Source organism: Conger conger, chromosome 7 (genome assembly GCF_963514075.1).
Source record: "Conger conger chromosome 7, fConCon1.1, whole genome shotgun sequence".
NCBI lineage: Eukaryota > Metazoa > Chordata > Actinopteri > Anguilliformes > Congridae > Conger > Conger conger.
In genome coordinates, this window is record NC_083766.1 from 190192 (window position 1) to 261020 (window position 70829).

Below are 70829 nucleotides of genomic sequence, written 5' to 3' on the forward strand. Positions count from 1 at the left end.
AATGCAGCAGGCTCAGGAGGCTGAGGAATGGCGTTCCGCAGGGGTCTATCCTCGCACCATGTTGTTCAACATATACATCTACGATCCACCTGAGACAACATCCCGGAAATATGGCTACGCTGATGACCTGGCCATCATGATGCGACGACCAAGATGGGAGGCGATGGAAGACTGCCTAAACCAGGACATGGGGATCCTGGCAGCCTACCTGTGCAAATGGCGCCTACAGCTTAGCATTGGCAAGAAAGTGTCAGCAGCTTACCACCTCAACAACAGTAAAGCAAAAAGGGAACTGGAGTTCCAGCAAGCCCCACAGTACCTTGGTGTACGTCTGGATAGGAAACTCTCCTTCAAACAACACCTTGAAGAAGTGACGGCCAAAGTGTCATCAAGGAGTGCATCTGCCAAGGTGCTTTGAATCTCCACGCAAGCCCTGGTCTTCTCCGCAGCTGAATACTGTGCCCCAGCCTGGTGCAGAAGCCCACATGCCAGGAAGGTCGACATAGCCATAAACAACGCTCTTTGGACCATAACTGGCTGCCTGAAGCCCACCCCGGTGTTCCACCTGCCAGTACTAGCGGGAATTGCCCCGGCCGGCCTCCGACGAGAGGCTGCTACCCTCTCCCTAGCAAGGAAAGCCTGGAGACATGACTGGCATATCCTGCACCACCACAACAGTGCTGCCTCTAAATAGACTCAAGTCCCGCCATTCGTACAACAAGGCGGCACAAGAGCTGCTCAGGTCCATCCCTGAGGCCCTGTCTATACACATGGCTGGCGGGAGCCTGGAAGCAGGAGTGGACCGGCCCACATGCCTCCACTGTCACATCCAGGACCCGGGAGGCCGCATTAAAGGAGAGGAACTGCCACGCCGGCTGCTGAACCGCCTGCGAACTGGGGTCGGCTGCTTCAAAACATCTATGAGGAAGTGGGGCCTGGGGACGGAGCAGCATGTGAGTGTGGGGAGCCAAAGCAGACCGCTGACCACATAGTCACCACCTGTCCCCGTATAAACCACCCACACCACTGACCACATAGTCACCACCTGTCCCCGTATAAACCACCCAGACTGCTGACCACATAGTCACCACCTGTCCCTGTATAAACCACCCAGACCGCTGACCACATAGTCACCACCTGTCCCCTGTATAAACCACCCAGACCGCTGACCACATAGTCACCACCTGTCCCCTGTATAAACCACCCAGACCGCTGACCACATAGTCACCACCTGTCACCTGTATAAACCACCCAGACCGCTGACCACATAGTCACCGCCTGTCACCTGTATAAACCACCCAGACCGCTGACCACATAGTCACCGCCTGTCCCCTGTATAAACCACCCAGACCGCTGACCACATAGTCACCGCCTGTCCCCTGTATAAACCACCCAGACCGCTGACCACATAGTCACCGCCTGTGCCCTGTATAAACCACCCAGACCGCTGACCACATAGTCACCGCCTGTCCCCTGTATAAACCACCCAGACCGCTGACCACATAGTCACCGCCTGTGCCCTGTATAAACTACCCAGACCGCTGACCACATAGTCACCGCCTGTCCCCTGTATAAACTACCCAGACCGCTGACCACATAGTCACCACCTGTCCCCTGTATAAACCACCCAGACCGCTGACCACATAGTCACCGCCTGTGCCCTGTATAAACTACCCAGACCGCTGACCACATAGTCACCGCCTGTCCCCTGTATAAACCACCCAGACCGCTGACCACATAGTCACCGCCTGTCCCCTGTATAAACCACCCAGACCGCTGACCACATAGTCACCGCCTGTGCCCTGTATAAACCACCCAGACCGCTGACCACATAGTCACCACCTGTGCCCTGTATAAACTACCCAGACCGCTGACCACATAGTCACCGCCTGTCCCCTGTATAAACTACCCAGACCGCTGACCACATAGTCACCACCTGTCCCCTGTATAAACCACCCAGACCGCTGACCACATAGTCACCGCCTGTGCCCTGTATAAACCACCCAGACCGCTGACCACATAGTCACCACCTGTCCCCTGTATAAATCACCCAGACCGCTGACCACATAGTCACCACCTGTCCCCTGTATAAACTACCCAGACCGCTGACCACATAGTCACCGCCTGTCCCCTGTATAAACCACCCTTGAAGGCCGGCCTCTTCGATGTGGGACCTGAGACGAGGGCGTGGCTGTACGCTACTGAGCTGGACATCTGATAATGACACATTAGGTCACCTGGCCTAGGCAAGTGAAACACCCATAAGACATGTGCAACAATCAGAACCAAGTGGCCATTTTTGTAGTATAAAGTAATTTAATTTAAGTGTAATTTAATTAGCCTGCAGCTCAGTGTCAATACCACACAGTTTTACTGCTCACTCAGGTTAAATACAGAGAGACGGCTAAAGACCTGACCACCCTGTCACCCTTATTCACTCTAGTCCACCCTGTTGGCCCTTATTCACTCTAGTCCACCCTGTTGGCCCTTATTCACTCTAGTCCACCCTGTTGGCCCTTATTCAGGTGCACCCAGGAATAAGAGTTTTAGACTCTCCTGCCCTATCCTTCCTCATCTTGACCTTTTCTCTGCTTTTCTCAGCTTTCTGTCAGACTCCACAGACCTGCCCCCTGCAGGGCACGCAAGTCATTGCTCTTCATCTAAAGATATTCTACGATGCTGAAATGCACACAACAAGAAACATTCAATAAAATAAAATAAGCCATATTTTTGAAAATGTTTTCACTGCAACATGATTCTATTTTCAAGACACTTGTATTATGTAAAACAAATTCAATACAAAAACTTTTTTATGCTGAGTTTCAGGAAGATGGTGTGCTCCATGGTGTGTTATTAATCTTCTGAGACAAGCTTCAGAAAATCTGAATCAAACCAACCAAAAAATACATTGCAGCAAAATGATGTCTATCCCCTTGGTTTTCAGAACAAAGTGGTAATATTATATGAATGGTAAATGGTCTGCATTTATATAGTGCCTTTATCCAAAGTGCTGTACAATTGATGCTTCTCATTCACCCATTCACACACACTCACACACGAATGGCGACTGGCTGCCATGCAACGCACCAACCAGCTTGTCGAAAGCAATTGTGAGCAAAAGGTGTCTTGCTCAGGGACACTTTGACACACCCAGGGTGGGATTGCATATATTATGAACGTATATGACTGTAATGTTCCCCATGTGGTTAGAGTTTCCCAGCCTGCTGCCTGTTGCTTTTCCCTTTAAAAGACAAATCTCTGCATGGATGAAATGTTTTCAGAACTGCTTTTTTTCAGCACTGTCAGTAGAACAGTAAAGCTGCTCTAACAAATGCATGAGCTGTGGTGCTGACGCGCATCAAAGGATAACTTTTCACCTGGATGAGCAATGAGAAAGGTACATTACATTACATTACATTATTGGCCTTTGGCAGATGCTCTCATCCAGAGCGACGTACATTTGATTAGACTAAGCAGGAGACAATCCTCTCCTGGAGCAATGCAGGGTTAAGGGCCTTGCTGAAGGGCCCAATGGCTGTGCGGATCTTATTGTGGCTACACCGAGATTAGAACCACCGACCTTGCATGTCCCAGTCAATGTCCCAGTAATTTTATCTTAACCACTACGCTACAGGCCTCCCCATGTGTGTCCAAAGCACACTGGCTCCCAGAAAAGATATTTCATGACAGATTTTGTGTGCTAACACCAATGCCTCTTCCCTTCTGCTGAGATGCACATTCCATTTCCAGTCTGATTTCTCCTTATGCGCTTTTAAAGGTGGCAAAGCCAGAGATAATTTGGCCCTTCAGTAAGACTGAATACAGCACTTAGTGTTCTGAGATGGGCTATTTCACACCTTCACTGCTTGTGGGGAGAATGCATTCAGATACAAACTACTTCAAATGTCAGCTAGGCAATCACTGCACACTGCTGAATAATACATCACAAAAAGGCCTGTGTTGGTGCTTCTGTATGTATTTTCCCTCCAAAAGAGCTCAGGCTGAGAGCGAGTCATTCGTTTCATTAAAGATTCCAGACCTTTAACAGTTTAACAGACATGTGATGTTTTCACAGATAAAACATCTGAGATTTATTTTACAGGTACATACAGTCTGTTTGAAAATATCTGTTGGGAAACTTGGTGTTAATTTTGTTTCCGATAAAAGAAATACAAGACCAAATTGACTAAAATCACTCCAAATTGTATATTTTGGATAATGTTCTTTGCAAGTTAAAATAAGTTTTCTTTGCTCAAAATGGCTTATTTTTAACTGATAACAGAAGAAAATGAATTCTAATGTGTTTAGTCAGTCTGTCTCAAGTGCAGCACAACCTTGGCTGAGAGCCATTCTGCTGGATGTTGAAAACATTATGGTAACACAGGGATAATATATATTTTTTAAACATTAAGTACCAAGTATTAAAAAAGTTGATGTTAATAGACTGTACATACTGTAGTTGTGTTTTCAGTTATTCCAGAGGAGCTATCAGTTACTCTAGAGGAGCCATTTCATGAGAGACATTTCATTTGGCACGGCCTGAGTAACAGAACAGCCTGAAAGTATGTTATGCAATGTTAATTAAAGAAAATGATTCTTCTCCACCCTTTTCTGAGGTCCACCATCTTCAGAAGGACCATCTTCGGAAGGACCAACTCCTTAAATGTTCCTTCTTGAAGTAGTTAGGAACTCCCAATCTTTCCTTTGAGCAAGAAAACATCAGAGCTCCTTTACAGAAGTATTTTTTCGGAAAGCCTGATGTATAAATTATTGGCCTATGGATCCATCTCTCCCCATCTGCCATGTCTGTAACTGATCTGTGGATCCACCTCTCCCCATCTGCCACGTCTTTAACTGACCTGTGAATCCATCTCTCCCCATCTTCCACATCCTGCCACTTTCTGCCTGATGGGAGTAGGGGTCAGGCTGAATGGAATGAGCCCTACATGTTTTTGAAGAAGGACTGTGCTGGGTAGTTAATTAATAACTCATTTTCTATGTCAGAGCTGCATTTGGAATAAGCTGAATGGGGCTAGAGCTCTTGTTCTGGTCAGATGTGACAGGTGTACGCAGTTGCTTCAGAGGCTTAGACACATTTCCTCAGCTGGGACCCAGGCTCACCTCGGCCTCACCTCGGGCACATGCTTATCCAGCCTCACCTCGGGCACATGCTTATCTTCAGTCTGGGGAGGCGCTGGCAGAAGCACCATCATAGGAGAGCCTCACTGGACCAGGAACCTGAAAGTGCATTTCACAATGAACCCGGAAGTACAATGTCCAATGATTACTCCCATTACTGCAATAAACCAGCTCATCAGGAGCATTTGGGGGTCAGGTATCTGGGGTATATGGGGCGACATGGCTCAGGCAGTAAGAGCAGTCGTCTGGCAGTCGGAGGGTTGCCGGTTCGATCCCCTGCCAAGTGTTCTAAACAAAGCCAGCCATTAATGGATCATGAAATGAAAGGATAATTCCTGGGACATGACCTTGAAAATGAGATAATCCACACTGACTTTGTTTGGCAAATTAGGGAAGTGTTTGGAATGTGCTTTGCACAATGCCACTGGAACAGAGTGCTTTATGTTTCTGACTGAGGACTGCAGATGCTGGCCTATAACCTCACTTTCTTGGTTGTCCTGGTTACACTAAAACCTTCCGTTGAGCTATTTTTAATTAAGTTAATGGGTTTATGGACTAGGCTCCTATCAGCTCAGATTCTTCTGAGTATTCATCAAAGGTCATAAAATTAATTTGGTTATTACATTGGACAGGCAATACTGACATTTCTTCTGTAAACAAAGCATCAAGACTACAGCCTAATGGTAAGAAATGGAGACAGTAAGACTGGTAACTGTGATCCAGACTGTTTCATTAGATGGTACTGCACTGTCTCCTCTGATAGAGTGTGTTCTGAAATCTGAACATCCGGCCCCAGGATTGAAGTTCTAATTCCCGTACCAAAAGGCACTCGAACGCGAGTGTACAAAACATATTTGTGTCTCTATGCTGGATTAATATTGTTAATGTTAATCTTAACCTAACCCTAACCATAACCTCTGTTGCTACAATCTTTCACTTTCATTGTACATTGGTAAATGTGTTACAATCTTAGTAATACCTTACTTCTTAGTATTACTAAGTTGTGTTGCCTTTGATGATGATGATGATGATGATGATGATGATAATGGCAAGATAATCATTGTATGCTTTTCCCCCCCAGTGTTTGTGAAAAATGTATAGCTGGAAACATAAAACATAATACATAATAGAATGCAATACTGTGGTCTATATTTTAAGCCATACCACCCGGTACCCTTCTCATGGCTAACTGAAGCTACACAGCCACACCACCCTGTACCCTTCTCATGGCTAACTGAAGCTACACAGCCATACCACCCTGTACCCTTCTCATGGCTAACTGAAGCTACACAGCCATACCACCCTGTACTCTTCTCATGGCTAACTGAAGCTACACAGCCATACCACCCTGTACCCTTCTCATGGTTAACTGAAGCTACACAGCCATACCACCCTGTACCCTTCTCATGGTTAACTGAAGCTACACAGCCATACCACCCTGTACCCTTCTCATGGCTAACTGAAGCTACACAGCCATACCACCCTGTACCCTTCTCATGGTTAACTGCTGAAGCTACACAGCCATACCACCCTGTACCCTTCTCATGGTTAACTGAAGCTACACAGCCACACCACCCTGTACCCTTCTCATGGTTAACTGAAGCTACACAGCCATACCACCCTGTACTCTTCTCATGGCTAACTGAAGCTACACAGCCACACCACCCTGTACTCTTCTCATGGCTAACTGAAGCTACACAGCCACACCACACTGTACCCTTCTCATGGCTAACTGAAGCTACACAGCCACACCACCCTGTACTCTTCTCATGGCTAACTGAAGCTACACAGCCACACCACCCTGTACCCTTCTCATGGCTAACTGAAGCTACACAGCCACACCACCCTGTACCCTTCTCATGGTTAACTGAAGCTACACAGCCATACCATCCTGTACTCTTCTCATGGCTAACTGAAGCTACACAGCCACACCACCCTGTACCCTTCTCATGGCTAACTGAAGCTACACAGCCACACCACCCTGTACTCTTCTCATGGCTAACTGAAGCTACACAGCCATACCACCCTGTACCCTTCTCATGGCTAACTGAAGCTACACAGCCACACCACCCTGCACCCTTCTCATGGCTAACTGAAGCTACACAGCCATACCACCCTGTACTCTTCTCATGGCTAACTGCTGAAGCTACACAGCCACACCACCCTGTACCCTTCTCATGGCTAACTGAAGCTACACAGCCATACCACCCTGTACTCTTCTCATGGCTAACTGCTGAAGCTACACAGCCACACCACCCTGTACCCTTCTCATGGCTAACTGCTGAAGCTACACAGCCATACCACCCTGTACCCTTCTCATGGCTAACTGAAGCTACACAGCCATACCACCCTGTACCCTTCTCATGGCTAACTGAAGCTACACAGCCATACCACCCTGTACCCTTCTCATGGCTAACTGAAGCTACACAGCCACACCACCCTGCACCCTTCTCATGGCTAACTGAAGCTACACAGCCACACCACCCTGTACCCTTCTCATGGTTAACTGAAGCTACACAGCCATACCACCCTGTACTCTTCTCATGGCTAACTGAAGCTACACAGCCACACCACCCTGTACCCTTCTCATGGTTAACTGAAGCTACACAGCCATACCACCCTGTACTCTTCTCATGGCTAACTGCTGAAGCTACACAGCCACACCACCCTGTACCCTTCTCATGGCTAACTGAAGCTACACAGCCATACCACCCTGTACCCTTCTCATGGTTAACTGCTGAAGCTACACAGCCACGCCACACCACCCTGTACTCTTCTCATGGCTAACTGAAGCTACACAGCCACACCACCCTGTACTCTTCTCATGGCTAACTGAAGCTACACAGCCACACCACCCTGTACCCTTCTCATGGCTAACTGAAGCTACACAGCCACACCACCCTGTACCCTTCTCATGGCTAACTGAAGCTACACAGCCATACCACCCTGTACCCTTCTCATGGCTAACTGAAGCTACACAGCCACACCACCCTGTACTCTTCTCATGGCTAACTGAAGCTACACAGCCACACCACCCTGTACCCTTCTCATGGCTAACTGAAGCTACACAGCCACACCACCCTGTACCCTTCTCATGGTTAACTGCTGAAGCTACACAGCCATACCACCCTGTACCCTTCTCATGGCTAACTGAAGCTACACAGCCACACCACCCTGTACCCTTCTCATGGCTAACTGAAGCTACACAGCCATACCACCCTGTACTCTTCTCATGGCTAACTGAAGCTACACAGCCACACCACCCTGTACTCTTCTCATGGCTAACTGAAGCTACACAGCCATACCACCCTGTACCCTTCTCATGGTTAACTGAAGCTACACAGCCACACCACCCTGTACCCTTCTCATGGCTAACTGAAGCTACACAGCCATACCACCCTGTACCCTTCTCATGGCTAACTGAAGCTACACAGCCACACCACCCTGTACCCTTCTCATGGTTAACTGAAGCTACACAGCCACACCACCCTGTACCCTTCTCATGGCTAACTGAAGCTACACAGCCACACCACCCTGTACTCTTCTCATGGCTAACTGAAGCTACACAGCCACACCACCCTGTACCCTTCTCATGGCTAACTGAAGCTACACAGCCACACCATCCTGTACTCTTCTCATGGTTAACTGAAGCTACACAGCCATACCACCCTGTACCCTTCTCATGGCTAACTGAAGCTACACAGCCACACCATCCTGTACTCTTCTCATGGTTAACTGAAGCTACACAGCCATACCACCCTGTACTCTTCTCATGGTTAACTGAAGCTACACAGCCACACCACCCTGTACCCTTCTCATGGCTAACTGAAGCTACACAGCCACACCACCCTGTACCCTTCTCATGGCTAACTGAAGCTACACAGCCATACCACCCTGTACTCTTCTCATGGCTAACTGAAGCTACACAGCCACACCACCCTGTACCCTTCTCATGGCTAACTGAAGCTACACAGCCACACCATCCTGTACTCTTCTCATGGCTAACTGCTGAAGCTAAGCAGGTAGTTAGTACTTGGACGGGAGACCCGAGAAAATGAGGCTGTTGCTAATTGTTGCGAACAGGAGTTGGTAGGCCACTAGGGGGCACTCTTTGTTCCGGTTAACATCACTCCAATGCTTCAGCACAGGGAAGGGGGCTGTGCTGTAGAAAGTGCCACCCTTCGGATGAGACATTCAGCCTTCCTCACAGTGGTAATTTAAGATCCCACAAGATTTTTAAAATTTAGTTCAGGGCTTAAGCCCAATGACCTGGCCAAATTCCCACAAAGATTGGCTCAGAACATCCTGCCACCTAATCGCCCCCAAATCTGACACAATCCCTTCCATTCCTACAGTACCCACAATCCCTTCCAGCCGTACAGTACCCACAATCCCTTCCATTCCTACAGTACCCACAATCCCTTCCATAACCAAACACTATGAATCCCAGGGTCTTCACTCAAACAGAGCTGGCTTCTCAGTCAGCCTACCTGGTTAAACAGAAATAATAAATGAAATTACATTGGCATTGCTGCTAAAATAATGCAGACTGATATTTTGCCTTAAGTGAGACATGCTGTGAATGAAAATATATGATTACAGCCATCCAGGAAATGGAAAATCAAATTTTATTAAACATTTTCAATTCTTCCCTTGCAAGTTACATTGCTTAAAGATAAAAATAAATCAGTACCCATGACATTCACAGTGAGACAACACCCAAACACAAGCACCTCCATCACCACTGAAGCTACAGGAATAAACTCAACACACTCACAGATTCACAGCGTAAACATTGTGGCATTGGAATCTTCATCTGTGCATGAAACACAGCTTTCCATTGGTAGAGATGGTGAGGATGATTACACACATTATGTAAATATGAACGCATTTCTGCAAAAACAGGAATATGACACCATATTCTGCTTTTTATCAAACAAGCAATAGCTCCAAAATCATGGCACTGAGTGAATTAATCAATGTGCGCTTTTATAAAACACCATTCACATACATCTCAGAGAAGTTTCCATAAGGGTTTACAATGGACAAACAAATAGGCCATGTTATGTAAAAGCATCAAAGAAACATTGCCTTAAATTGTCTTAACAAGTATACATTTAGCCAATGATGTTATATTTAGCACAGCTCATTTCATACTCATGTTAATGGCTCATCCATTTAGAGTCTTCACACTTTTATTACACGTAAACTTTTATTTCTCAGATCTATAGATGCAACCCTTGTACGCACAGCTGTTTTAGTAGTCGAACTACACCAGCTTGCCTGGCCCTCTCACAAAGCGCTGTAACGTGGACATGCCCATCTCCCCAGGCTTGGCTCTGAGCTGAAGCAGTCTACGGTCACACGCCCAACCAGTCCGCTATCTCTTTCAACTTCTGCCATGAAACTTTCAGCACATTTCTGTCAGCGTGTCTCTCTTCACACTTTCACTTCTGAAATGTGAGTTTGTGATGCTGCACTTCCAGCCTGGATTTTCTGTTTCATTTTGTGGAAAAACATACGCCGTCACACACAGACCCACGAGAGCTGGATCAATGCACTGAGTGTTCTTTGGATATTTCTCACTGGCTGGTGAAATGTGGAAAGTGAACTTCGTCTGAGGAGACTCTCTCCCTCAGTGCACACACGGATTAGCCTCACATCCATGGGAATCAAAGCCCGGCTACTGAAGCCATCCATCTTAGGGTTTGGTATTTTAGTGCTGGTACATCTTGGCAGCATTTCAGTTTGTAATGAATTGGAGGTATGGTGGTGGTCGCATCTGCAAAGACCAGTCCAGGAAAGAACCTTCAAACCCCTTAAATCTCCTAAACTTTTAAGATTAAGCTTTTTGGAATGTTATATTTTCAAGCCAGTGTTCAAAAACTCCATTGCATTCAATTACAGTAGTGTTTGTTACATCAGTATTATTGTGATCTCTTAATAAAATTCTAATCTCATGTCTAAAATACCACTGGGCCATGAGCTTGCACCAATCTGACTGACTCGCTAAACAACCCGCACACACACGCACATACAGACACACATACGCACACGCACACACCCAATCAGACAGAGTGTTAAATCAGCCACTCCTTCAGTGCGTTTCTTTAGTCCTTCAGTAGAGCCAGATGAACATTTCTCCTCAATAAACTCGCCATATGTTCACACATATTCTCATCATATTCCTACACAATAAAACAAGTGTTATTAAGCCATAAATATTCTCTGTTTTAATCCACAGTACAAATTTACAACAGTAAAATAACGAAAAGATACTGAAAGTGCACAAAAGGGTTCTGGATCAGGCCGGACTCAGCACATCGTTAGTGTTTTCTCTTAGCAGATGAGAGGATGAGCTCTACCTGGGCGGACAGACCCTAATGAATCATGAGCAGGCACTCACTGCAGAGGCTTCCCCCACATCACCTTTATTTTACCCACTTTCATCACCAAGAGGATGATACTGGGTTTACTGCGGTCCTCTCTTGGGCAGTCGATACATTAATGACCTTAATGACCTACGTGACCTTATTAACCTTAATGACCCAAATGAATCACACCATCATTGCAGGGTTATCTTATCTTCTCACTGAGGGGCTGATTGGGTGCAGAAGAGTTACATTACAACTGCCGACCCGCATCATATTCCTCATAAATACATAAACACTCACTGATCTAATAAACCCTGCTCATATCAAACAGTGCAGCAAGCTGCTCATCTGCTGGGGAGAAAAATCAGATATAATTTATGAAGTAAACACACACACACACACACACAGACAGACAGACAGACACACACAGAGACAGACAGACAGACACACACACACTGACAGACAGACAGACACACACACACACACACACACACACACACACAGACACAGACACAGACACAAACACACACACAGAGACAGACAGACACACACATACAAAAAGCTATCCCATCATACATCTATTCGCCGCAGTGCCTGTGTTGCTGGGGACGAAGTGCCCCCCCCCCCACACTCTGGCCGTCCCACACACACTCAGGACACAGACACACACCCCCCCACACTCTGGCCGTCCCACACACACTCAGGACACCACCGCTGTGGCTACGACAGACACACACACACAGACACAGACACAGACACACACCCCCCCACACTCTGGCCGTCCCACACACACTCAGGACACCACCGCTGATCTGGATCTGATCTGAGGATTAGCACCAGGGAGCCAACCAAAGTCCAGCATTAAAAAATAATAATCCAGCAGACCTTCATACCAGAGAACCCAAGCACAGCAAAATCACCTGCGGCAGTTACAGGATCCCTGAAGCACGATGAGCTCATGAGGCTCCTCTCCATGCCAAACTTTCACCCGCCGATTCAGCTCAACTCAACCGGTTTAACCAGAACGGTTTAACGCCGTGCCGGCACAACAAGCATGTTTTTCAATATCAGACTTCTTTCTAACACCGTACAATAATGGTATATGAACTGGCATTAACTGATACAGGCGTTATTACTGTATGAATTAATTGATAAAAATACATTAATTAAGCATTAACTTTTCATTAGTTAATGTATTTAACTACTGACTAATGTTTTTGTTACATTAAGTATACACATACACACACATTCAGTCAGCACTTTATTATTTATTCAACTTATTATTTATTAGTCTATTATATTAGACGTATTTATTTATACTTCTACTGCTGTAGCCTATCCAGGTTTGATGAGTTGTGTGTTCAGAGATGCTTTTCTGCACACCACTGTTGTAATGTGTGGTTATTTGTGTTACTGTCACCATCCTGTCAGCTTTGACCAGTCTGGCCATTCTCCTCTGACGTCTCTCTTTAAAAAGGCATTTCTGTCTGCAGGACTTCTGCTCACTGGATGTTTTTAGTTTTTTGCACCACCCTCTCTGCAACCAACAATCATTCCACAATCAAAGTCACTTAGATCACATTTTCTCCCCATTCTGATGGTTGATGTGAACATTAACTGAACTTACTTTCCCGTGTCTACCTGACTGTATGCATTGCACAGCTGCCACACAATTGTCTCATTAGATAATTGCATGAATAAGTAGGTGCAATAATAAAGTGCTCAGTGAGTGTATACATATATACAAATTAGCATACCATAGGAGAGATTTAATACATGGACTGTCTTTTTCATTCCAATATGAATTGACATTAACCAATGTAGTTGTTAACATGAGTTAATGATACACAAGTACAGTACATAAACAAAGCTGTACAGCTTAACTTTCAGTAGTTAGTGAGTTAACAACTACATTAGTTCATGCCAATTCATGTTAGACATCAAATACCCGAGTGAGTTATTCCAATTCTGAGGAGCAACAGAGTAATGGGTGGTATTCATTAAGTCAACGCTGTGGCCGGGGATGTTGTTTACGAGAATCTAGAGAGAAAACAGTTGAAGTATGTAGTACTGAATGCCCTTATATAATGCAATCTATTTTACACTCATTCTATGGTGCTCAGCAGATGGCATATGCTGGGTATCATTTTTTATGTCACAGCACCCCCACCTGGGAAGATGACCTCATTGCATTCAACTATGTGATTCACAACTCAATGACCCAAAGTCCACTGTTGTTCATTTTCTAAGTGCCACAAACATCAGAATGAAAAAATGAAATTATTACTCAGAAAAAAACAGCCCCCAAGTCTCTCACATCAGTAAGTGCGAGAGAATGTGAGAGAATGTGGGAGATGCTGAGTTATGGAATGCAGGTAGTAATTCTGGTTTATCAAGCTGCATTTAGAGTGCAGACTTTAACACTACGACTGTTGAAGGCAAACCATACTGCAGGCTCTTTCAACTGCAAGTCCCTCAGACGACTGTAGGCTATAAACTCATGCTAATGCACTCACATCAGAGTTAAACTCCATGCCACCGTCACCTTTAAATTCTGCACAGTGTGAGGAGACAGTGGAAAAGAACAGCCACACACAATGTAGAACACAAACACTAAACCCCTGCTCATTACTGCACCAATCACACCAATCATTTCATGGAGAAGGGGGAAAACCTAACAATTCACAGCTCAAGATTTAACAAGCCAAAGCACAATCCTCTTTACTGCCCACAGAAAAGAAACGATCACTCGGCCACACAACATCCTGGCTACTGAAAAATCCAACTTGCTGGGGCTTCACGGTATGTGATAAAAAATAAATAAAAAAATGATCATGGTCAGCCACATTTCTGGCTCCCAGAATGCATATGGCCACTATAAGGATCCTTTAGGGGGCGTCTGGAGACAGGATAGGGATGCACACATCTGTGTGCTCCAGGGACCCACTACCGGGTTCACCCCCCCCCTCCGGGTACTCAGACTGGGGGTGCATGGACACCTCTATTTCCTGGGTGCTCCTGTTCAGGACCTCTCCCTCTCCTCCTGCCTGCCCAGGGGGTGAGGCGTGGTCCCTCCCAGAGCCCTCTCCTCCTGCCTGCCCAGGGGGTGAGGCGTGGTCCCCCCCAGAGCCCTCTCCTCCTGCCTGGCCGTGGTCAGAGTCCCCCCTGGAGCCGTCTTCGATGGCCTGCCTCAGCGGGGGTGCGTGGGGCTGGGAGGGGTCCGCCAGGTGGACCGTCTCAAGGATCTCCTCCACGAAGGCGCGGCAGTTGAGGATGAGTGGGGGTAGCGGGATGCTGCGGGCCAGCTCCTCCACGTGCCGGGCGAACTCCATAGTCTTGAACTGCGTTACCTTGGCCAGCTCCAGGGTCTTGGCGGAGGTGATGATGGGGATGCGCTTGGCGACCTCGAAGGCCTTCTGCAGCTTCTCGGCGCCCTCGGAGCGGAAGAAGTCGTTGATGGCCTGCTCTGTCTTGCGCAGGTGACTGCTGACCAGGCACAGGCGCGTGATGTTGAGGATCAGCGTGATGGTGAAGGCAGTGAGGCACACGATGACGTAGTACAGCCCCAGCCCGCTGTGCGTGTAGGACACCCGCAGCGTGATGGTGTAGTTCCAGGTCCCAGAAGAGCCAGAGGCTATGCAGGTATACCTGCCTCGATCTTCAAATGTGACCGCTGTGATATTCAAAACGCCATCGTCCATCACCCACCATTTCCCTCCTGGATTAAAAGATCAAAAAAGCAAAATGTGTTTCACCATGCTCTGTGTGCAAACTAATCTGCTTCCTTTTTTATTTGTATACATTTGTACTGTTGATGTGTGTTACTTAGATTGATACTATTATTAAGAAATACTGTATATTTTAACTTAATAGGACTGAAGGTTGCCCTGCTGAAAGGTTCAAGCTAGATTTTGAAACAGCTGGTAGCTGGTTGACCAGTTCAGACCAGCTCTCAGCTCAAAATGGTTTAGCTAGATGACCAGTTCTGATCAGCTCAAGCTATGTTTTGACAAGCTACCAGTACTACCAGCTACCAGTATATACCATTTACTAGCTGGTTGACCACCTCATACCCAGCTAGACCAGCTTAACCAGACACATTTCCAAACTGGTCAAGCTGTCATGGCTGGATTTGGCTGTAATGGCACAACGGTATCACAACACGAGACGTGATATGCAAGCATGTAAACATACTGCTGAAAATTACTTTACCTCCGTCCTCTTTAGCCAGTATGTGCCCCTTGGAGTTGTACCACAATACATCTTCATGTCCTCCAGTCACATTGCATTCAATCAGCGCGCTGGAACCCTCCTTTACCACGATATCACGGAGAGCAGGTAAAGTTGCCAGCATGTGTAGATTAACCAGTGACCTGTTCTGGGGTTGGTCTGCGAGGTCCTCTGTCTGAGCGACGACGCTCATTACGATCATGTGGCAAACAAATACTTTAAAAAATGTATCCATCTTTGCTTGCTTTCGAATAAACTTCGTGAATTTAGGTCATTAGCTTGCTAATGTCAGCTACAGAAGCGGCTCAAATGGTTCCTAGGATCTTTTATCAAGTGCGATGTCCTCGTAACCCGTCACAAGACAATAATAAGAAATGGTAAAACTTTCCAATTTGTCAGTTGCCGTTCAGTGAAGCTGTCGAAAACCTAGCTATAACATGGCATGTAGTCTATTCTGGACTTTTAGCTAGCTAGCATTAACTAGCTTGCTAGTTATGTAAGTTATATTACCTAGCGACCTTCCTCATCAACACAGTTAAGGTACCTACCGAGCTACAAATGTTGCATATAATGTCATCAAAGAGCTCAAAACGCTACGAAAACAGATCGATGGAGAAAGCATCTTATACTGCCATTAGCAGTAGTGTTTACCGTCATGAACACCGTGTTTTAATTCAGCAGCATGTCAACAATCCACCGACTGGACTACACAATTAGGACTACACTGGGTTATTTCCTGGTTCAGCTCACGAGTTTTTTAGTTTTTTTCAGTTTCTCGAGAATTGATTCACAGATTCACTGTTAAAGTTTCAGCGACTCGGTGTTTAGCCATACAGATATCGAGCTATTAAATGCAAAGTTATTTCTATAAAAATATTGTCCCTTGTGGGTCCCACCCACATTTTGTAAAGAATCCGGTTAAGAATATGTCCGGAACCGGAAGAAGAAATTCCCATGACAATTTCCTGTTTCAGCAAAAACAAACGCGTTAATCCACGCTCCACAGTGACGTGGCTGACAGGGCAAAATCCATTTGCTAAAGAGGTGTGGAATATTTCTCCGCATTGAAACAGGTTTGTGAACGTGTTTTATTTCGTTTCATTATATTTATAATTTGTATCTAACCCAGGAAAGAACGAGGAAAGTAAACTAGTTCGCTGTTACCAGACTACTGTTGACTACATAGCTAACAGTAGCTAGCAAATAGCATGGAAAGTCAGTTTCGTGTCACTCAAATAAGCAAGCATTTTGAAGAAACAAATGCAATGTCAGCGACATTATACAAATGATACTTCATACCGCAGTAATTTTGACTTTGATTCCTGCAAACTTATCTTGATCGAAGCATGAACAAATGTTAAACGTTACATCAACAGTGGAATAACACGGCCAACTGGTTAGGAAACCAGATGTTTCTTGTTCTACCAACGTGATTCTGAAATGCAAGTGTAACTGCTTGCTAATGTATTATTGCTAAGCTTGCTTACCATCGGCCTTTTCAAAATGTGTGTGTGTGTGTAAATATTTACAGTCACGGTTTAATTCCCTAAACTTTTTATATCACCTGTGATATTTAGTCAATTTATATGTCACAACCAGTAAAATAATAGTTATTAAATGTTATTAAACTATTTTAATTTTATAAACTAGTTATTAAAAACAGATAAGGATATTTTAAGATGTCTGTATGAAGGTAGGAATTTAAGATGTCGGTATTCCGTATGAAGGTAGGTATGTTTTAAGATGTCGGACACTGAAGGACAGAAGGAATCTGAGGGCCAGTCGGAAGGCCAGGAGATGGAATCCAAGCGGGCCCCTTCTCCAGTGACTGACAGCCCAGCAGAGACTCCCCTGAACGCCGCAGACGTGACTCCTGTAAACGCCACCGACGTGACTCCTGTGAACACTACCGACGTGGCCCCTGTGAATACTACCGACGTGGCCCCTGTCCGGAAGACCCGAAAAAGACCAGAGAACAAGCCTCTGCCTGAACCCAAGGAGGAGGCTTCAGAGGTCTCGAAAAAAGAGGATGACTCTACAAAGGTGGGTTATTCTTTCAGTGCTCTGAGTAACCCATGAGTGGGGGGGGGGAAGGACACATTTTGAACAGCCTCGAACGTGCAGAACATACCTGCATGGCAGGTATTTTGTGCCAGAACTTTCACCCCATGTCAATTCAAGCAACAAGACTGATAAAATGGAACTGATTTGTTGATCATTCGGACACTTGGCCAGAACAGTGCAGAAAACCATCACAGTTTACATTCCTGTTGGTGAATGGGTTAGGGTTAGGGTGTATGCATGGGGTGAACCAACACCTTTTCCATCAGGAACACATGCTAATTAAGTCCCTGCTCCTCTTATGTTATTGCATACATGAAGGCACCAGTCTGCTTGCAGTGATGTTTGGATGTTTTTCTCTCTTTCAGAAGTCCAGCGAGGCAGCAGTGGCTCAGGGAGGGTGGGGCTATTGGGGCAGCTGGGGCAAGTCCATCATGTCAACTGCCTCTGCCACAGTGGCTTCTGTAGGTGAGGAACCAAAGCCCCGGAACCAGAGTCCAGGCTAATCACTTATGCAGACGCCATAAAGCTTTATCTTTACTTGGTGGTGGTGGTGATGGGGTCTTATATCAGGTGTGTGTTCAGGTTTTTATGTGAGAAACATGTTCTTTGTCCTGCAGGTCAGGGCATATCCCAGGCTATTGAGAAAGCTGAGACTTCGCTTGGCATCCCCAGTCCTGTGGACGTGTCGGCGCAGATCATGGAGGAGGAGAAGGAGGCTGAGGAGGACCGGGGGGAGGCGGACGGGGCTCCCGCCCTGGGAGGTGCGATGGGGATGCTGTCATCGCTGTCCAGCGTTGTCCAGAGCACCGTACGAAATGCATCTTTCTCTCATGGACCTTTCAGCCATTTTGTGTTTTGTCCTGGTTTTATCTTGTGCATTGATTACATATCCGCTTTCCCAGGGAAAAACGGTTATAACTGGTGGCCTGGATGCTCTGGAGTTCATCGGTAAAAAGACCATGGATGTAATTGCGGAAGGAGATCCGGGATTTAAAAAAACAAAAGGACTTATGATCACGACGTCCACTCTGTCACAGGTCAGTCCTTTCTGATGCAGGAGAGATGTGCTGTGAACCTTGATTATTGCCCGTTAATGCAGAGTGACAATACAGACCAAACTCAAACTGGTTTTGAAGGGTGTGTTAGATGCCGGAGGTTTGTTGTCTTATGGTCGAGGTCTGTGACTCTGGTTATGGGTCTCTGACTCTGGATTATGGGTCTGACTCTGGATTATGCATCTCTGACTCTGGATTATGGGTCTGACTCTGGATTATAGGTCTCTGACTCTGGATTATGTGTCTCTGACTCTGGCAGGTTTTAAGGGAAGCGAAAGAACGAGAGGAGAAGCAGACTGCGGAGGAGGTCTCCTCAGACACGGAGAAGAAGGCTCATTATGGAATGCTGTTTGATGAATACCAGGGTCTATCCCACCTGGAGGCCCTGGAGATCCTGTCCAGAGAGAGTGAGGCGAAGGTAAACTCCACAGACCAGACCTGCCTCACATACACCATTGTTTTGGAATCAAATAATTTTCTACACTTTATTGAGTTTCTCTGGTCTATTAGAACCCATGGAATACTAAAAGTGCAAAGTGAAACCTAACTTTCTGGTCGTCTTGGTTGAATGGCACCAGGCCAGACAGTGTTCACATGGTCTCCTGCGGTGCCAGCGTAGGTTTGCACTGTTAATATATTTTTGGGGATGAGTTTGTGTCATGTCGTCTTTTTATTTGGCGGCAGGTGAAGTCTGTTCTGACCAGCATGTCTGGGGAAGAACTGGCCCAGCTGAAAGGGGAGCTGGAACAGATTAAAGTGCCTTTCTCCCTGGTGGAGTTTGACGAGGAAGAGGTGGAGGAGAAGAAAGGTGAGATTTCAGTTTGTACATTTGGGCACGGAGTCCTGCGAGGATGTTATCTCTATTAGGAAGAAGGTCAAAAGCGAGTCCAGTGGTATAAGAACTGATTTTAGTAAAACATGGTTTAGGTAAAAACAGAATAATATATCTGTGATTTCATTGATTTGATCTCTTCAGATGATGGTGGAACAGAGTTTGTGAAGGAATTGTCTGATGTGTTGGCAGAGCTGCACTTATCAACAAGTGCGGACAAACTTGGCAGGGTATGTGGCACTTTATCCCCTCATGTTCCCTCATGAACAATGTTTTATTGAATTGATATAAAACGCTAAAGATGAAGCCAATGCTTAGACATATACCACCTCGTAGTTAATAGGATAACGATGGAGGAACATACAGTAGATTATATACAGTGTATTATAAACATAGTGTATTATAAATTATTTGGGCACACCTGGTCTGTTACAATGAATCTGTATGTGAGTGAAAGAGAACCTGAACTCTAAATGGTACAGAGTTAACCCCTATTGGCCCTTTTCTTGGCGCAAGCTCAAGAATGACGTACCCAAAATAAAATACTTACTATTCTTGAACCCTTTTGACTATAGTCTTGTGACTACAGGCTGATCTCTTCTGAACGGTAACCCTTTGGGGTTTGTTTTCCAAGAGTCAGAATTACTCAGAAGTATTACTAAAAAAAAAACTACAGAAGCTCAAACACAGTGAAAGTGGAAGTTTTTTTTCCCTCAGTGAAAATATTAGATTTTTTTGGCTGGATTCAGATGATTGTAGCTGAGGCTGGCGCAGTTAGAAACACAGTGGAGCCACAGCCACAACACTGGACAAATCCCATTTAAACTTTGAGGAGAATATCACCAAAAATGAGCATTCTGGATTGTTTTTAATCTATATCAATGCAGTTTTCCAAAAAGGACATTTGGAGACAAATGAGATTACGGGTCTTATGAGGCGTAACATGCTTTATTTTGCTTACTAAACTATATCCTGAAAAAAAGTGTTTGCACTTACCCCCGCCTTTCACCCTCCCCTACCTCTCTGTCCCAAACTCCCTCTCCTTGCAGCTCTCCTCAGCAACAGGCTGAGAAGATCATCAAAATAAATACAATGATCACAATAATACCATCTTCTATACTAATATATTCATTGAGGTCCATTGATTTAAGTTTTTGTCAAATACACAAGCCCCATCAACAGGTCAAACACATTCCATAATTTCACTACTGTTTATTATTGAGAAACAGGCTGGCTCCTTCTTCATAAGTATGCTGAATAATAATAAAATATTTTGAGTATGTATTTAGATGCTCACCAATGGGGACACGTCACTGAAAATGCCCTCTAATGTGTTGTCTGTTTATCTCTGTCTTCCTCAGAAAGGGGGTGGCCTGTAGCATAGTCGTTAAGGTAAATGACTGGGACCCGCAAGGTCGGTGGTTCTAATCCCGGTGTAGCCACAATAAGATCCCCACAACCGTTGGGCCCTTGAGCAAAGGCCCTTAACCCTGCATTGCTCCAGGGGAGGATTGTCTCCTGCTTAGTCTCATCAACTGTACGTAGCTCTGGATAAGAGCGTCTGCCAAATGCCATTACTGGAATGTAATGTAAATATACACTCAGACCTCCAAAGGAAATCTATATAGCCGTAAGCATCATACCTTTTTTGTTGTAAAACGTCAACCTTTTTTGGCATCAAATTTCAGGAGCTGTTTTTGAAGTGCAACAGACTCTGCAGTACCACCACAGTCCCCAGACTTGAATATTATAGAAAATCTGTGGAGAGATCTCAAACAGGCCATACATGTAAGGAGGCCAAAGAATATTTCTGAGCTAAAGGTCTTCCGCCAGGAAGAATGTGGAAAATTCCAAAAGCAAGAATTGAAAGACTTAGCTGGCTACAGGAAGCTTTTACAAGCTGTTATAGTTGAGGAAGAGTTACAAATTACTCACTGACAGGGTTCCCAAACTTTTACACAGGGCCTTTTTCCTTCTTTTATTATTTTGATAAATCCTATTTTGTAAAAAATTAAAAGAAAAAGTTATCTTGCTTTAAAATCTGACATGTTTAACATTGTACCAATTAGAGGTCAGGTTCACTTCTGTTCACTTGGATATTAATTGTAAAAAGCTTTTTGGTCAGGGGTGTCCAAAGTTTTGCACCCTACTGTACCTCTTGACTATTAGTATTCAGCTTTTACAAAGCTTTAATGTGAAACTTTGTGGTTTGTTGCCATCTTGTGGAGAATGCATAAAATTCCAAAATGGCTGCTAATAGTGTTCTGCTGAGGTCCCCTCTTTCCTCACCTGACAGACTCTGTTTTCTGTGGCTCCACAACCTGAATATCCCTGAATAGACGATATGCTATAAATACTGTATATATAAAATAGAATTAACTTTGTTTTACCTGGGTGCGTGAGTGACCTGCATTTTATACACCCTTCACTGCTGATTTGTACCACTCATAATGATCATTTTAATATAATGACAATGTTGGCATAACAATCATAATAGAATTAAAATCTCGGAGTGGACAAGAAATCATTGTAAAAAATCCATGATCCATAAAACTGTGTTGCTTTGCTGGAGTTCTGATGGCTGCTGTTTTGGGGCTCTTGTTCAGTCCATAAAGAAAGCTTACGACAGCATCAGCGACATGAGCAGACCAGCAGAGGGCAGAAAACAGGATGGGGAGGAGCCTGAAGAGGAAGTCCAGGCCAGAGCAGAAGAGGTGAAGCCGTACACTGTAGAGGTATGTGCTGTGGTTACGCATGGGCACAAGCACTGTGTTCCCTTTTGCTGCACGCACCTGGATCTGCATTATCTGCATTAGTAATTGTACTATTAAGTGTTAAAGTGTTTCTTACAGCGACAAAACATACGAAGTAGACTTTTTTTTTTGTTCTTTGCACCATGTGTGTTCTAATCTGCATGTGCTCTCCGACTGCAGGCCATCCACTCCTCTGCTATCAGGAGCCTAGCCCAGCTGACGGCCAGATCCATAGAGCAGTTCCACAAAGTGGCAGAACTTGTTCTTCATTGTGAGAGCAAAGAGACAACTGCTCTGGAACAGGCCAAAACCCTGTCACAGTAAGCCCCTATCCTTAACCACAACCACTCTGCCAAAACCCTGTCACAGTAGGCCCCTATCCTTAACCACAACCACTCTGCCAAAACCCTGTCACAGTAGGCCCCTATCCTTAACCACACCCACTCTGCCAAAACCCTGTCACAGTAGGCCCCTATCCTTAACCACACCCACTCTGCCAAAACCCTGTCACAGTAGGCCCCTCCCCTTAACCACACCCACTCTGCCAAAACCCTGTCACAATAGACCTCCTTCCCGGCTTTAACCACAATTGGCTGCATGGCTTTTTTCTGAATCATTAGGGCTGTCCTGTTGGAATCTACAGGGTTAGGATGTCTTGTTCTTGTGTTTTTTCTCCGGGCTCCAGTTACAGAGCACTTCTCTTTTGCAGGATCACAGTTGTTTTGTGCAGAGAGATATCACTCCTGTCCAAGAAGTTCACTTCCTGTTTAACCACTGTAGGGGTAAGACTGTATTCATCTTTTTTGATCAGAGTTGAAAAAAAATAAAAATAATATATATATATATATATATAAAGAAATAAGAGGGGAAAAAATAACATGAATATGTTTTATTTTTCAGTCAAATGAGAAGGGAGATGTGCTTAACCCATTAATAACAGGTGTCTTTTTGGAGGTTGGTATTATTGAACATATTGTGTTGATTCAGAATTAGATAATGAATCATCCCTTGTATAATTTGTCAGTATGTGACTTGTGTATGATCTGTCCCTGGTCTTTAGGCTTCCAACAGTGCATCGTACATCCAGGATGCATTCCAGCTGTTACTGCCAGTACTAGAGGTGTCCCACATCCAGAGGAGGGCTGACTCCACTGGGCAGTGACAGCGCTCATGTGTGCCAACAGGGAACTTCATCACAGAGGAACGCTCTGTGTGATGTCACTGGCTTCTTTCATCACAGAGGAACGCTGTGTGTGATGTCACCGTGATGTCACTGGCTTCTTTCATCACAGAGGAACGCTCTGTGTGATGTCACTGGCTTCTTTCATCACAGAGGAACGCTGTGTGTGATGTCACCGTGATGTCACTGGCTTCTTTCTGCAACGGACATATTTACTCCCATGTAGACAAGCGAGGTGTTGATAAATATCACGCTGGTTTTTTTGTACAGTTAGTAGATAAAGAGCTGTAAAACGGTGGAAAAAAATAATTTGGTAAAGATCTTTCAAATTAATTACTTCCACGCTAAATTAAGGTTTATTAGTCCCTTAAATACTTTTTAATACAAATCCTAATCTTTCTTTAGTAGGGTTTTCAAGGGCAGAAATAAAATAAAAAGTTTTCTAGAATAATTTTCTTCTTACTGTCATGATGGTAAATATAATGATTTTGACAGTGCTCAGAACTTTCTGGTAGCATTCACCTCATATAGTGCACTTCATAGGAATAGTATAAAGTATAGAGTATAAATAAATATTTTTCATAGTTCTTTCCTTGTCATGCCCCAAGCCCAGTTTCATATTTTAAAATAAATTTACATTAATGGCATTTGGCAGATGCTCTTATCCAACTTGTACAATATTGGTTCTCTGAGTTGACATTTAGCACTTATTCCTTATAGTGCCTAGATGTGTGTGAAATGTTTCAAATATGGTCTCTGGCCATATACATTTTGATGAATGCTGCTTATACTTTACTGTTGTCTTGTAGGTTTCAGTGGTGTTCACTCCTTTGGCAAATATTTTATTAATTTCTCACACGCAGTTAGTTGTGCTATTGACACATCAATGTTACAGTCCATTTGGCTTGAAAGCCTTCCAGCTCCCAATGTAGTTGTATTGTAATTTCTCTTATAATTATAACTGGCAGTTTAATACATATATAATTTTACTGTATATTAAATTATAACTGACAGTTTAATAGGCATATAATTATACTGGATATTCATAATTTTACTGGATATTCATAATTATATTGTATATTCAATTATAACTGGCAGTTTAATATGTGTATAATTATACTGTATATTTGTTTCTTATTGTTGAATCATATAAGACAAGTATTACTGGCACAATGGCCTTCAATAAAAGGGTTCTATTTTACATTTATACAGACCCAGGCAGAAAATATGATTGATTTCTCATGTAGTGACTACATTACCACAACCTGAAATTATACCCATATTATATCACCATAAATACAGTATTAGTTTACCCTTTCAATTGTGTAACTGACAAGTATTTGTCTATCTGAATTAAACTTGCTTTTGTAATAATGTTTTTAGTGCTTTGTTTCCCGTTTCCTTTCCGGCTGGATGCAGTCTGTCATAATACCATGTCACATGAGATGCAGTGTTGCACAAGGATACAATTGTCCAGATACTTCTAATAAAGAAGAGGAACCTTCACAACTCTTTGGAATTACATCTGCTTGTTGGGGCTAATGACACCCTTCCTCAAGAGGCAATCTGAAGACACCTCTTATCACTGGCAAACCCATAGCTATACCCTATAGTAAACCCTATACCCGACTTAAACCAGGACCACATTTACATGGCAAGCAGTGACTGAAGAGTTTATTGCACCATAAAGAGTTCCCCAATAGACATAATGCATGTATTGTATACACTGGAAGGGAAGCCTGCCAGTTACAATCGCTTGGAGCAGTGAACCACTACGATGGAAATATTATCTTCCTAAAATGGATGACATGATTGGCAGGTTCAAAGTTACTGGGTCTAAGATAATATTTTTTAATTAATGTCTTAAAGGACTTGTTGTTGATGTTTGTCTGTAATTATGTTTTGATGACTGCAGAGTACGTGCTTGCTCCATGAACTGAAAAGTAGGGATTTGGATTTGACTTTTTGAATTCCATGGCAAACATTTTTCACATAAAACCATGTTGAGGGTCGGAGGGGGGAACGCGCGCGCTGCGATGCGACGTCATTAACACGTGACTTCAGCAGAAACGTAGTAGGGTCAAAGTTGAAAATGCTCACAAGCTACCTAATGCGCATGCGCCACTGTTCCTGCGGTTTCGAATGGCTATCTGGCTACCGAACATTAGCTAGGTTAGAATAAAGCGGCTATTTCAACACAAAACGGAAGGAAATCGCAAAAAACACAGGCCAGGTATAGTAGACGATTTGGAATCTGTTTATCACTGAAATATATGTTACGTTTGACGGCTAGAGAAGGGCTACTTTTAAAATTGTTATGGACGTTAGCCTAATGTTCGGCAGGTAAATTGTAAGCAGTAGATTGATTGGTAGGCTAACGTTAGCTATGTAGCAATGTGTAAAACTGTTACTTGGCGAAGGTAGCTAGCTAACAGTAATTTGTCCGACAACTCAGGATTTCGTGCTCTTCCTGGTATTTATTATTTTCATTCAGCACTGTTAGTAAGCTATCGGTCTAGTTTACTGCAGGCCTTTGAGTATTTAACAATCGCTAATGTAGCTAGCTAGCTAGCTTGCTCACAGCTCACTGGCGTTGGGTAAGTTAAACGTAGTCATGTCCAGTTTTATTGTTCTTATTATTAACTGGTTACGTGCACAGTAACTAAGATATATTAACGTTAGTCATTTAACCAGGCGGTCGGTCTGGTGGCCTGTGTGGTTAACCAGCTGGTAACTAGCAAGCAGTAACGTTATAAAGTAATTGTAACGTTACTTTAGCTAATTGCTCTGCACAGATGTTTAGCCAGCCAATGTGGGTTGTAGTCTAGCCTAGACAAAGTTGGCTAATGAGGCTAGCTGACATTTTAACAGTTTTCAAAACTATGATAACGGCTAATGTTTTTAAATGGCTTATTTTCCTCAGCGTTTTCGCCCCAGTCCGTGCACTGCTCCCCCGAAGTGCTGCCTTTCCGAGGAGTTTTCAGTCGTTTCCAAAAACCGTGCAAAATGCCAGCCGCGCTCGCGGATACCAGTCAGATTATCTGCGAGGTCTGGGCCAGCAACGTGGAGGAGGAAATGAGGAAAATCCGGCAAATTATCCAGAGTTATAATTACATCGCAATGGTAACCACTCAATTTCTGTCAACACTCCTGATGACGGATAATTAATGTAACGTTTGCGATCTGTAGCTAGCACTAAACTGCATTTCATACACGACCAATGCTTGTATTCGAATTAAATGCATGTGTAAAATGCTTTTTATTGTGGCTCCTAGTAGGTTAAGCCGCTTAAGGATATGTCCCGTGTTGCTCTGGGCTTTCAGGACACAGAATTCCCCGGCGTGGTGGTCAGACCCATCGGGGAGTTCCGCAGCACGGTGGACTATCAGTACCAGCTCCTGCGCTGCAATGTGGACCTGCTGAAGATCATCCAGCTCGGACTGACGTTCATGAACGAGGATGGCGACTACCCCCCTGGAACAACCACCTGGCAGTTCAACTTCAAATTTAATCTCACGTATGTGCACGTGCACATCTCACTCAAGCTGGTGGCTTGGGAGTGACTTTTAAAATGTATCACATGTAATGTTCCTGAGACTTAATAATCGCTTGCATTTGAGTCCGATGTATCCTATCTGAAAGATTATTCGGTTCTTATGCTGAACAGCAGCAATCCATAAGGTACATCTCACATTCATTTTGGCAAGAGCTAGGAAATGAGCAACCTTGTGAATTCTGATGAGGACTGTTGAGATGTAATTATGGAGCGACTGCTGGAGAATATGTTAACGTGTATAACTCTCTGTAATGGATACTGCTCCTCTCTTTTCCCCTTTCTAGAGAGGATATGTACTCTCAGGACTCCATAGATCTTCTTCAGAATTCTGGACTGCAGTTCAAAAAGCATGAAGAAGAAGGAATCGATACGCTTTACTTCGCAGAGCTCCTGATGACCTCCGGTTTGGTGCTGTGTGAAAATGTCAAGTGGCTCTCCTTCCACAGGTAAGTGGAAGTGGAACTTCTGTGAGATCAGGGGTGCACAACTCTGGTCTCTTGGGCCGCTCTTGTTACAACCAATAACCTTCGATTGAGTTTTCTGATGGCTCTATATATAGGCTTGTTCACTCCTGTACTGTTGGAGAGACTCGCAGTCTGCAGCTGTAGCCAGTGCTTACAAATGTCTGATCAGATTATCATTGAGTCAATTAAATTATTAAGAGCAGAAGTTGGCACAAAATCCTGAAATGGATCGGTCCTTGTTGCACACCCCTGTACTAAACTGCCACCTGTGGTGATTGTGAAGCTCTGATGCTTTTTCTATGACTTTACCTGGTGAAGCACTGACACTTTTCTTTGCAGTGGGTATGATTTTGGATACCTGGTGAAGCTCCTCACAGACTCCCGACTTCCTGAAGAGGAGCACGAGTTCTTTCAGATCCTCAACCTCTTCTTTCCTGCCATTTACGATGTGAAGTACCTCATGAAGAGCTGCAAGAACCTGAAGGTAAGCGCAGTGACGGAGGACTGCTTCACCGATTGTTGGGTTTGGTGTGTACAGTTTACAGATCTGTACGGATTTGTGAAACCTCTGTAGATTTGTCAGCTGGGAAACTGATAGATGGATGCGGCTTGCACTGACTTATCGTGAGTACATGCCTGTTTGCGACAGTGCTGATTGAGTCACTTCAGTCGCACACTGGTATCTGCCATTTCAGGTACATATATAGTGCAAGTTATTGTCGTTTATGTTTCTCCATGCAAGTAAAGCATTTTGAGAGACTGCATGTTCCCTGGACCCTGTGTCTGTACCCTGTGTCAGGGGGGGCTCCAGGAGGTGGCTGACCAGCTGGAGCTGAAGCGGATTGGTCGGCAGCACCAGGCAGGCTCCGACTCTCTGCTCACAGGCATGGCCTTCTTCAGGATGAAGGAGGTAACTCGCTAACATCGACGTGCCGAAGGGCTAACGATAACGAGCCACCACCGCTTCTTCCCAGGTTATTGAGCTCTTATTTCCCAGTTATTTGAGGTGTCACTGTGTGACGTAATTTCTCTTTTCTGTACAGCTGTTTTTTGAAGACAACATCGACGACGCAAAGTACTGCGGGCGACTGTACGGCCTGGGGTCCGGCTCTTCCCAAAACCAGAACGGCATTTCCTCCTCGTCCCAGGAGGAGACCAACAACAAGCACTGACCAGCACAGCCCCGCGGCACCAAGCAGACCATTGGCTTGTTTTATCCCACCCCACCCCCTTCCTGAAGGCAGACACGCATTTCTGTGAGATGCCACAGTTGTGAAAGGACATTGGTCTTGAGGGACTAAAACGCTTCAGAACCCATTCAGTTCAGTTCCCACAATCCCCTGCTGAACCTTTCTAGCTTGCATTATGATGGTATTTGGATCATTTTATCTTTTTTTGTTTTACAGCATTATTACAGTTTGGAATCCAGTCTTTTAAAGTAAGGGACCAGCGCTTGTGTTGCTCACGGCTGCTGAGACTGAGCATTTCAGTGGGATCAACCGCAATCACTTCTCACAATTCCTACATTGCTTGAACCGGTCTTTTGACCAGTTTGTGTTTCAAGATCTCTTGCAGATGTTTTGAATCGGATCACTGTTTGATACGTGTTTGTAGGAATTGTGATTTTAAATTATGCTGGAAAGGTATGTATATTAAAATGTAAAATTTCAAAGAGCCTGATATGTTTTACCATTTTTCCTCTAGTGGAATGAAAAATTTTAGTCACAAACCTTGCTGGTCTTGTGGTAGGGATAGGGATACATCAAAGTTCTTTGTAAGTTGTACTTAAGTTATTCGCAGCTACGTTTAATAGATGTTTGCGATTTCTATTTTTTTTTAATCTCACATTGTTTTTAACAATTGTATATTAAAATGTTTTCTATCTGCTGAATGTGACATTTTAGTATTTATGTTCTCCAAAGTTTGAGATGTTCGTACGATTGAGAAACAAAATATTTTTGCCATATTAAAAGCATTCTTCCATGTTCAGTGAATGCATTGCTCACTGATTCAATAAATGATTTTACCAGCCATGTTTTCTAGAAGTAGCCCGATGTCAGATTTAAGATTCCAAAAACAAAAGAATTCCCTTCTGCTTACCATGCAGAGTTCTCGTCCTGTATTACTTGTATACAGAGTATGAAATACGCTGAGATCTGTTCACTAAAGGTAGTGCACTTTGTGCAGAAATGCTAAAGCAATGATTGAATCTCTTATCTAAGCATCAGGCACACTGGACCTCAGTGTTCAACGTTTTGAATTATGCGCTTGCGACATTGCTACTGTGCGGATTCAAATTCCCCATATAGTAGCAAGTAGTACCATGAATCCAGCAGTCTTGCTTTTCTTACTGGGAGAGGACATTCTGAACCTCATTGGCTCTAACCACATGGCTGCTAAAGGCTATAATTTTAGCAGCAAATGGAGTTTCTTAAAATTGCTGGAAACAATGTTGGTATTTTAATGGTAACTTATTAGTGTCTAATTTCCCCAAAGGATTAGATGTTTGCTCCTAGCCAGTGAAAATGCTGATTTTTAAACGCACTTAATCCTTTTCATATTTGAAGAAAATCTGGCTGCAACAGCTCTAGAGATTTTATTGGTGCCTGAGGGTAGTCTTGACCCTGACATCAGAGGCTGTATAATCATAATCTATTCATTCATTCAATTCAATTTGATTTGTGTAGTGCTTTTCACAGTAGACTATCAAAGATGCTTTACAGAGTTAACAGGAGGGAAATATCAGCCCTAAGCCCCCAAATAGCATATGTGGTAAACGACTCCCTCGTACAGGGCTGCAGTGTCTGCTGGTTTTTTGGTTTTTCTGCACGAGAGATGCATTTCAAAGTCTTTCATTGGCTAAAGAGTCCACACCTTATTCTCAAGGCCTGAATTGGCTGCTGATTGAAAGGAAACCACAAATACATGCAGACGCCACAGCCCTCCAGGACTGGAGTTTGACACCCCTGCCCTAGTAGGAGAAAAACCCTCAAACAGTGGCGAGAAAAAAAACTCCCCCATGGGAAGAAATGGAGAGGAACCCAGCTATAGGGGATTCCCGTGCTCCGCTGGTTAATATGGTATTCATAACATAACATCAGGTCATGGCCAGAACAGGCCATTCAGCCCAGCAATGCTCGCTTTTTCCTACCCCTAAGTGCAGCAATTGCCTAGTTTGCCTAAAAGCTAAATAGTATCTAACACCGTATCAAGCCTGGTGTTGAAAACCCCCCCCCCAGTGTTCCTGGCAAGGTGTTCCATTGACCACTCACTGTATGAAAAAATACTTCCTAATATCTGTACGGAATTTCTCCTTTGCCAATTTCCATTTATGTCCTCTCATTCTGCTAACCGAACTCAACCTGGAGAATCCCCTATAATTCACTTTGTTAATGCCTTTAATGAATTTAAAAGCCTCAATCACATCCCCCGAAGCCTCCATTTACTAAACTTAAAGAGATTAAGCATCCTAAGTCTATCCTCGTAACTCTTATCTTTTATACATGGAATCAATCTGGTTGCCCTTCTCTGAACCTTTTCCAGTGCCTCTATATCTTTCTTAGTGCGGTCCCCAGAACTGCACACAGTACTCAAAGTGTGGCCTAACAAGAGTATTGTATAAGGTGAGTACACCAGTTTCTAAAGAGTGTTTAAAAATACTTGCTGGTGGTTTATAAATGATCTCTTTGCGTACCCTTGGGAATATGCCATCGGGGCCTGCTGCCTTATTTGTCTTTATGTAATTTATCTGGTCCTTCTTTATCCCCCATCTCAATATCGGCTAAGAAATTCTGAGTATTGAATATGCCTTCCGGCCTACTGGTAACCTCCTCCCTGGTAAAACTCAAAGTCGCCATTTAAGGCCTCAGAAATATCTGTATTCTTATATAGCAGTTCTCTTGTTATTCTAAATGCACTTAATCTCCTTTTTTAACCTTAGCACGCATAAAAAGATAGGCCCTGGTCCTTATCTTTGTTGTACGGGTAGCAATTGAAATTGTACTTCCCTCTAGGGTCTTTCAGCGCATTTATCCCTGGTTATGGGTATGCACTTTGTTGTACGTCGCTCTGGATAAGAGTGTCTGCCAAATGCCAATAATGTAATGTAATGTAATGCATATTATAATATTCAGCATATGTCCTTTTTATACATCTAATAGTTTATTCTTTTTTTTTCAAACTCTTGCGTATAGTTTTCATCCACTGTGGAGATTGTTTTCTCAACTATTTAGTTGGGAATAAATTTACACTGTGCATCAAGTTTAACCCTTTTGAATCTTTGCACGCCTAAAATGTGACTGGAGAACCGTGGAGGTTCTGCTCCTAATCTTTTCTGCAATTCCACAAATTAGTTCTGCAGAACCTCAAACCTGCCCTTATCTATGTCATTGGTCCCGACATGGACCATGACCACTGGATCCCTCCCTGCTCTGGTCAGGAGCTGGTCTGTGTGCTGCAGGATATCTCCTCCCTGCTCTGGCCAGGAGCTGGTCTGTGTGCTGCAGGATATCTCCTCCCTGCTCTGGCCAGGAGCTGGTCTGTGTGCTGCAGGATGTCTCCTACCTGGGCACCAGGCAGGCAACACACTGTACGAGATTATGCTGTCTATACCTCATTCATTAAAAGAATGGCAAATAAACTTCAAATATAGGAATGAAAACATTTTATTAACATACACACAACTGTTGTCAGTTAATGAAAACAAAAGGTCCAGTCAGATTTTGTAGTTGGATATAAAAGTTTGTCGCTGTTAATTTAAGAATTTCTGACAGGCTTTGCTGTGGGAGGCTGTAGTCCCGTGTTTCTGCAGCAGGCCTAAGGCTTCTTCCTTCAGGAGTTTGGGAACAGAAGTAGAGTTCCTGTCCATGTGCAGGAAAACAAGGCAGCATTCCAAGACATCTGGGAAAGGGTACTTCTGGGAAAGGGGGAACAACAACAGTCAACACCCTTGGCTTTTAAAAACAATTATTACTTGAACAACGAACAGAATCCCCAAAGTAATTTTCAAAAGATGTGAAAAGTTGCCTTACTTTTATGTGTTCTGGAGTTCCTGCGAGTTCTTTGTGGCGTTCCGAAACCAGGGCAATCAGAGACGGCAGAGAGGAGTTGGCATCGCTGGGAAAGGAATTACACAGTTCACACAAAATTGACTTAATCCACAAAGATTTTAGGAACTCAGCAGAGCAGAGGACGATATTGCTCACATATCAGTCAGCGTTCCCAAACGCGGAGGGCACTCGTTTTGCCATTTTGGAGACGGACAGAACGATTTGAAACACAAAACAACTTTCGGAAATAGTATGTGTTTGGGCCAAAACTGTCTATTGCGGTAGCCAATTTGTCCTCCTTTGTTTAAAATAGAACCTAAACAAAATCAAACCCTGCCTCTGTTCCCACGCAACAAAACCAAACCCTGCCTCTGTTCCCACGCAACAAAATCAAACCCTGCCTCTGTTCCCACGCAACAAAATCAAACCCTGCCTCTGTTCCCACGCAACAAAATCAAACCCTGCCTCTGTTCCCACGCAACAAAATCAAACCCTGCCTCTGTTCCCACGCAACAAAATCAAACCCTGCCTCTGTTCCCACGCAACAAAATCAAACCCTGCCTCTGTTCCCACGCAACAAAATCAAACCCTGCCTCTGTTCCCACGCAACAAAATCAAACCCTGCCTCTGTTCCCACGCAACAAAATCAAACCCTGCCTCTGTTCCCACGCAACAAAATCAAACCCTGCCTCTGTTCCCACGCAACAAAATCAAACCCTGCCTCTGTTCCCACGCAACAAAATCAAACCCTGCCTCTGTTCCCACGCAACAAAATCAAACCCTGCCTCTGTTCCCACGCAACATAATCAAACCCTGCCTCTGTTCCCAGGCGATTGGACAGCAGAGAAGACAGAGACAGAGACAGAGACAGGGCGCCTTCCCTCAGAGCTGATCGTTTGCACATAAAAACATTGAGGCGCCTGGTGCGCAAAAACAGCGTGAAAAACTCTTCAAACCCAGAAAATGATGATTAAATAGGCGCCCCCAGCCAAAGAAATATGTTTGGTGTGAGACGCCCCTTAAGCTACACCACGTCAAGAAAACCTGCAGGAAGAATTAAGCTATGTTCACATTGCTATACTGCAAACTTACAGAAAGAAAACAATTTTTTTAACTGACCAAATTAAAGGCAGTTGTGAATCAACAGCCTTGTAATTAGCTTGTTGAACCTGTGTGTTTAAAGTTATTTTGCATTTTTCCCCCTTAAACAGATTAACACAGTGCAGGTTTAATGTGATTTAAGATGGTGAATGATCCTTCTAATCAGGAAAAACATCCAATTAAGAAATATTAACAACTTAAAATTCTGGGATTGCAATTGTGGTAGGAACGAAAAGCAGCATACACAGGGGGGCCCAGGACGGACTTGGAGAACCGCTGCCCTAGGTAACTGAGCAGGAGGACCTCACCTGTGCTAGGCAGCTCAGTTCATGGGGCTGCAGAGTGAGAGGTGTGTGTGGGGGGGTGAAGGAGGGGCCTACACTGAACCACAAGTCTTTCCTAACCTTGCAGTGGTCTGGCAGTGAGGCAGTGAGAGGACGACGTACCGCTGAGGGTCTGTGGAGCTGTGCGTGTCCGTGTGTCCGTCCCCCGCGGTCTGGGTCAGTCTGTGCTGCTGCACCAGGCTGGAGATCTGCTGCTGCACCTCCTCTACGGCCCTCTGGGTCGCCTGGAGGGAGGCGTGGGGCTCTGACAGCAGGGCGCGGCCAAAACCACTCAGAACCGCCGTCTCTGTGTCTGACCCGGCCATGACCACAGTCTCTGACCCGGCCATGACCACAGTCTCTGACCCGGCTATGACCACAGTCTCTGTGTCTGACCTGGCCATGACCACAGTCTCTGTGTCTGACCTGGCCATGACCACAGTCTCTGTGTCTGACCCGGCCATGACCACAGTCTCTGTGTCTGACCCGGCCATGACCACAGTCTCTGTGTCTGACCCAGCCATGACCACAGTCTCTGTGTCTGACCTGGCCATGACCACAGTCTCTGTGTCTGACCCGGCCATGACCACAGTCTCTGACCCAGCCATGACCACAGTCTCTGTGTCTGACCCGGCCATGACCACAGTCTCTGACCCGGCCATGACCACAGTCTCTGTGTCTGACCCGGCCATGACCACAGTCTCTGTGTCTGACCCGGCCATGACCACAGTCTCTGACCCGGCCATGACCACAGTCTCTGACCCGGCCATGACCACAGTCTCTGTGTCTGACCCGGCCATGACCACAGTCTCTGTGTCTGACCTGGCCATGACCACAGTCTCTGACCTGGCCATGACCACAGTCTCTGTCTCTGACCCAGCCATGACCACAGTCTCTGTGTCTGACCCGGCCATGACCACAGTCTCTGACCTGGCCATGACCACAGTCTCTGTGTCTGACCCGGCCATGACCACAGTCTCTGTGTCTGACCTGGCCATGACCACAGTCTCTGACCCGGCCATGACCACAGTCTCTGTGTCTGTCTGCATGTCCGGCTCAACGCTGGCTGAGGGATTGTGGGTATCGCTGGCAGAGGGATTGTGGGTATCGCTGGCTGAGGGATGGTGGGTATCGCTGGCAGAGGGATTGTGGGTATCGCTGGCAGAGGGATTGTGGGTATCGCTGGCAGAGGGATTGTGGGTATCGCTGGCTGAGGGATGGTGGGTATCGGGGATGTCGGCTGACTGGCTCCACCAGTGCTGGTACAGGTGTGTATAGCACACCCAGGCCACCAGGCTGTCTGCTGCAGCCACACCCCTCTCATCCTGGGGCTGCAGCCTCTCTCTGTACTGCGCTACGGAGTCTGGTCCTGGAAGAGAACGGCTCTCCATGAGCTTTAATCAGGCCCACAAGGTCTTTACCAAAACACATTTAATTCAGTTATATCCCAATTCACTTCAGCACAGAATGGGGTCGCTTGCTGTTAATGCTAATTTTTCAATATCATCTTGCAGTAAAGCAAAATTCCAGGAGACAGCAGCTGAAGAACACAGCAGAATGTCCAGGGCCATTTCAGCACTGCACCTCTGTGGTGAAGGAGTCTGAGCCACAGTGTGCCTGTACCTGCCCCCCTACCTCACCTTCAGGGAACAGCAGTCTGCAGGTGTCTGACAGCAGGGAGAAGTGCCCCGCCCCCCTGCAGCGAGCCACACCCCGCAGCACCTCCTCCAACCCTGCCCCCCAGTCTCCCAGCAGGCAGCTGAGCAGGCCCATGGTGACATCCTGGGACACGCACTGCAGCACCTACAGAGAGAGACACTCCATTAGCCCTGCAGCACCTACAGAGAGACACTCCATTAACCCTGCAGCACCTACAGAGAGACACTCCATTAGCCCTGCAGCACCTACAGAGAGACACTCCATTAGCCCTGCAGCACCTACAGAGAGACACTCCATTAGCCCTGCAGCACCTACAGAGAGACACTCCATTAGCCCTGCAGCACCTACAGAGAGAGACACTCCATTAGCCCTGCAGCACCTACAGAGAGACACTCCATTAACCCTGCAGCACCTACAGAGAGAGACACTCCATTAGCCCTGCAGCACATACAGAGAGACACTCCATTAACCCTGCAGCACCTACAGAGAGACACTCCATTAGCCCTGCAGCACCTACAGAGAGACACTCCATTAGCCCTGCAGCACCTACAGAGAGAGACACTCCATTAGCCCTGCAGCACATACAGAGAGACACTCCATTAGCCCTGCAGCACCTACAGAGAGAGACACTCCATTAGCCCTGCAGCACCTACAGAGAGACACTCCATTAGCCCTGCAGCACCTACAGAGAGAGACACTCAATTAGCCCTGCAGCACCTACAGAGAGACACTCCATTAGCCCTGCAGCACCTACAGAGAGACACTCCATTAGCCCTGCAGCACCTACAGAGAGACACTCCATCAGCCCTGCAGCACCTACAGAGAGAGACACTCCATTAGCCCTGCAGCACCTACAGAGAGACACTCCATTAGCCCTGCAGCACCTACAGAGAGAGACACTCCATTAGCCCTGCAGCACCTACAGAGAGACACTCAATTAGCCCTGCAGCACCTACAGAGAGACACTCCATTAGCCCTGCAGCACCTACAGAGAGACACTCCATTAGCCCTGCAGCACCTACAGAGACACTCCATTAACCCTGCAGCACCTACAGAGAGACACTCCATTAGCCCTGCAGCACCTACAGAGAGACACTCCATTAACCCTGCAGCACCTACAGAGAGACACTCCATTAGCCCTGCAGCACCTACAGAGAGACACTCCATTAGCCCTGCAGCACCTACAGAGAGACACTCCATTAACCCTGCAGCACCTAGAGACACTCCATTAGCCCTGCAGCACCTACAGAGAGACACTCCATTAGCCCTGCAACACCTACAGAGAGACACTCCATTAGCCCTGCAGCACCTACAGAGAGACACTCCATTAGCCCTGCAGCACCTACAGAGAGACACTCCATTAGCCCTGCAGCACCTACAGAGAGAGACACTGCATTAGCCCTGCAGCACCTACAGAGAGACACTCCATTAGCCCTGCAGCACCTACAGAGAGAGACACTCCATTAGCCCTGCAGCACCTACAGAGAGAGACACTCCATTAGCCCTGCAGCACCTACAGAGAGACACTCCATTAGCCCTGCAGCACCTACAGAGAGAGACACTCCATTAGCCCTGCAGCACCTACAGAGAGAGACACTCCATTAGCCCTGCAGCACCTACAGAGAGACACTCCATTAGCCCTGCAGCACCTACAGAGAGAGACACTCCATTAACCCTGCAGCACCTACAGAGACACTCCATTAGCCCTGCAGCACCTACAGAGAGACACTCCATTAGCCCTGCAGCACCTACAGAGAGACACTCCATTAGCCCTGCAGCACCTACAGAGAGACACTCAATTAGCCCTGCAGCACCTACAGAGAGACACTCAATTAGCCCTGCAGCACCTACAGAGAGACACTCAATTAGCCCTGCAGCACCTACAGAGAGAGACACTCCATTAGCCCTGCAGCACCTACAGAGAGAGACACTCAATTAGCCCTGCAGCACCTACAGAGAGACACTCAATTAGCCCTGCAGCACCTACAGAGAGACACTCCATTAGCCCTGCAGCACCTACAGAGAGACACTCAATTAACCCTGTAGCACCTACAGAGAGACACTCCATTAGCTCTGCAGCACCTACAGAGAGACACTCCATTAACCCTGCAGCACATACAGAGAGACACTCCATTAGCCCTGCAGCACCTACAGAGAGAGACACTCCATTAGCCCTGCAGCACCTACAGAGAGACACTCCATTAGCCCTGCAGCACCTACAGAGAGACACTCCATTAGCCCTGCAGCACATACAGAGAGACACTCCATTAGCCCTGCAGCACCTACAGAGAGAGACACTCCATTAGCCCTGCAGCACCTACAGAGAGAGACACTCCATTAGCCCTGCAGCACCTACAGAGAGACACTCCATTAGCCCTGCAGCACATACAGAGAGACACTCCATTAGCCCTGCAGCACCTACAGAGAGAGACACTCCATTAGCCCTGCAGCACCTACAGAGAGACACTCCATTAGCCCTGCAGCACCTACAGAGAGACACTCCATTAGCCCTGCAGCACCTACAGAGAGACACTCCATTAGCCCTGCAGCACCTACAGAGAGACACTCCATTAGCCCTGCAGCACATACAGAGAGAGACACTCAATTGGTTAGACCAGCTGAAATAAGTCAAATTCTTCATAACCATACAAACATGTCTGGAAGTATATATTCCATAAAATGTTAATGCTTGTGTATTTTCACACTGTAGCAACATCTCCGTTTTAGTCCTGGAACATTCCCATTCCCGGGAACACGGCACCTGATTGGTGGGAATGTTGGGAGCGTCGGTCGGACTGTCCAGGGCCTGCAGCTGCTGTCGGACGGACCGGACTCTCTCCGGGTCGTTCTCGGACACGCCCATCTCCCTCTGCAACACGGCCTTGAGCGCACACAGGAAGTCCTGCCCACCCAGCTCAGACCAGCTGTGACTGGTCGAGCAGCTCCGCTTGGTCACACCGGTCTCCAGCCTCATGGAGAGAAGCTCATTGGTGTAGAGCATCACCCGAAAACCCTGAAACACACAAACACACTCCAGCACACAGCCACAGCCACAACACACTCCAGCACACAGCCACAACACACTCCAGCCACAGCCACAACACACTCCAGCCACAGCCACAACACACTCCAGCACACAGCCACAACACACTCCAGCACACAGACACAGCCACAACACACTCCAGCACACAGCCACTCCAGCACACAGACACACTCAACACACTCCAGCACACAGACACACTCAACACACTCCAGCACACAGACAGACTCAACACACTCCAGCACAGCCAGACTCAACACACTCCAGCACACAGACACAGACAAACTCACCCCAGCACACAGACAGACTCAACACACTCCAGCACACAGACACAGACAAACTCACCCCAGCACACAGACAAACTCAACACACTCCAGCACACAGACACAGACTCAACACACTCCAGCACACAGCCACAACACACTCCAGCACACAGACACAGACAAACTCACCCCAGCACACAGACACTCAACACACTCCAGCACACAGCCAGACTCAACACACTCCAGCACACAGACACAGACAAACTCACCCCAGCACACAGACACAGACACACACTCAACACACTCCAGCACACAGACTCAACACACTCCAGCACACAGACTCAACACACTCCAGCACACAGACACAGCCAAAACACACTCCAGCACACAGCCACAGCCACAACACACTCCAGCACACAGCCAGACTCCAGCACACAAACACACACAAACACACTCCAGCACACAGCCACAACCACAACACACTCCAGCACACACCCACAGCCACAACACACTCCAGCACACAGCCACAACCACAACACACTCCAGCACACAGCCAGACTCCAGCACACAAACACACACAGCCACACTCCAGCACACAAACACACACAAACACACTTCAGCACACAGCCACAGACTCAACACACTCCAGCACACAGCCAGCCACAACACACTCCAGCACACAGCCAGCCACAACACACTCCAGCACACAGACAGACAAACTCACCCCAGCACACAGACAGACTCAACACACTCCAGCACACCGACACAGACACACACTCAACACACTCCAGCACACAGACACAGACACACACTCAACACACTCCAGCACACAGACACAGACACACACTCAACACACTCCAGCACACAGACACACTCAACACACTCCAGCACACAGACACAGACACACACTCAACACACTCCAGCACACAGCCAGACTCAACACACTCCAGCACACAGACACACTCAACACACTCCAGCACACAGACACAGACACACACTCAACACACTCCAGCACACAGACACACTCAACACACTCCAGCACACAGACACACTCAACACACTCCAGCACACAGACACACTCAACACACTCCAGCACACAGACACAGACACACACTCAACACACTCCAGCACACAGACACACTCAACACACTCAAGCACACAGACACACTCACACTCAAGCACACAGACACACTCAACACACTCAAGCACACAGACACACTCAACACACTCAAGCACACAGCCAGACTCAACACACTCCAGCACACAGACACACTCAACACACTCCAGCACACAGACACAGACACACACTCAACACACTCCAGCACACAGACACAGACACAGACACACACTCAACACACTCCAGCACACAGACACACTCAACACACTCCAGCACACAGACACACTCAACACACTCCAGCACACAGACACAGACACACACTCAACACACTCCAGCACACAGACACAGACACACACTCAACACACTCCAGCACACAGACACACTCAACACACTCAAGCACAGACACACTCAACACACTCAAGCACACAGACACACTCAACACACTCAAGCACACAGACACACTCAACACACTCAAGCACACAGACACACTCAAGCACACAGACAGACTCAACATACTCGAGCACAGAGACACAGACTCAACACACAGACAGACTCAACATACTCGAGCAGAGACACAGACTCAACACACAGACAGACTCAACATACTCGAGCACAGAGACACAGACTCAACACACAGACAGACTCAACATACTCGAGCACAGAGACACAGACTCAAAATACTCGAGCACACAGCCAGACTCAACCCACTCCAGCACACAGACACAGACTCAACCCACTCCAGCACACAGACACAGACTCAACACACTCCAGCACACAGACACAGACTCAACACACTCCAGCACACAGACACAGACACAACCCACTCCAGCACACAGACACAGACTCTTTCATTGGCGGCTGACTGACCAATAAGCTCTCCTGTGTCCGCAGTGCCTCCTGAGCTCCGAGCCAATCCGCGGCGGCCGCCAGCTCCTTGGCGCAGCGCAGGGACAGCGAGTGTGCCAGCTCCTTCTCTCCCGCCATGGCTGCCAGTCTGCCCGCGGTCTTCAGCGAAAGAACGTCACCTTTCTTAGCGATCACCTTGGCAGCATCAAAGGCGCAGTCTGTTGCCAGGTAACTGAGAGATTGACAAGGACATGAGGACAAAACCACAGATAATACTGTCCAATGTGTGGATGCGCTGTGTGAGAGCAGGGATGTTATACTGCAGCCAGATGTCACACACATTTAATGCCAGCTTGAGTGACATTCTTATTCCATTGGGAAAGCTTGAAATTAAATTAGTCTACCGTAAATCCTCAAATTGTGTCCGGGGTCTTTTATTTACTTAGGCTGCACAAAGCACAGGCATTTATTTTCGAGGCAGGACTTTATTTCTTATTAGGCTTCTGTTGTAGAATTTTATTCTTAGAAATAAAGTAAAAGGCTACACTTAAAGTGGGCCAACACTGTTCAACACTTCCTGTAACCGTTCAGAAATCAATTAGTGTAGGCTAATCAGGAAACACTGTTTGGTAAGTCATAGTGTCAGTCTTAACAGAATTCGTTTATTGCAAATATTCTCAAACACAATAAATCACATGCAAGTCCAGATTCCATAAAATAACAACTTGCCAGACATGCCTTCATGAACAATAACAAATGAGCGTAGATAACAGCAAGTTAAGGATCTTTTTTTTCCTAAAGTGCGTTTTATTGTGAGACATGCGTTTCGTTTGGAGCAGCATACCGGTAGGCTATCAAAAGATTTTTGCTTTGGTTTGGGATTTAATTTACTTTTGGACTGTTTGATTCTATTGCTAAATGTTGGGACTGATGGGCACTGATGGTTCACTGTTAAGTTTTATGTAGTTGAAAGAGTGTCGGGATTTCCACCCGTCTGTTTATTGCGAGCCAAGGCAGCCGCTTTCATTCATTCACTGAACGTGCGCTGTGCTGTAAATACATGGAAACCTTATTGCGTAGTCAAGTAGCCTAAACTGAGTTAATTTTTTATTTTGCCCGATTTACTTTTTATTCAATTCGTCAGCTGGAATGCCTTGCAGCAACAATTGTGTTTAAATGTATACTGCTTCAGCCTTTGGCAAGCTACTTAGAAGGGGGCGGCAAGCGACTGGTAGCTTGAGAGCAACGTGTTGGAGACCCATGGTGCAGGACAACGACTTTTCATTGGCAACAGTATTAAACCAACCAACAATATAAAATATTAATTTCATTGAGTTAAATCGAATCAATGTCTTCAAGTGCTCATGGACTGATAGCCCTACTGGTAGGCAATATTACCCCGGCTTGTATTTGGGGGCCGGCCTTTATTTGTCCGAATCGACCACGCCCCCGGCTATTATCCGAGGCCCGGCTTCAAATAGAATCCCGGACACAATTTGAGGATTTACTGTAAATCTAAATATTTGAATCTTATTCAGCAAAAAAAGTAAAGGAAATAAGATGATGACTATAAGATGTGTTATGTTTTGGTGTTCACCATTTGGCCGCGGTGGCGTAGTGTCCGTCCCTCTCCAGCACGCTGGCCCAGGTGGAGTACAGCTCTGTGAGCGCAGGGTCGTCCGGCTGGAGCCGGGCCTTCGCCAGCGCTATGGCCTCCCTGAGAGACATCCATTATCACAACAGCGCTATGGCCTCCCTGAGAGACATCCATTATCACAACAGCGCTATGGCCTCCCTGAGAGACATCCATTATCACAACAGCGCTATGGCCTCCCTGAGAGACATACATTATCACAACAGCGCTATGGCCTCCCTGAGAGACATCCATTATCACAACAGCGCTATGGCCTCCCTGAGAGACATCCATTATCACAACAGCGCTATGGCCTCCCTGAGAGACATCCATTATCACAACAGCGCTATGGCCTCCCTGAGAGACATCCATTATCACAACAGCGCTATGGCCTCCCTGAGAGACATCCATTATCACAACAGCGCTATGGCCTCCCTGAGAGACATCCATTATCACAACAGCGCTATGGCCTCCCTGAGAGACATACATTATCACAACAGCGCTATGGCCTCCCTGAGAGACATCCATTATCACAACAGCGCTATGGCCTCCCTGAGAGACATCCATTATCACAACAGCGCTATGGCCTCCCTGAGAGACATCCATTATCACAACAGCGCTATGGCCTCCCTGAGAGACATCCATTATCACAACAGCGCTATGGCCTCCCTGAGAGACATACATTATCACAACAGCGCTATGGCCTCCCTGAGAGACATACATTATCACAACAGCGCTATGGCCTCCCTGAGAGACATACATTATCACAACAGCGCTATGGCCTCCCTGAGAGACATACATTATCACAACAGCGCTATGGCCTCCCTGAGAGACATACATTATCACAACAGCGCTATGGCCTCCCTGAGAGACATCCATTATCACAACAGTTCTATGGCCTGAGAGACACATCCATTATCACAACAGTGCTGTGGGGCCTGAGATGCATCCATTATCACAACAGTGCTGTGGGGCCTGAGATACATCCATTATCACAACAGTGCTGTGGCCTGAGACACATCCATTATCACAACAGTGCTATGGCCTGAGAGACACATCCATTATCACAGCAGAGTCAGAGCGCTGTTAGAAGGCTGGAGGGAGTCGCTGGGGGAACCTGTAGAGCTGTTGGGATTTGAGGAGGTCCACGGCCTCGTAGACTCTGTGGATGGACAGCAGGTAGGAGGCGGCTTTCAGGAACTGCTCCTGGAAACACAGCTGCTTAACGAAGGCCTCGACGGTCCTCAGCCACACCCCGTACCCCGCTGAGACAGGAGAGGAACACCACACACCAGGTTAAAAACGCTTTTCTGATCAGCACATTTCACTTCGTGGAAACACAATCCAGAGTCATTTTAAATACAACTACACTACAGAACAGCTGTGCCTACTCTGGACTCACTCACTCTGGACTGCTTAATCAGTGCACCAACACTGCCACTCTTAAACAGACAACCTACAACCTCTAGTTTACTGATCAATTATGCTTATCAGTATTATTAGCTCCGTACCCATTGGTGCGATGGAGACCAGGTGGTCGGTCAGCTCTCCTCTCTGAGTGGCTGCCTGCAGGGCTCCTGTGATGTCACCTCGCCATAGCGACAGGTACACCGCACACTCATAGTGCCCTCCCTCCTCGTGGCTCCGCCCTGCACAGCCAATCAGAACCACACATGCAGATCAGCACACCAATAGGAGAGCAGTGTTGAGTTACGGTATGAGTCGTGAAGCACAGCAGGCTGCACGGTCGGTTACCCTCTTCCTGGAACATCCTGTAGAGGGCGTCCCTGTCTGAGAAAAGGCCCAGCTGGATGTGCTCTCCCACCCCAGGAACACACGCCCTCGGCCCTGCAGAGAGAGAGACCAGCCACAGCCAGGTTATCACTGCACCGCACTGCAGAGAGAGACCAGCCAGGTTATCACCGCACTGCAGAGAGAGACCAGCCAGGTTATCACCGCACTGCAGAGAGAGACCAGCCAACTTTATTCATTTTAATAAACTGTGTGCAAATCCTGTAGCTTTACAGCAGTACATGGACAACCCACTGTAGAGTAGGATTTTTGGAATGTCTTTTCAAATGTCTGTGTTGTAGAATGCCACCGCTTTCAGTTACCAGGGGGCCACGTTACAAGTACAAGTTACCCATCTTAAGTTCAGACAGGATTTCAGAGTTTGGTGTTTGTGTAATATGGCCCCAGGACCGATCATCATTAGTATCATCACAAGGTTCAGTTAGGAACATTGCAATCACGCATCTGTGGTCCCACACCTTAAAGGGGTAACCAGGATTCTACCACGCTGTGGTGCTGGGACCAGGCCCCAGGACTCAGCTGCACTCACCCTGAGAGAAGCGGACCTCTGCCAGGCAGAGGCAGTCCTGCTGGAGGTCCTCTTTCGACCGATGGTCCATGGAAGTGCTGAGGGGGAGGATGGATCGAGGTTTCCTCTTCTTCCCTGGGATTTCTGCCAAAGCCAGTCTGTCCATCATTCACATGCCCCCATGAGGTATATTGTAGTATGAAATAAAATGCATTGTTTATAACTGGCAATCATATGGAGTGCAATGCTCAAACTGACCTGGTTTCTCTCTCCTTCTTTCTTCTTTCATCTCTTTCTTTCCCTCGTTCCCAAAGGTCTTTCCTTCCTGTGGCACCCTCTCTGCCACGACTCTGTCCGCCGGCCGGCTGCTCTCTTTAGACCGAGCTGAAACAGCGAGCGGAAATGGAAACTACTTCCTGTTCTGATCACGAGACGTCACAGTGCACCAGCAGGACATGGTGTCTCTTCCACTGAAACCTGCCATAATCTCCCTGCTCCACTGAACACACCTGCAGAATTATATCTTCTGTTGTCTTTGACTGAGAAACTCTGGGGAAAAGGAATCCCAGCATGCAAACTAAATGACACAAATGGATTCAAGAGTCCAGAATATTTCTTAATACGACACTCAGAAGGCAAAGCAGCAGCAGTGATCTGAGACGAGAGCAGTGACTGATGAGGTACCTGTGGGTGGAGGAGTGCCGTCTGTCTCTCCCTCCTCCTCTTCCTCCTCATTGTCGGACACACCTCTCTCTCTCTCCACCTCCCTCTCCCCTTCTCCATTCAGGGGCTTGCCCTCCCCAGCCCTGACCCCACCCTTCCCAGCAGCCTTTGCTGCAGCCTTCTTCTTCTTGGCGTAGGCCTTCTGCTGCTGTGATCGCTTCTTCTCAAGCTCTACACCTTTCTTGCCTGGAACAAAAACATTCAGACCAAGGGAAGGGATATACAAGTTCACAACTGACACCTTGAGAAGACTAATATATCATAATAATAACATGCTAACAGTTGATTAGACTAAGCAGGGGACAATCCCTGGAGCCATTCGAGGTTAAGGGCCATGCTCAAGGGCCTAACAGCTGTTTAGATCTCATCTTGGCTACACCGGGGCTTGAACTACCAACCTTCAGGGTCCCAGTCATGTATCTTAGCCACTAGGTTACAGGCTGCCCCTAGACTGAAGACTGAAGCTTCAAAGACAGCAATGACAATTTAAAATCAGACCTTATCCATCGGAGTGCATTCGCTCGGCAGAAAAGCCCAGGTACTGCACACCTATTGTAGGAGTGCAGGTAGAGAGCGTGCAGGTAGAGAGCGTGCAGGTAGAGAGAGTGTGCAGGTAGAGAGAGTGTGCAGGTAGAGAGAGTGTGCAGGTAGAGCGTGCAGGTAGAGAGAGTGTGCAGGTAGAGAGAGTGTGCAGGTACAGAGTGTGCAGGTACAGAGTGTGCAGGTACAGAGTGTGCAGGTACAGAGTGTGCAGGTACAGAGTGTGCAGGTACAGAGTGTGCAGGTACAGAGTGTGCAGGTACAGAGAGTGCAGGTACAGAGAGTGCAGGTACAGAGAGTGCAGGTAGAGAGAGAGTGCAGGTAGAGAGAGAGTGCAGGTAGAGAGAGAGTGCAGGTACAGAGAGTGCAGGTACAGAGAGTGCAGGTACAGAGAGTGCAGGTACAGAGAGTGCAGGTACAGAGAGTGCAGGTACAGAGAGTGCAGGTACAGAGAGTGCAGGTACAGAGAGTGCAGGTACAGAGAGTGCAGGTACAGAGAGTGCAGGTACAGAGAGTGCAGGTAGACCCCCCCTCACCTCGGGGGGGCTTGCTGTGCTCCTGCTTGCTCACAGCCCACTCCTGGGCGGTGAAGTCGTCCCCCCCGGTCCACACCAGGTCCGGGTCGACCGGAGACCACTGCACACACAGCAGCCGCCCGCGGTGACCTCTGTAGTTACACAGGGCCTCGTCCTTCAACACGTCCCACACCTACAGACACGCCGTCAGATACAGCATAACCCACACCTACAGACACAACATACCCCACACCTACAGACACAACATACCCCACACCTACAGACACACCAGTCAGGTATAACATACCCCACACCTACAGACACGCCGTCAGATACAGCATAACCCACACCTACAGACACAACATACCCCACACCTACAGACACACCAGTCAGGTATAACATACCCCACACCTACAGACACGCCGTCAGATACAGCATAACCCACACCTACAGACACAACATACCCCACACCTACAGACACACCAGTCAGGTATAACATACCCCACACCTACAGACACGCCGTCAGATACAGCATAACCCACACCTACAGACACAACATACCCCACACCTACAGACACACCAGTCAGGTATAACATACCCCACACCTACAGACACACCGTCAGATACAACATACCCAAAACCTACAGACACAACATATCCCACACCTACAGACACGCCGTCAGATACAGCATAACCCACACCTACAGACACAACATACCCCACACCTACAGACACACCGTCAGATACAACATACCCAAAACCTACAGACACAACATATCCCACACCTACAGACACGCCGTCAGATACAGCATAACCCACACCTACAGACACAACATACCCCACACCTACAGACACACCGTCAGATACAACATACCCAAAACCTACAGACACAACATATCCCACACCTACAGACACGCCGTCAGATATAACATACCCCACACCTACAGACACGCCAGTCAGGTATAACATACCCCACACCTACAGACACACCAGTCAGGTATAACATACCCCACACCTACAGACACACCAGTCAGGTATAACATACCCCACACCTACAGACACACCGTCAGATACAACATACCTCACACCTACAGACACACCAGTCAGGTATAACATACCCCACACCTACAGACACACCAGTCAGGTATAACATACCCCACACCTACAGACACACCAGTCAGGTATAACATACCCCACACCTACAGACACACCAGTCAGGTATAACATACCCCACACCTACAGACACACCAGTCAGGTATAACATATCCCACACCTACAGACACACCGTCAGGTATACCATACCCCACACCTACAGACACACCAGTCAGGTATAACATATCCCACACCTAGACACACCAGTCAGGAATAACATATCCCACACCTACAGACACACCGTCAGGTATAACATATCCCACACCTACAGACACACCGTCAGGTATAACATATCCCACACCTACAGACACACCGTCAGGTATAACATATCCCACACCTACAGACACACCGTCAGGTATAACATATCCCACACCTACAGACACACCGTCAGGTATAACATATCCCACACCTAGACACACCAGTCAGGTATAACATATCCCACACCTACAGACACACCGTCAGGTATAACATATCCCACACCTACAGACACACCGTCAGGTATAACATACCCCACACCTACAGACACACCGTCAGGTATAACATACCCCACACCTACAGACACACCAGTCAGGTATAACATATCCCACACCTACAGACACACCGTCAGGTATAACATACCGGTGGACTGACTCACCTGTGCGGTCCCGTCGTAGCAGACGGTCACTAGCCTCCCGTCGTGGTGGGGGCTCCAGGCTAGGTCAGTGATTTTGGCGGTGTGTCCCGCCAGACTGCGGAACGCTTCGGTGATCAGAACCGGGCTCTCCGGCGGAGACTCTGTACACAGACAGTGAAACACGAAAGTAACATAATCACCCCCTTGAATACGCAGACGATAAAACACGAATGTAACATTCACACTTTCGAAAACGCAGACGAATGTAATCGTCTACAGATGTTCGTATACCGATACCAGTATCGAAAATGCCTCCGATACAGCCCAATCGGGTATCGGCGAGTACGCGTGTCTATGCACCGATCCATCCATCCATCCATTATCTGAACCCGCTTATCCTGATCAGGGTCGCAGGGGGGCTGGAGCCTATCCCAGCATACATTGGGCGAAAGACAGGAATACACCCTGGACAGGTCGCCAGTCTATCGCAGGGCACACACACCATTCACTCACACACTCATACCTACGGGCAATTTAGACTCTCCAATCAGCCTAACGTGCATGTCTTTGGACTGTGGGAGGAAACCGGAGTACCCGGAGGAAACCCACACAGACACGGGGAGAACATGCAAACTCCGCACAGAGAGGCCCCGGCCGACGGGGATTCGAACCCACGACCTCCTTGCTGTGAGGCGATGCACCGATCCAATGCCACATAATTTATCATGTGATGATAGCTCATGTACGCTATTCAGGCAAACAACAACACGTGCGATGTTAGCGGAGAGCGTCGTAAGAGCTAGTAAAATGTCAGCAATTTGGCAATATTTTATATAATCTCAGAAAGCATTTGAAGCCGCATCCCGCGAAAGAGCACGGTCGGTTCTGAGTTTTAAACGTTAGGTTCACAGAAGATCCGTGTTCAAAATTCAAACTACTACCAAACTGAACGTAGCTTTCCACTATGCTGTATCTACATAAAAAAATAAAATAAAGTAGCTAATACCATCATTGGACAAATGCTGCATATTACAATACGCTGTTTCCATTCTAAACTAGCAATCTCCGGCCATTTCAAAGGGTTAAGAATGCAAACACCGTATGGTATTGAATGCTAAAGTACTATAGTTGTCAAACAATTTCTGTGTATTTTAAATCTATAACGGTTGTTTCACTTATGGCTTATCGTATAGCGTTTCTTCATCCGTGTTTATTCAAACTGAACATCGCTCTCTACTATGCGGTACCTACATAAAAATAAATGAAGCAATGCATTATCATTAGGCTATTGATCAATCACATATAGAAAGCGAAAATTCCCTGCTTTCAGCAAAAAATGGACCATCTCACCACCACGATTGTCCCACGCCATATAAAATGCATTGGCAAAGTTTAGTGTTACATACAAATATATCAAATTGTACAGAGACCTGTATTGGCCATAGGGAAGAGGGATGAAAACATGACTCACAATCGACCGGCATGCCTGGACGTAAACTACAGGATTTTAACTACAGCCATCTGCAACTGTGAGGTTACACTGTACAATGTCAATGCAAATCTAAATATTTAACTTGGCAATTAGGCTATTATCTGACTTACAATGTTGACATTTAACTATTAAGATTGCCCAAAATGAAGTTAGAAAATTAAATAAAAATTTGTCAGTACTCCAGAAAGGAAAAGAATAAAATAAATGATACGACCCCTAAGCAGTATCGGATACACACGGTTAAACGTTATATATATATAAAATTAATGCACAGGTATCGGATCGGTACTCGGTTAGCCGATACGCAAGTTCAGGTATCGGTATCGGGGAGGAAGAAATGGCATGGGAAAATCTCTATAATCTTCAGAGAGATCAGGAGCGAAACCTTCATGATCGCGTCACTAAATCTGACGCCTCCCGCTCAGATCTTCAGCTCTTCCTCAGATTCCCATCATGCCTCTCACCCGTGGGGCCGGAGAGGTCGTGCACGTAGATGACGGCGTTGCTGGACCCAGAGGCCAGGAGGTGGCGGAGGTGCTGGCTGCCGAGCTGGTGGTGCCACCGCAGGACGTTGATGATCTTGTGGTGCTGCTGGATGGAGCAGAGCTGCCGGAGGTCTGGAGCATGGTACACCTCTATCGACCTGCAGGACACAGCGCTGGTTATGACAGCTTCCTGTATCATAGCGCTCATTATGACAGCTTCCTATATCACAGTGCTCATTAAGGCAGCTTCCTGTATCATAGCGCTCATTATGACAGCTTCCTGTATCACAGCGCTCATTATGACAGCTTCCTGTATCATAGCGCTCATTATGACAGCTTCCTATATCACAGTGCTCATTAAGGCAGCTTCCTGTATCATAGCGCTCATTATGACAGCTTCCTGTATCACAGTGCTCATTATGACAGCTTCCTGTATCATAGCGCTCATTATGACAGCTTCCTGTATCACAGTGCTCATTATGACAGCTTCCTGTATCACAGTGCTCATTATGACAGCTTCCTGTATCACAGTCCTCATTATGACAACTTCCTCCTTCGATGTTCAGATGAGATGTAATCAGAGGTGAAACCTGAATTAAAAAGAGGTGTATTTAAGGCTTTGCAGTGTGTGTGTTTACAGGTCAGGACGGATCATTACCCATCTTCATTCCCGATGGCCAGCACTTTACCGTCTGGTTTCCAGCAGAAATCTGTGTGAGGCGACAGCTTATGCTGCAAGAACACACCACACACATCAGTACACAAACACATCAGTACACAAACACATCAGTACACAAACACATCAGTACAAACACAGGGCATCCTGCGCGGAATGATTTATGCTGAAAACATGTTGCATAAACACAGATCCCCAAATAAAATGGATAATTTAAAAAGCCTTGTCAACCTTAATGTTGTTTGTGTCTCGAATGAGCTCGTCGATGTCGGACGCCTCTCCGGCCAGCTTCCAGGGGTCATGCTGCAGAATCAGCCCCTCCCCCCCACAACTGTACAGACCAATCGAGGGCTTGTCCCCTCCCCCTTAGAGACAAAGCAGCCAATCACTGAACAGCTTAGACCCCCTCCCCCAACACACCTACAGTATCAATACATGGTATCCGCCAATATAAATTGTGCTTGGCTTCAAAACCTTGCGTGAAAATGGTGCCTAAAACTGAGGCAATTATTTTTACAGCCACCAAAAACTGATACCACAATAAAACTAATTCCAGTCAAATTAGCAGCCATGTTCATCCAATGATTAATCTTGTCATTTTACAAACCATCTCCAGTTAAAGGATTCATTACATTCACATTGGAAGTCTTACTCTACTGGTGGCTTTTACAAAGCAAGCTAAAATGTCCACCAAGTCAATGAGAAATGACACATGACGGTTTATTCAGTGAGTTACGGCGACCGTTCCCCAAACTTACCGAAGGCCATGGGGGGGACAGGGGGGCCCCAGGCCACAGTGTAGACTGTCTTACGGTGATAAGTGCTGGATATCTGAGGAGACCTGGTGGAACAATTATGACTTTTACTTTAAATAAATACATACATACATACACACACATAATTAAACACTCTTTTGAATATATTTACATGTAAATGTAAATTCTTATTGACAGACAAAACTGCAATGCACTCCGCTTTGCACACTGAACATGACTATGAGTGCACAGGCCCACTTACTTATTAGAGTAGGCTTCATAAATCCCCACTTTCCCATCGTCTGTCCCAAATGCCAAGGAGCCTTCTTTCGTTGGGTGCCATGACAACTGCAAAATGAACCACAAACATGCGGAAACCAAACCACGAGAAGGTCCCTTCTGTAAGTGACCTGGGCTAAAACACACCCGCTAAAATACTGAACTGTTCATCTCTAAATACAACATTACATTACAGCTACTAGGCTGATGTTTTTATTCAAAGAAACTTACAGTTGATTAGACCAAGTAGGGGCCAATCCCCCTTGGAGCAATGTGGGGTTAAGGGCCTTGCTCAAGGGCCCAACAGCTGCACAGATCTTGCAGTGTACTGTGGCTTGAACCACCAACCTTCCAGGTCCTAGTCAAGCACCTTAGCCACTAGGCTATTAGCTATAGACACAAGCACCTTAGCCACTAGGCTGTAGGCTATAGACACAAGCACCTTAGCCACTAGGCTATAGACACAAGCACCTTAGCCACTAGGCTATAGGCTATAGACACAAGCACCTTAGCCACTAGGCTATAGGCTATAGACACAAGCACCTTAGCCACTAGGCTATAGGCTATAGACACAAGCACCTTAGCCACTAGGCTATAGGCTATAGACACAAGCACCTTAGCCACTAGGCTATAGGCTATAGACACAAGCACCTTACCACTAGGATATAGGCTATAGGCTATAGACACAAGCACCTTAGCCACTAGGCTATAGGCTATAGACACAAGCACCTTACCACTAGGCTACAGGCTGCCCCTGGACAGGAATGTTTAAACAGCAGTGCAGTATTGCAGAGTGGCTGACTCACTGCAGTGACTTTGGATCTGATGCCCTGCCAGAAGGCCCGGGTCTCGTAGCGGTTCTGCAGGGACAGGGTGCCCCACACGCGGATCATGTTGTCCCCCACGCCCAGCGCCAGGCAGCCGGTCCCCACCGGGGAGAAGGCCAGGCTGTACACAAACCCCCCCAGCGTGGGGAGCGTCCAACAGCACTCCAATGAAGACAGGTCCCAGCACTTAATCTGAGAGAAACACACACTCTTAATCTGAGACACACACACTTAAACTGAGACACACACATGCGCTTAATGTGACACACACACACACACACACTCACACACTCTTAATCTGAGACACACACACACACTTAATCTGAGACACACACACACACACTTAATCTGACACACACACACGCTTAATCTGAGAGACACACACACACCTAATTTGAGACACATTTAAATTTTTTTGTCTCTTGTGGCCAGGTAAGATGTGGCCAGGTGAGATGTGGCCTTGTGGAAAGTTCTGGAGCTCATACCTCCCTGTCCATGGAGGTGCTGAGGAGAAGCTCTCGGCCCCCCAGGCCCACAGAGCTCATGTTGAACACAATGCGGCTGTGGTTCTGCCCGTCTGAGGAGGAGCCCAGCAGACTCCACTTCTGCTTCCCCGTCTTGGTGAGGTCCCACTGGACCAGCTCTCCGCTGGGGGGGCAGACAGAGCGCAAGCATTTCACAGACACCTCCAGCATGGTGAAAGAGTCCTGGAATAATCACACGTTCAGTAATGTCTAATAACGTCTACAGTGATAACATACCCGAAGCAGCTGGAGACAACCTGCGAAGGCCACCCCTTCGGCCAATGAACCGTCAGCCAGAGACGCTCTTTCACACTGGGGTCCACGCCCACTCCTCTCCTCTTCAGGAACGGAAGCTTGAGGGTCGTCACACCTGATTGGAGGGCAGGGAGGTTATAAAAGCAGCTCACTAGTATCCCAAGTAGTCACTGGCTTGGCAAACACATACAGTACACTAGAACCACGGTGAAGCGAGAGCGAGAGGGAGAGGGAGAGGGAGAGGGAGAGGGAGAGAGAGAGAGAGAGAGAGGGAGAGGGAGAGGGAGAGGGAGAGGGAGAGGGAGAGGGAGAGGGAGAGGGAGAGGGAGAGGGAGAGGGAGAGAGAGAGAGAGAGACTTTATTCATCCCGAGGGAAATTTTAGAATTTTTAGAGACTGGCAGAGAGAGACAGGCAGACGCAGGCAGAGAGAGAGAGACAGGCAGGTGCAGGCAGAAAGACAGGCAGAGAGAGACAGGCAGAGAGAGAGAGAGACAGGCAGAGAGAGAGAGAGAGAGACAGGCAGAGAGAGAGAGAGAGAGACAGGCAGAGAGAGAGAGAGACAGGCAGGCAGAGAGAGACAGGCAGGCAGAGAGAGACAGGCAGGCAGAGAGAGACAGGCAGGCAGTGAGAGACAGGCAGTGAGAGACAGGCAGTGAGAGACAGGCAGTGAGAGACAGGCAGTGAGAGACAGGCAGAGAGAGGCAGGCAGAGAGAGACAGGCAGGCAGAGAGAGACAGGCAGGCAGAGAGAGACAGGCAGGCAGAGAGAGACACAGGCAGAGAGAGACACAGGCAGAGAGAGACACAGGCAGAGAGAGACACAGGCAGAGAGAGACACAGGCAGAGAGAGACACAGGCAGAGAGAGAGACAGGCAGAGAGAGAGACAGGCAGAGAGAGAGACAGGCAGAGAGAGAGACAGGCAGAGAGACAGGCAGGCAGAGAGAGAGACAGGCAGAGAGAGAGACAGGCAGAGAGACAGGCAGGCAGAGAGAGAGACAGGCAGAGAGAGAGACAGGCAGAGAGAGAGACAGGCAGAGAGGGAGACAGGCAGGGAGACAGGCAGGGGGACAGGCAGGGAGAGAGACAGGCAGGGAGACAGGCAGAGAGAGACAGGCAGAGAGAGACAGGCAGGGAGAGACAGGCAGGGAGAGACAGGCAGGGAGAGACAGGCAGGGAGAGACAGGCAGGGAGACAGGCAGGGAGAGAGACAGGCAGGGAGAGAGACAGGCAGGGAGAGAGACAGGCAGGGAGACAGGCAGAGAGAGACAGGCAGGGAGACAGGCAGGGAGACAGGCAGGCAGAGAGAGAGACAGGCAGAGAGAGAGACAGGCAGAGAGAGAGACAGGCAGAGAGAGAGACAGGCAGAGAGAGAGACAGGCAGAGAGAGAGACAGGCAGAGAGAGAGACAGGCAGAGAGAGAGACAGGCAGAGAGAGAGACAGGCAGAGAGAGAGACAGGGAGACAGGCAGGGAGACAGGCGGACGCAAGCGGACCTCTGCCCCTGGCTGTGCTCCATATTCGTACAGTCTGATCTTTGCTTCCTGAGGCAAGGTAACAGCCCTTCTCTGCTCCCTCTGCCACTCCGTTCGTTACCTCTGTCAAGAGAGAAATATAAATACAATCAGCTAGTATGAGAAAGCCCTGCACACATCAGTAAGTTCTGGCTTATTTCTGTGAATGTTGACGGATCCGTTTTGTGTCCTAGCGGTTCGCGGCAGGCCTGGTTCTGTCACCTGGAGTCTCCTCGGCCCGGCCGAACAGAGGATCCTCCCCAGGCTGAGGGCACCAGGCCAGGGCGTGGATCTCATCGTCATGGCCCCTCAGGCGATGGAGCACCTCCACCTTCCTGCTGATGTCCATCACGATCACCATCCCATCCTTGTACCTGAAGAAGAAAAAACATTTAATTTGGTCTGAGCAAATGACATGCTGTATGAACGAATGTACACATTCATTGTGTTAATGTTATGGTGTTATGGTGTTAATGTTATGGTGTTATTGTGTTAATGTTATGGTGTTATTGTGTTAATGTTATGGTGTTATTGTGTTAATGTTCAACCCCAGAGAGACGGCCGCCAAGTGTGCTCACCCTACAGCTATGTGCTTTCCATTATGAGGGGAGCAGGTCAGGCAGAAGATGTTTCTTGGTTCAGGAAAGAGGGTTTGTGTGTCATCTCTGTTCAACCAGTAGCAAGCCACAATTCCCTTCTCATCACCAGAGACCACCAAGTCTTTCTCCACTGGAGACCAGTGCAGAGCTGTGATTGTGCCCTGTACAAAAACACATCTGTATTTATCATGTGCGTCTTAAAGATGCAATATTGCCATGCTCTGATGCAGAATACAGAAAGTGATAATGATGCGCTGAAAGTAGTTGGGGGGGTGGAGTGGTCTCTTATGAATTCACCTGGTGAGATCTGTGCTCTTTCAGTACGGCCTTATCGTTGATGTCCCAGATCTTAACCGTCCCGTCGTCAGAAGTGCTCGCGCATAGATGGTCCTGTCCGGGATGGCGGCAAAACGCAAGCCCGGACACTCTTTCTTTGTGGCCATTAAGTTCGCCTGAAACCAAAAGGAAAAACAATGACGCCACTCAGGAAACCAAGCTATACATACAGACTACTGTGCAACTGTTGAAAATTGATTCAACTTGATATTAGCCATTTAAGTAGTTGCACGTTAAATAAAAGCAGATTTAAGTTATCTGTGAGAAAAACGCGACAGAAAATTGGAACTTACCCACAATTGCAGGTGATGAGACGGTGATGTCAAGCAGATATATAGTGTTTTTAGCGCCGAACCCAAAAATACCATTTCTACTCGTGTCGCTGGACCGCGAGCAGTACCAGTTAGGAGAGGCAGGGAGAAGTCTCTCGTGCATTCTGTGACAGTTTACCTGGATGTGTTAGTTTTACTAAATCAAAGTGTTACACGTGAGCAGACTGACATACTATCACGCGCAGCAGAAACACTTTTCTGGGCACTTCCCATGCCGAGCATATGCCGTATTGTAAACAGAACGACAGTCGTGAAGCTTTTTGAAATGTTGCGCATAAACTACGGAAAGCAACGCAGGATAAACTGAGCTAGCAGCACATACCAAGTTATGGCTTTCCATAAACTAGCTATAATCGCTTGCTGAAATTAATGAGATACAAAATAACTTAGGTAGCTATATATAGCAGGCAACCGTCCTGCCATGACTGTTTGAAATTTAGGCAAATATCTAAACTCTGAAATATATATATATATTTAAAGTTTTATAGAACGCTTTCACTGGTCTTCCTAACGTAAAGCAAGTCGTGTCAGAAGGTGCAAGATGGCGCTCTCCTCTGTGACAGGAGTGGGTAAGATCGCATTTTGATTTAATGTCTACATCTAAGTCTAACTGCTTTTCGGATTTAAGTTGTGGTACAATTATTTTTTTATTACAGGTGTCACACTCTTGAGAAGTATTGCAGGACAGATGTGTTCAAGGTAAAGATGATCTCTATATATTCCTAGCGAGTGTTATGCTGTTAGACTGGTAACCGAACGTGACCTGTGCCGAGGGTAAAATTAACCTCTCATTCTGTAGCTAGTAGCTACGCAGTGCAACAACTCCTCTGAACTAGGTAGATTTAATCTGAATTTAATACTTTTTTCGTATCCTGCTATGCAGATAACGACGCATCCTTGCCAGAAAATCTTAGCCACAGTGTTTCTTTCCCCTGTTTTTCAGAATTGTCGCCTCAGTCTGCGTTGTTCAACACCCCTCCTTCCACACCAGTCCGACATTAGAGCTCAGTAGAAAATGGGAGAGGAAGAATCGAACTGTTTATCCGCCGCAAAGTCGGGACGAGGCGCGGAGACCTGCTGTGAGATCAGATTAATATCAGTAGCATTTTGTTCCTATGTTATAATATACAATCAGTGAGCACTATTAGACTTATTTAGACTTCTACTGCTGTAGCCTATCCACTTAGAGTTAGGATGCCTTGTGTGCTCAGAGATGCTCTTCTGCATAACACTGTTGTAATGCGTGGTTATTTGCGTTACTGTCACCTTCCTGTTAGCTTTGACCAGTCTGGCCATTCTCCTCTGACGTCTCTCATTAACCAGGCGTTTCTGTCTGCAGAACTGCTGCTCACTCGATTTTTGAAAGGTTTTTTTACACCATACTTTGCAAACTCTAGAGACAAGTGAAAATCCCAGGAGATCAGCTGTTTCTGAGATATTTAAATCACCTTGTCTGCCACAGTCACTTAGATAAAATTTTTTCCCCATTCTGATGGTTGATGTGAACATTAACTGAAGCTCCTGACCTGTATCTACATTGTATGCATTGCACTGCTGCCACGCAATTGGCTGATTAGATCATTACAGGAATAAGTAGGTTTAATAAAGCAAAAATGTTTCTAATAAAGTGATCGGTGAGTGTACGTGCTAGTTTTAGCATTGTTGTACGGATTTAGTTTTCAAACTTTCAATGTTTGCTCATTTTCGTTCTAGCCAATCAGTGATGGTTTTGTATTATTAAATGAATCTTAAATGCTCTTTCTGTCCAGGAAATCCATCACTGTAGGCAGCAGATAAAGTACAGCAAGGACAAGATGTGGTATCTGGCAAAACTGGTAAATAAAGTGGTCAATTATAAGATGATTCATTCACATTTTACCTTCCATCGTTGATATTGGAATGTACTGTGTCCTCCAAAAAATGTTTTTTATAGCATATTTTGAAGGGAGGAACCTACTTTCCATCCAAAGACCAAATTGAACAGCACTTGAACAACAGAAAAACATTATCTAGAATATATTTAACTTCAAAATATGTTTTGGGAAAATAATAATCTGAACAATAGAAAATAATAATTGACAGTGCAAAATATATAATTTCATTAAATAAAATACTTATTGATTTTGCTTGAAAGTAAAGCACATTTAAGCATTACATCTTAAATGAATGAAAGATTACTTCACTGTAAGCCCTGTTGATTGGGTTTGTTTTCTTTGCAGATAAGAGGCATGAGTATTGACCAGGCCATCGCACAGCTGGAGTTCAACGATAAGAAGGGAGCGGGTATAATGAAGGAGGTGGGCCTTTAATCATGTTTTATTCTCATGAAAACTTCTGGTGCTCCTGAATATTCTTCTCCTGAATTTTAAGTGTTAAAGTTAAAATTAATGGATCATGTTTGTCTTTCTCTGTCTAAAGGTTCTGTTGGAAGCCCAGGAACTGGCTGTTAAGAATCACAATGTTGAGTACAAATCAAACCTGTATGTTGGTAAGTTTTTTACTGTCAGAGGGGGTAACCCCACCCTTTATAAGACCCTGAATCCTAAGCCTGTTCAAACCGGTTCCTAATAAGACCCAGAATCCTTAGCCTGTTCAAACCTGTTGCTAATGAGACACTGAATCCTAAGCGTGTTCAAACCGGTTCCCCATTTATGTTAGGAAATCATGCTGTGAAATCATTTCCCCCCCAGCCAAGTTTGGCCTGTTTTGTTGTACAGAAAAAAAAATCCTTACTTTACTCAATTCTATATTATCCTCTGAATTAAGAACAACCCCCCTTCTGTGCAACTGTGCAAACGTCTTGTTTTAAAGTAGCTCTTTTACGGGTCTCTGAGGACAGCTCTGCAGTAGGGTGATGCTCTCTGTGATGCTGCTTTAGCCCAGTCGTTCTCGGGGAAGGGGAAGTACCTGAAACGGATCCGGATCCACGGCCGGGGCATGTGGGGCATCATGGATAAGGTCCACTGCCACTACTTTGTGAAGCTGGTGGAGGGCCCCCCCCCCATGGTGGAGCCGAAGGCGGGGCTGGACCAGGCCCGGGAGTATGTGGAGAATCTGAAGAGCCGCACCGTCATCCACTCGCTCTAGTGCCCGTCGCTGGCCTCTCCTGCCCCTGCGTTAGCTGCTCATTTGGGTCTTCAGAGGTGGACAATGTACTGAAGTGATATGGCACTGGCTCCTTATGGAGTCCAGCTCTGGAGGGTAAAGGAGATGATCATGAGGGCAGAGGTTAGCAGCAGCAGTGATGTTCTGACTATGTACAGCACGATGTGTTTGTGTACACTAGAGCCGTTATTGCTTCCTAACACGACTCCCAATGTACAAAACAAAGCCAATGTCTTTTATTAATAAAATAAAATCTATTAGGACTTCATGGTGTGGGCCTGTTTCAGGTTTCTCGTCTCCAGAAAGCTCCTGGTTGTTGTGATGTGCCTGTGGCCTGGGGCCGCATTTATAACCTTTCCGTTCACACAGAAAAGGGCTTAAAATGCATACGCCACTTTCTAAGCATAAATTGCGATTTATATTAAAAAAAAAAAAAATTTATGGAAACTTTGACCCATACGTATGCAAATCATGGAGGTAGAGGGAAATGATGACTGCAGCCAAAGCAGTGAAATAAATATTTTAAAAATAAAAAGTTTTCACTCAATTCTTTTGACAGTTCAAATTCGGAAGCCTGCTGACAATATCAGTTGTCAGCAGAAAATCCATGCCTGAGTAATTGTTTTGTTACCAATAAAGCAGATAACCCTGTGTATTTTTTCAATACATTTTAATAATGGAATAGGGCATCTATTAGTCCACGCTGATTAATTAAAAGTGTTAAGCAATTCCACTCATTATGAAGGGGCTGGGTGATGACTGTGCGTAACGATGCTCAATGGCTCCTTTAGCCCTGTTGGAGGACGTTGGATGGAGATCGTGTTCAGGGACCACAAGGATTTTCATGACTGGCTTATGAGACGATTTTGATTCCCTAGAACAGTTCTCTTGGAATTGTGTGCTGAATTGGGCCCAATTTCACAGCGACCAACCTCCGGAAACCGGCAGATTTGACAGATTTTACCACTCTAGGGTTTCTGGCAACCGGCACGTTCCAGAGGGACAGGTTGGGGATTTCACAGCCCTCACTGAGCCCCGTGATGCCGTCTGTGTGGGATGGCGTCCGTGTGGGATGGCGTCCGTGTGGGATGGCGTCCGTGTGGGATGCCATAACTGGAATGACCCAGCAATACATACAGTTTTCCTACACTGCGGGTGAACAGGCCAACATCAAAGCACAACTTGCAGCGCCTTCCCAAATGTAATTCATGCGGTCAACTGCACTCATATTGCAATAGGGGCACCACACAAGGACGTTGTTGCTTTTGCAAATCGAAAGCATTTTCATTCCAGCAATGAAAATGCATTTGCGAATTGAAAGCATTTTCATTCCATTCATTCCATCAATGCCCAAATTATCTTTCTCTTCTCAGCTCTTCAGAGTTTCCCCCTCCTTGGCCTCCCCACCCTCTAGAAATTCCTTCCGAAAGATCCATTTGACTCACATGTTTGTCATCACAGAAAGTAGTGCTAATCTAACTTCTGTTTCGACGTGTCATTTAGCCATGTACTCGTAAGTGATTATAGATGTTTTCACAACATCGTGACCGTTGACAAAGCTACTCACTGCAGCTTCAAGCACAGAAAGGTGTGTGTGCAGGTGTGTGTCTGTGTCCGTGTGCAGGTGTGTGTCTGTGTGCAGGTGCATGCACATGGTGCTAGTCTGTGTGTGTCTGTGCGCGTGTGTGTGTGTGCGCGTGCGCGCAGGTCCATGGTGTTGGTCTGTGTGTGTGTTTGTGTGTTTGTGCAGGTGCAATGGTGTTGGTCTGTGTGTGTGTGTGTGTGTGTGTGTGTGTGTGTGCAGGTGCAATGGTGTTGGTCTGTGTGTGTGCAGGTGTGTGTGCATGCACGTGTATGTGTGTGCAGGTGTGTGTGCGTGCATGCAGGTGTGCATGGTGTGTGTCTGTGTGCAGGTGCATACACATGGTGTTGGTCTGTGTGTATGTGTGCAGGTGCGTGGTGTGTGTGTGTGTGTGTGTGTGTGTGGGGAGCAGGTGAGATTGCAGAAACGCATTAAGTTACAGACAGAATGCTGAGCGCTCTGTTATAGTGCTGTGGGGTGTTATTTCATTGTCTCTGATAGAGCGACAGCCGCAGAATGATGTCGTCTAACAAATAAGATCCAGCGCACAGGCAGCTGGGGGCCAGCGCACGCACACCAGACATCTGCCCTTGAGAGAGGAGCACACAACCCAAACAAACACTTTATTGCACCTGCGACTGGAGCTATGCTGGAATGTGTTTTAAGACAATATTTATCTGTGCTGCTAGATAACGCTGCTCTATCTGAGTGAGGATTACAAAGTCATTTTCCCAGCTAGCTGCAGTATCACAAAAACCTGGACAAACACTGTCTGAATCCAAAGACCTGCAGTCTCCTGAATTTGGCTATAATGGCGTAACCATCTTCACATTCTAACAGAAGCCCCTCCCCCATTTTAAATAGACATTTCAAGTAAAGGTGAAAGAAGCAACTTTCCAGACAAATTGTTCTGCTATTCCTACAAAACAGGGTATTTATAAATCAGAGCCGCCCTCTTTAGATGCTGTTTCTTGAATTTGTGCACCATGTCCTATTGGGAGATTTACACCTGATTAATCAAGGTTTGGTTGAAGACCATGTTTAGTTATAATTCATTGAATCAGGTGTATTCAGTGTAACCAGGTGTAACTTAAACAAAAACCTGCACCACACTGGTCCTTTTTGGATAAGATTGGACAACTCTGATGGAGTGGTCAGAACGGAAATGTCTTGTTAGTCATTCTTCAACCCATAAACTCAGCCAGCTGATTTCAATAATTAGTTCTGCCACCTGGCTGAAGAATTCTGCTAATTAACAGATCCAGGTGGTTGGAAAAAAATACTGCAGAGGATTTTTACTTTCTGAACATGGATTTTACACTTGTGTGTGTAAGTACAGTCCATCATGAGCCCCTTCTGCTGCCTGGCAGAAGATCAGGAACACGCACCCTGTTCAACATCCAAACTATTTCCTGCTAATTAACACTGTCCATTGCGCACCATGCAACATGTGGTGTATTGAGACATAATTGTAATCCTCTCTCTCTACACTTGGTGGCAGTGTTGCTGTGTTCCAAATTATCCTACTACTTCTACTACTATCCTTCGAAATATCCATGGAAAGTTTATTGAATCTGTCAGTTTTATTTAGATTGACACCAAACATGTTTTTTACCACACACTTTGTAGCAGACAAATATATTATATGTGAATCTCATGTTAAATCATCATTTTAAATATTGAAAATAGCATCTCATTATTTTGCTGAGCTAACCCGAGTATGTAAAAGTATTGGACAGGGTACTTTTGCAGCTAGATAACAAGCCTTGAAAATCAGATTACTCAAAGGTGCAGAATGCTGATTGGGGCTGTCTGATGCTGGTAAATTCTACAGGAAGCCATTTTAAACCCCAGTTCCATCAGCACTCCTGCTACATGCAAAACAGGTTTTCGCTGTTTAATAACCTCTCTCCCGTTCCCATCTCTTGGCAAAGTTTTTTCTGTTTAAATATCTACCATAAAAAACTTGAGCTCATCTGAGGCTGTGATTAAGGCTTGTTCTCATGCGCCGGGCTTCTCTTCACATGAAAAATGAGAGACGGGCTGTTCTTCACATCCCTGTCCGCTTCTCATTGGCCTCCACTGGCTTCCTATTGCCGCATGCATCCATTTCAAGGCCCTAGTGTTGGCATTTCAGGCTGCTAAGGGGACTGCCCCACCTTACATACAATCCCTGATCACTCCCTACTCCCCAGCTAGACCACTCCGGTCTGCCAGCTCTGGTTGCCTTATGGTTCCCTCACTACGAGCACCTGGCGGTCGAGCTGCACGTTCACGCCTGTTTTCCGTTCTGGTTCCTCAGTGGTGGAATGACTTGCCTACCACTGTCAGGACAGCAGAATCCCTCCCCCTATTTTCAAACTCTACCTTAGTCCTCCCTCCTGATATCCCTATCCTTGTCTAACGATGACGCCTACGTTTAGAACAGCATTCCATGTGTATTTTCCTAGTTCTGGATGTGATGCTTTGACTTATGGTAGAACCTATGCACTTGTAAGTCGCTTTGGATTAAAAGCGTCTGCCAAATGACAAAAATGTAAATGTAAATGTAAATTAGCCTGCGACAGACCTGATCCTCCAATTGGACGAGCTGAAACTGAAGACCTGACCCTCCTATTGGATGAGCTGAAACTGAAGACCTGATCCTCCTATTGGATGAGCTGAAACTGAAGACCTGATGCCATCCCATAATTTAATGATTACTACCAACGGGTAATGTTTCATGTCACATCATTGGATAATAACTGGACCGTATTAATTTATCTGATGGGCACATTATTCAGTGTCTCCTCACCAGGGCTCTGATGCTGCAGGTGCTACGCTTTATTCAAACCTTCATTTGTTTGCACAGGCTTGGGATGGTGAGGAGTGTGTGTGTGTGAGTGTGTGTGTGTGAGTGTGTGTGTGAGAATGTGTGAGTGTGACTGTAAGTGTGTGAGTGTGTGTGTGTGTGTGTGTGTGTGAGTGTGACTGTAAGTGTGAGTGTGTGAGTGTGTGTGTGAGAATGTGTGAGTGTGACTGTAAGTGAGTGTGTGTATGTGTGTGTGTGTGAGTGAATGAGAGTGTGTGTGTGTCTGGCTGTATATTGATGATTTTCTGAGAAAGTATTTAAGGCAAAGAAGATAGTCCACGAGATAAATTGACCATAAACAGTTTCAAGTTAAACTAAGCTCACATGAAGCAACCTGTTATTATTAGGAAAGACAATGTAACACGCAATGTAACACAAGCAGTTATCCCTCAATGGACACGAGGAGAGATGCACAATGTAACACAAGTAGCTATCTCTCTGTAGAAACTAGAAGAGGTGCACAAAGCGACATGGCTCAGGCAGTAAGAGCAGTCGTCTGGCAGTCGGAGGGTTGCCAGTTCGATCCCCCGCCCGGGCTGTGTCGATGTGTCCCTGAGCAAGACACCTAGCCCCTAAATGCTCCTGATGAGCTGGTCGGCGCCTTGCATGGCAGCCAATCGCCGTTGATGTGTGAGTGTGTGTATGAATGGGTGAATGAGAAGCATCAATTGTACAGCGCTTTGGATAAAGGCGCTATATAAATACAAAGCCATGCAAGTTGTTTTGATCACTGGCCCACTGTTCCCTTAGTAGACCAACCAGGCAACACTTAGAGCAGCATTAAAAACAAGAATGAAGAATGACATACCAGCCAGTTAATGAAACATTATACAAGTTATACACACACAACTTAGACCTACTCTTCTAATGGTTGACAGTTAAAAACATACACGTATTACTTGAGTGCCATGCTTTTAATTGTTTTAAGCATATCTCTTGAATTAATCATTCTGCTTTATTCAAACATTCTGCTTCACTGGATTTCTCTTGGAGTTTGTCAGTAATGTGAGAACTGTATAAACATATAAAAATAACAATGTTCAAATAAAGAGTGTCACTAATTCCAGGCATAAGGCTAAATGAGAGGCCAGTGCACTTGTCAAATGAAAGCAGATGTGTTTTTCCCATTATAGCTCCTGTGCCAGTCAAGAACCATTGTGGTTGATGTGGCACCCTTAAAGATAACTATTAAAAAGAGATGTCTCCATTTTTACAGACTCAGAAGAAGGTCCATATTCTGAATGCAGTATCTGAGGAATGACCAAGCACTTCACTAGAGGTGCTGGATGTCATGCTATAATGGAGCTCGGGTATTATAAAGGCCATTACATGCTAGTGAGATGCAAGATGGTTGTCACTAATTTTCCCAGTCTGCTGTACCCAGGGTTAAAATGGCTGGAGCTCACTGTGGGGGGAAATAACCATAAACATGTACAATGGTGTTATAAGGTGATAAAGAAAAATACTTTTTAAAATGTATTAAAAGACAAGTCTTAAATATCCAGCAGAGCCAGATAGAATAGCTTTGTAAGCCCCCTATTAGTCAAATGACTAATTATTATGGTTTGTTTATTTATTTATTGCACTGTACTGTACTTCAATAGAGCCCCCCCCCCCCCCCCCCCCCCCCGCCCCCCCCATGCCTCAGGATACCACTAATCAACAGAAGTGAACAGTTTAAATTGGATGGCTTTCCTTTCAAGTAAAAATGCCCCCTTCCCCACCATTATTTTCCCCTTGCAGTCATTCAAACATCCCTAACCCTGCCTCTGTGTGTGCATGGTGTGTTCATAGTGTGTTCATGGTGTGTTCATGGTGTGTGCATGGTGTCTTCATGGTGTGTGCATGGTGTGTGCATGGTGTGTTCATGGTGTGTGCATGGTGTGTGCATGGTGTGTTAATGCTGCTCTATCTGCCTGTGTGTGTTCATAGTGTGTTCATGGTGTGTTCATAGTGTGTGCATGGTGTGTTCATGGTGTGTTCATGGTGTGTGCATGGTGTGTGCATGGTGTGTTAATGCTGCTCTATCTGCCTGTGTGTGTTCATAGTGTGTTCATGGTGTGTTAATGCTGCTCTCTCTGCCTGTGTGTGTTCATAGTGTGTTCATGGTGTGTTAATGCTGCTCTCTCTGCCTGTGTGTGTTCATAGTGTGTTCATGGTGTGTTAATGCTGCTCTCTCTGCCTGTGTGTGTTCATAGTGTGTTCATGGTGTGTTAATGCTGCTCTATCTGCCTGTGTATGTTCATAGTGTGTTCATGGTGTGTTAATGCTGCTCTCTCTGCCTGTGTGTGTTCATAGTGTGTTCATGGTGTGTTAATGCTGCTCTCTCTGCCTGTGTGTGTTCATAGTGTGTGCATGGTGTGTTCATAGTGTGTTCATGGTGTGTTCATGGTGTGTTCATGGTGTGTTAATGCTGCTCTCTCTGCCTGTGTGTGTTCATAGTGTGTTCATGGTGTGTTAATGCTGCTCTCTCTGCCTGTGTGTGTTCATAGTGTGTGCATGGTGTGTTCATAGTGTGTTCATGGTGTGTTCATGGTGTGTTCATGGTGTGTTAATGCTGCTCTCTCTGCCTGTGTGTGTTCATAGTGTGTGCATGGTGTGTTCATAGTGTGTTCATGGTGTGTTCATGGTGTGTGCATGATGTGTTAATGCTGCTCTATCTGCCTGTGTGTGTTCATAGTGTGTTCATGGTGTGTTAATGCTGCTCTCTCTGCCTGTGTGTGTTCATGCTGTGTTCATGGTGTGTTCATGCTGCTCTCTCTCTGCCTGTGTGTGTTCATAGTGTGTTCATGGTGTGTTCATGGTGTGTTCATAGTGTGTTCATGGTGTGTTCATGGTGTGTGCATGGTGTGTTCATGGTGTGTTCATGGTGTGTGCATGGTGTGTTCATGGTGTGTTCATGGTGTGTGCATGGTGTGTGCATGGTGTGTGCATGGTGTGTTCATGGTGTGTGCATGGTGTGTTCATAGTGTGTGCATGGTGTGTTCATAGTGTGTGCATGGTGTGTTCATGCTGCTCTCTCTGCCTGTGTGTGTTCATAGTGTGTTCATGGTGTGTTCATGGTGTGTGCATGGTGTGTGCATGGTGTGTTCATGGTGTGTTCATGGTGTGTTCATGGTGTGTTCATAGTGTGTTCATAGTGTGTTCATGGTGTGTTCATAGTGTGTTCATAGTGTGTTCATGGTGTGTTCATGCTGTATTCATGGTGTGTGCATGGTGTGTGTATGGTGTGTGCATGGTGTGTACATGGTGTGTACATGGTGTGTGTATGGTGTGTACATGGTGTGTGCATGGTGTGTTCATGCTGTGTTCATGCTGCTCTCTCTGCTCTGGACTCCCAGGATCCTCAGGGAGTTATCAATCCTGGGGAAACCTGGGTCCTGTTCCCTGGAGAGAGAGAGAGAGAGAGCCTCTGCACTGAACTGCCAGGGGAGAACCTTCCTCCCATTGGACCTCCTCTGTCACAGCTCATTTCCCATTGGACCTCCTCTGTCACATCTCATTTGTGTCGGGTAATTCTGTGGTTAGTAATTTCACTGGGGATAAAAGCTTCACCAGGCGTGGGTAGGAACATAGACACTTGAATGAAGCAATAACCACCAGTAAATCTGACCACTTGGCCATGAAGTGGGTAGAAATGACTGATCTCTTCTTATCATACGAATGTTTCCATTCCACCAATCTAGCTGCATCCTGTATAAGGCCTCCTAAGACTGCAGTAAAATGGCGGTTATAACATTATTACTCTGAGCCTCAGAGCTTGACTGTATGCCCGGTCACGAGGCCAGTGCAGTCTCCAGTCATGAAGCTTCCTCATGAGCTTCACTTTAAGATCCATTCCTTTTTCATCCTGCCTAATTAGATGCATTACATTACATTACACTACATTTTTGGCATTTGGCAGACGCTCTTAGTCAGAGCGACGTACAGTTGATTAGACTAAGCAGGAGACAATCCTCCCCTGGAGCAATGCGGGGTTAAGGGCCTTGCTCAAGGGCCCAATGGCTGTGCGGATCTTATTATGGCTACACCGGGATTAGAACCACCGACCTTGTGTATGCCAGTCATTTACCTTAACCACTACGCTACAGGCCACCCATGCACTTGCATTTTTACTCGCACAGGTGGTAGATGCAGTTAAGTACTTATCTATTTTATTTTCTGAATCTGTGATCAACTTTATCCGTCGATAAAATCAGCAGTGCATCACATAAACACAGCGTTGTTGAAACACAGGGTTAGGGTTAGGGTTAGGGTTAACCAATACAGGCCTTGGTTTCATGACAGTTTGAACTTAAGAATATCATCTTTGGAGCAGCAAAAAACATAAATATAAAAAAATGAATATGGCAAAATGAAAAATGCATCCATTTTACATCCAATGAAGCTTTAATGAGTGTCTCCCTTATGTGACCCTATATCCAGTCCCCATGAAGCAAGTAAGTGTGATGGATAGACATGGGTGCACACAGGGGTGTGGTAAGTGTGATGGATAGACGTGGTGCACACAGGGGTGTGGTAAGTGTGATGGATAGACGTGGTGCACACAGGGGTGTGGTAAGTGTGATGGATAGACATGGGTGCACACAGGGGTGTGGTAAGTGTGATGGATAGACGTGGTGCACACAAGGGTGTGGTAAGTGTGATGGATAGACGTGGTGCACACAGGGGTGTGGTAAGTGTGATGGAAAGACCTGGGTGCACACAGGGGTGTGGTAAGTGTGGTGGATAGACATGGGTGCACACAGGGGTGTGGTAAGGGTGATGGATAGACCTGGGTGCACACAGGGGTGTGGAAAGTGTGATGGATAGACCTGGGTGCACACAGGGGTGTGGTAAGTGTGATGGATAGACATGGGTGCACACAGGGGTGTGGTAAGTGTGGTGGATAGACGTGGTGCACACAGGGGTGTGGTACGTGTGATGGATAGACATGGGTGCACACAGGGGTGTGGTAAGTGTGATGGATAGACGTGGTGCACACAGGGGGGTGGTAAGTGTGATGGATAGACGTGGTGCACACAGGGGTGTGGTAAGTGTGATGGATGGACCTGGGTGCACACAGGGGTGTGGTAAGTGGTGGATAGACATGGGTGCACACAGGGGTGTGGTAAGTGTGATGGATAGATGTGGTGCACACAGGGGTGTGGTAAGTGTGATGGATAGACGTGGTGCACACAGGGGTGTGGTGTAGCGATGGAGGCTAAGCGGAGAGCCAGGCGCGACCAAAGGTAGAACCTTTTTTAACCGACACGCGAACGTGTCAGTCACTAAATCCCAGGGAGAACCGAAATAGGGATACCCAGCTAGGAACAGGACTTCTCCCGGAACAATGGGAGGAAAGGAAATTAACCAAACCAAACTTAGAAAGTGTAAACAGAGAAGTAGCTCAAAAACGGCTAGAGAACGTAAAACAACCCTTAAATAACTAGGGCGATCCAATACTTTGGTACCGTGCCAAATAGCTGGGCACTGAGTGAAAACCAAAAGAAAATACAACCTAGCGAGAAAAGCTAGGCACGAAAATAAAAACCTCGAGGCGCAGCTCGGGACAAAAATGCAAACCAAAATACAACACCGGGGACAACGTCCCTCTACCATCGACTCACACGAGTCCAAAAGAAAAACAAAACCCTTGAGGAAGGCGCCAGCACACACAACACTTCCAGCTGTACGCCTTCCTTACCTTTTAGATATTTCTCCTTTTTTAGCAATGAGAGAATTATCCACCAGCACCGTACCTGACTCGTATAGGGTTAGAGTCTACCGGGCGCTTTACCGGCTTTGTGCCAAGGGCGAACGGTTGAACACAAAAGCACAGAAACTAGTCCCTGCTGGTCTTAAATACTCTCCCGGGAGGTAATTCCCCTGGCGTAAACGAGGAACAGGTGGAAACAATAATCCTCGGCCAACTAGTGGCACCAGTGAGAATTACCTCCCACCATGACAGGACCCCCCTACTAAGGAGCGACCCCAGACGCTCCTTTAGCCCCCCGCCTGTGAAACTCACGAATCAGTTCGGGGTCTAAAATGTCCCTAGAGGGAACCCAACAGCGTTCCTCCGGCCCGAAACCTTCCCAATCTATAAGGTATTGTCTCCCTCTGCCTACGCGACGTTCCGCCAGGATGCGACGGACGGTGTAGACCGGGCCCCCGTCAATTAATCGAGGGGGTGGTGGAGGAACTTCCGCAGGTGCCAGTACGCTCGTCGACACGGGCTTGAGACGGGAAACATGGAAGGTAGGGTGGATCCTCATAGAGCGAGGCAACTGGAGGCGCACCGTGACGGGGTTGATCTTCCTAATAATTTTAAAAGGCCCCACGTATCGAGGGGCAAGCTTACGCGACTCGACCCTCAAGGGCAGATCACGTGTGGACAGCCATACCCGCTGCCCCACCCTATAGCAGGGCGCTGCTCGACGATGCCTGTCGGCCAGCCTTTTCTGGTTGGCCGTAGCTCTTAAAAGGGCCACTCGCACTTTCCTCCATGTGGCCCGGCACCGCCGAACAAAGGCCTCAGCAGAGGGCACTGCGCCCCCTCTCTCTAGCTCCGGGAACAGAGGCGGGGGATAGCCAAATTGTACCTCAAACGGTGAGAGACCTGTGGACACATTTAGTAACGTATTGTGGGCGTACTCCGCCCACGTGAGCTGGCGGCTCCACGACGTGGGGTTGTCCA

The 70829-nt window shown here is 46.5% G+C and overlaps 5 protein-coding genes across 16 annotated transcripts; 3 read left to right on the top strand and 2 right to left on the bottom strand.

Moving 5' to 3' along the window:
- Window positions 1–9749: 9749 nt before the first annotated feature.
- On the bottom strand, window positions 9750–16669 carry LOC133132470 (microfibrillar-associated protein 3-like). Its single transcript, XM_061247927.1, has 2 exons — window positions 15726–16669; window positions 9750–15231 (listed from the first exon to the last, which is right to left on the bottom strand). The coding sequence occupies exons 1-2, from the start codon at window positions 15976–15978 to the stop codon at window positions 14402–14404; spliced, it is 1083 nt and encodes a 360-aa protein (XP_061103911.1). The 5' UTR covers window positions 15979–16669; the 3' UTR covers window positions 9750–14401.
- Window positions 16670–16680: 11 nt separating this feature from the next.
- Window positions 16681–25005, top strand: fam114a2 (family with sequence similarity 114 member A2). Of its 2 annotated transcripts, XR_009709140.1 has the most exons (14): window positions 16681–16816; window positions 17471–17786; window positions 18173–18272; window positions 18425–18615; window positions 18710–18844; window positions 19122–19280; window positions 19547–19670; window positions 19839–19924; window positions 22301–22429; window positions 22628–22767; window positions 23157–23229; window positions 23348–23401; window positions 23508–23659; window positions 23712–25005. XR_009709140.1 is itself a non-coding variant. In XM_061247925.1 (13 exons), the coding sequence occupies exons 2-13, from the start codon at window positions 17487–17489 to the stop codon at window positions 23607–23609; spliced, it is 1593 nt and encodes a 530-aa protein (XP_061103909.1). In that variant the 5' UTR covers window positions 16681–16816; window positions 17471–17486; the 3' UTR covers window positions 23610–25005. The 2 variants fall into 2 exon arrangements, 1 of the variants encoding a protein (XP_061103909.1); XM_061247925.1 differs by having other exon boundaries at window positions 23508–25005.
- A 696-nt stretch (window positions 25006–25701) lies between these two features.
- On the top strand, window positions 25702–29538 carry cnot8 (CCR4-NOT transcription complex, subunit 8). Its single transcript, XM_061248791.1, has 7 exons — window positions 25702–25860; window positions 26551–26750; window positions 26951–27144; window positions 27468–27629; window positions 27987–28131; window positions 28447–28557; window positions 28691–29538. The coding sequence occupies exons 2-7, from the start codon at window positions 26634–26636 to the stop codon at window positions 28817–28819; spliced, it is 858 nt and encodes a 285-aa protein (XP_061104775.1). The 5' UTR covers window positions 25702–25860; window positions 26551–26633; the 3' UTR covers window positions 28820–29538.
- Window positions 29539–32295: 2757 nt separating this feature from the next.
- Window positions 32296–56856, bottom strand: gemin5 (gem (nuclear organelle) associated protein 5). 11 transcript variants are annotated; one of them, XM_061248432.1, is made up of 30 exons: window positions 56574–56855; window positions 56242–56396; window positions 55924–56105; window positions 55568–55719; window positions 55328–55429; window positions 53816–53948; window positions 53540–53702; window positions 53034–53246; window positions 52211–52296; window positions 51952–52034; window positions 51425–51558; window positions 51176–51249; window positions 50497–50675; window positions 48562–48701; window positions 46797–46968; window positions 45682–45906; window positions 45256–45381; window positions 45019–45141; window positions 44433–44525; window positions 44189–44326; window positions 43795–43942; window positions 42642–42761; window positions 41066–41276; window positions 38540–38791; window positions 35760–35922; window positions 35134–35488; window positions 34492–34665; window positions 34243–34443; window positions 32678–32762; window positions 32296–32562 (listed from the first exon to the last, which is right to left on the bottom strand). In XM_061248432.1, exons 1-30 carry the CDS (start codon window positions 56713–56715, stop codon window positions 32398–32400), a joined length of 4689 nt encoding a protein of 1562 aa, XP_061104416.1. In that variant the 5' UTR covers window positions 56716–56855; the 3' UTR covers window positions 32296–32397. The 11 variants fall into 11 exon arrangements, with proteins under 11 accessions (XP_061104416.1, XP_061104412.1, XP_061104411.1 ...); XM_061248428.1 differs by having other exon boundaries at window positions 34492–34941; XM_061248427.1 differs by having other exon boundaries at window positions 34492–34941; window positions 35050–35488.
- A 209-nt stretch (window positions 56857–57065) lies between these two features.
- On the top strand, window positions 57066–59985 carry mrpl22 (mitochondrial ribosomal protein L22). The gene is made up of 7 exons (XM_061248434.1): window positions 57066–57181; window positions 57269–57311; window positions 57556–57691; window positions 58382–58447; window positions 58832–58909; window positions 59031–59100; window positions 59491–59985. Exons 1-7 carry the CDS (start codon window positions 57154–57156, stop codon window positions 59697–59699), a joined length of 630 nt encoding a protein of 209 aa, XP_061104418.1. The 5' UTR covers window positions 57066–57153; the 3' UTR covers window positions 59700–59985.
- The last annotated feature ends 10844 nt before the right edge of the window (window positions 59986–70829 follow it).

Excerpts from the sequence above, each read along its gene's own strand:
- cnot8 (XM_061248791.1), top strand. The coding sequence starts at position 26,634 with ATGCCAGCCGCGCTCGCGGATACCAGTCAGATTATCTGCGAGGTCTGG. Across the intron at positions 26,751-26,950 it reads GTTATAATTACATCGCAATG|GACACAGAATTCCCCGGCGT; the intron begins GTAACCACTCAA and ends CTGGGCTTTCAG. Across the intron at positions 28,558-28,690 it reads CCTTCTTCAGGATGAAGGAG|CTGTTTTTTGAAGACAACAT; the intron begins GTAACTCGCTAA and ends TTTTCTGTACAG.
- gemin5 (XM_061248422.1), bottom strand. The coding sequence starts at position 56,715 with ATGCACGAGAGACTTCTCCCTGCCTCTCCTAACTGGTACTGCTCGCGG. Across the intron at positions 45,907-46,796 it reads GCACAGCAAGCCCCCCCGAG|GCAAGAAAGGTGTAGAGCTT; the intron begins GTGAGGGGGGGT and ends TTTTTGTTCCAG. Across the intron at positions 45,382-45,681 it reads CGGCACTCCTCCACCCACAG|CTCGGTCTAAAGAGAGCAGC; the intron begins GTACCTCATCAG and ends TCGCTGTTTCAG.
- mrpl22 (XM_061248434.1), top strand. The coding sequence starts at position 57,154 with ATGGCGCTCTCCTCTGTGACAGGAGTGG. Across the intron at positions 57,692-58,381 it reads ACGAGGCGCGGAGACCTGCT|GAAATCCATCACTGTAGGCA; the intron begins GTGAGATCAGAT and ends CTTTCTGTCCAG. Across the intron at positions 58,910-59,030 it reads GAGCGGGTATAATGAAGGAG|GTTCTGTTGGAAGCCCAGGA; the intron begins GTGGGCCTTTAA and ends CTCTGTCTAAAG.
- LOC133132470 (XM_061247927.1), bottom strand. The coding sequence starts at position 15,978 with ATGGATACATTTTTTAAAGTATTTGTTTGCCACATGATCGTAATGAGC. Across the intron at positions 15,232-15,725 it reads ACTGGCTAAAGAGGACGGAG|GAGGGAAATGGTGGGTGATG; the intron begins GTAAAGTAATTT and ends CTTTTAATCCAG.
- fam114a2 (XM_061247925.1), top strand. The coding sequence starts at position 17,487 with ATGTCGGACACTGAAGGACAGAAGGAATCTGAGGGCCAGTCGGAAGGC. Across the intron at positions 17,787-18,172 it reads AAGAGGATGACTCTACAAAG|AAGTCCAGCGAGGCAGCAGT; the intron begins GTGGGTTATTCT and ends TCTCTCTTTCAG. Across the intron at positions 23,230-23,347 it reads CCTGTTTAACCACTGTAGGG|TCAAATGAGAAGGGAGATGT; the intron begins GTAAGACTGTAT and ends TTTATTTTTCAG.